The sequence below is a fragment of the Limanda limanda genome, chromosome 20 (genome assembly GCF_963576545.1).
Source record: "Limanda limanda chromosome 20, fLimLim1.1, whole genome shotgun sequence".
NCBI lineage: Eukaryota > Metazoa > Chordata > Actinopteri > Pleuronectiformes > Pleuronectidae > Limanda > Limanda limanda.
In genome coordinates, this window is record NC_083655.1 from 3,025,677 (window position 1) to 3,097,765 (window position 72,089).

A 72,089-nucleotide genomic window follows, 5' to 3' on the forward strand; every position below is an offset into this window, starting at 1 on the left:
AGTAAAATACCTTCTTTGTGATGCAACACTCACACGTGCACTAATGCATGTACACACACACACACGCTCACACACACACGCTCACACACCCTTTGAATTCCCCGTGCTTCGTCGGCCTTAAGAGGAGTTCTGTTGCCGGGTGATGAAGAGGAGGGAGGCGGCCAGGCAGGTGCTGCCGCCGGGGAACACTGGGCCACTTGTGGCTCCATTGACCGTCGCTCGACCATCTCTCTCCAGACATCCACCCCCCCCCCCGCTCCACATTCACTCCATCTCACACCGTCTCACCCTCCTCATCACAAACAGGAGTGAGGGTGATTCCTTTCCTCTCCTACCTGCTGCCTCTCCTATGATTTATGATTTATTCATTTAAACAGGATTATTTCAGAAGTTTTATATTAAAATTTGACTCCCTGTGGACAGCGAGGATCAAGGGATCTGAAATAAAAGGAAATCAAAGTGATCAAAATCCCACTTAGATCAAAAGTTCAGCTCAGTTTATTGCACTCGGATAAACGACAACAAAAACTAAATCTGTGTGAACTTGAATCAATTTAACAGAAAATCAATATCACATATTTTAAAGTCAGATTATTAAATGTGAATAAGAGTCATAGACACCGACACACAGGCCTTTGTGCGTTTGAGTTAAATATGATATATTTTAACTATAACAATGACTTTTCCTCCATTTCCACCACATCTGGTTCGCTGGTGGAACTGACACCTTCCATGCACGACTCACATGTTCATCATGTACGATACAGTACGCTGCTCGTTCTCTCCTGCGCCCCGAGGGCGAGCAAGAGACAGACGAGGGCCGTTAAAAACTTTATGTTTCTGTCTCAGTGTGTTGAAGGGCCCGAGGGCCGGTGCAGAACTGTGGGGAAACTGTGATGATTCCCTCCAAGACTCGTTCACATCATCACACACACACATACACACACACACACACACACACACACAGTATGTGCATCCACCACGATCAGTGCTTTGCACCACAGACAAAGGAACGCAGAGGGTGAGTTTTACGAGAGGAAGTAAATGGAGCAGATGCCTTTTCCTATAAGACTCGTTTTATTGCAGTAATATTCTACTGATGTGAAAGTTCTGTCACAAAACATAGTCGTACACATTCATCTAAGAACGTAGGCTGAAATACTGGAGCTTTATAGTTGCTGCACATAGATATATATATATACAGTACCAGCCAATCAAACGCACACACAAACACATAAATGATGACACATGATTATTCTTGTGTGTGTTATTAAGCCAAACAGATGATATATAGATGTGTGTGTCCCTGTTTTGTTCAGAGAGTTGGTTTGTGAGGTCGTGTTTGAGTTTGGCTTCGATCTTTTGACCAGAACTTAACTGCTTCTTTCTTGAAAATTGCTTTTTAATGTTGTCTTTTGTTAAATAAAGCTCTTATTTTCAAAACACACCCTTGTGTCTGTCGTTTCATGTTTCTTTTTGATTCATAAAAAATATATAAAAAATGGTGATTGGTCAACAAACACATGGCATCATCATTTTCAGCCAATACAACCACGGAGAGCACAGACAAAAGCACAGATACAGAAATCATGGCAACAACTCAAATTGATTTTATGTTTGCTCAGATAATAACATGATTTGAAAAAAAAGCACAAAGGACAAAGCTGCAGCAGAACTTTACGATTCATGTCACGATGCACAAATGTCACGTTTCAGGATGTGGAGATAATTCCTCCCACGGCCAATCAGCCGATTCAAGGATCATTGTGTTTGTTGTGTGTGTGTTTTCACACCGGTGACGACTCCTCAGTGATGTGAAGGTTGTTTCCCATTGAGCCGGGATGACAGGTACCGGTGTGACACACAGGAGAGAGAGGACACGTCCACGAGCTGCTCCCGGAGCCTCCAGGCCGGCTCACACCCCCGCTCCTCTCCAGCGACCCGCCGCAATCTCTTTCTCATTCTCTTCTCATTGTTGACACACTGTCATTGCAGAGGCCATCGCTGCCTAGCAACAAAATCCGGGTGGACGTTTTTCCAATCTTCTGTCAGGGGGGAAGCTCCGCCCCTCTCCGTCCCTGGAGGGATGATTGAAAGGTCACTTCACTCCTCGCCATGTCTGACAGTGTGCAGATTGTCCTTTGTGGAAACTGGACGTGTGTGTCTGTGTGTGTGTGTGTGTGTGTGTGTGTGTGTGTGTGTGTGTGTGTGTGTGTGTGTGTGTGTGTGTGTGTGTGTGTGTGTGTGTGTGTGTGTGTGTGTGGAGGAAGGGGACACACTTCTCCGTGGGTAGAAAACACTCAGTGATGAGTGGGCAGAGCAGCAGGGGAGTGTAGTGTGTGTGTGTGTGTGTGTGTCTGTGTGTGTGTGGTGTGGTGGGGGGGGTTGCTGCCAGATCGATGATGCCACACTTTCTTCATCACAGGCTGAGTGTGACCCCCATCGCACGGCTCCATTGTTGTTGATGGGGGGGGTCAGGAGCCCTGCAGAGTGGAATCAAAGGATCGGTCTGTTACTCTCACTCCTTTTATTCCTCACAAGCTGAATCATAGAATCGGATTTTTCACCATATTTCACATTTCACTCTCCCTCCGACCAAGGTGGAGCCCACAGGAGAGACCAGGGCTGAGATAGAAGCTGCTTTATGATCTGACAAGATCTTTACTTGAAGTGATTCACATGTTTTAGTGTAAAATGCGCTTTTAAAATGTGGCTGAAAAGTTGGTGTTTCGCTAAAAACTAAATGTGACAAAGTGCAATGGAAGCTGTCTTAAGACAATTAAATATGATACACATTTAATATGTTAAAGATACAATATTATTATTACTTTTTAAGATTTAAACCTGATTCTTGACTTTATTCCCAAAATGCTAAATATAAATAAAAATATTCCTCCTCTTATTTTGTCTGATGTTTGAATATTTTTCTATATCTTGGCAATAATCCTAAAGAAAGATGAACAGAAAATGTTTGTTTACCAGTAAAAATGTAGAAAGATCTCGTAGAGAAACTATGAGCTGTCGTTCAATCTTCAGATGTCAAACATTTCACTACAAAAGGAGCATAAGTTTCTGCTTGTTCTCACCTGATCAATAAAGTTTGACATCACTGAGCCTCCTCCTGATGGATGGATGCATAATGGAGGAGAACTAAAGCTCCTCTCTCTCTCTCTCTCTCTCTCTCATTAACATTCCCCACAGTCACCTTCAACAGTACATTTGCATGGTGGCGAGTGGCGGCGCTCAGCGGGGAGATGGATTTCTCTGTTCTCACGTTAGAATATTTGAATGTGTCATCAAAGTGTCAGCTCGTGAGCCGTGAGCTCCATCCCGGCGCTGGAAGGAGGAGGCGGAGGATAACATTAGCATACGCTGCCTCCCAGGAACCCACGCAGACAGGACTTTATTGACTCGCTGCAGTGACTGTGGACCTTTGTGCCACTGGCAAGGAATAGAGATTGCAGAGTAGTCTGTGGCTGCATGTTGTGTGTCTGTGTGTGTCTCTGTGTGTGTGTGTGTGTGTTCCTTTCTCTGATTCAGTCACAGAGCTGTGATAAATCTCTCAAATCCTGGTTCTGTTCAAACACATCCCAAGAATCTCATCACTGAGCTGCAAGAACACGTCAAAGCTGATTCACTAATAATTATTTATATCTTATATTTCATTAGGCTTCACTTTGGTAGTTATGAGGATGTTTATTTCAAGTTATGAACTGTCTTGTTTTGTTTTAGGTTGTTTTTCAGTTCTGCTGATTTGACGTCTTCTACAACCCTCAGAGGTTTATTGCATGATTTTCTTTGTGAGTAGATTTGGACATTTATAGGGTAAATAAAACCCTTATTTTAAAGATTAGATAGTGATTAATAAATATTTATAATAAGAATTATTCTACTTCAGTTGTTTATCATTGCATTCAACATTCATCATGTCAAAAAGATTTATAATCCTCAGAAGTTTATTGCATGATTTTCTTTGTGAGTAGATTTGGACATTTATAGGGTAAATAAAACCCTTATTTTAAAAATTAGATAGTAATTAATAAATATTTATAATACGAATTATTCTACTTCAGTTGTTTATTATTGCATTCAACATTCACCATGTCAAAAAGATTTATCACCCGAGGAGGATTTATTCTCAGTGCTCCTTGAAAAGTGAGACAACTTTTCATCAAAAGACATAAATCACTGAAATATTCCGTCCTCCTTGTTCTCACTTGTAATTAATAAGCGTGTGTGTTACTTCCTGCTCTGGTTTACTTGGAAAGTGGAGTCGAGTTTCACAGAACCAGACAGTCAGTCACCAGCGGCTCAGTCGCTGCCTCCGGCCTCGCACCTGTTGTCCCAAACTCCAGCACACGAAAATAAAAGTGTGAGCAGCGTGAACAGGCCCGACCCAACCACCCCCCCCCCCCCCGACCCGACCACGACATCTGATCCAGTGGTGGCCAACAGCTGCACCAAACACACATTCCACGATCGCCCTGCATAGAGGCAGAGGAATGTCTAACTCCAGTGGCTACACAACACTGAAGCTACGTTCACGTCTTAAAGGCAGAGTTTTAGTTTCAGAACTCTTCGGCTGCGTTGTTGTCTGGACGGGCAACAACTGAGATGTTTGGAAACCTGAGGATTGTGGGTAGTTTGGTACTTCTTCTTGAAGTTGAAATTTTAAGTTGATACCATGCAAACTTGTGGCTTCTACCTCTGATGGTTAAAATATTACGGCTGATGATCAAAATCTATCCTCAGAAAAAGAATGGGAGATTGGAACTATGCAGTGGATCTCGATAATAATCGTTGTCAATGTGGGAGTGAAAGAAACAAAACCTGAACTCACACACGTTTCCGTTGCAGACTAAATTCTTCGCCCGAGACGATTCTTTCAGGCACTTAAATCAATTTGGGGGGAAAATGTGCTGTGAACTTAATGAGGAACCAAAAAGAAAATCCAACACACGAGCTGCGAGTTGCTGCTTTCTTCCGTCGCTGATTTATCTCAAACACAAAACTGCAGTTAACACCCGGAGAAGTTGATGAGAAAAACAGTTTGATTTCAGGTCTGCACCAAAAAAAAACCAGATTGGAAAACTCAGGAGTAATTTGGCCGCAGATGAGAAAGTAATATCTATACAACTGAGCTGCTTCAGGGAATGTGTGTTGTTTTGCTTTCTGTTGGGCAAAGTGTGTGTGAGGCACGCAGCGCCAGTCAACCGAGCAGGAACTTATTACTCCTTCCTGTTCTCCCTGAGCTGTGAAAGTGACTAACATTTAATTTGTTGTCGTCAGTTTCTTTGGTACAGAAAAGTTTTTTCTCAAGTCTTAATAAATCACAACTTTAACATGTTTTCGAACGGTCAGAAAGGAAAGTTTCCCTCTGCTTTGCCTTTTTTGCAAGAATTAGATGAGGATCATTCTCATGTGTTTATGCTGAATGTGTAGCTGGAGGCAGCAGCTTCACATTAACTCTATTTAAAGTTCCTGATGCTTCTGAAAGAGAACACACACACACACGTTGGTAAGGAGACACCAGAGTCCAAACAATTCACATTTAATGCCCTGGGCTTTATTGTCTTATTTTAGTGAGAGTTCTGTCACATTTTTTTAGTCTTTTCAGCCTCCAGGTGGGACAAGTAAACCTCAAGGATATATCCTGCCATTGGACTGGGCATTCAGATTCTGACAAAGACGAGAAGCACTACTAAGTAATGCTGCCTTTGTGCCTAACTCTTCACAGAAGAGAGAACATTAAATTCCCCAAAGGAAGGCACCCAATACTTGTGGTTTTTGGCCTTGCAGCCGTCTGGAGATTCTTTTTTCAAAGAAAAAAAAAAAAAAAAGAAGAAAGAAAAAGGGGAAAGAGAGGAGAGAAAATGTGTCGTTCTCTCACAGCCCCTCCGTCCCCCGTCATTAGCATTTTTTGTTTTTAAAAACTGGAATGATGAAACACGTACAGCGATCACTGCCCATTCACCTCCCTTATCACCTATGCATGAACAAGTAACAAATCAACAAATGAAGTCTTTCAATAAACGAATAGCTTACAATCAAGTTTACCACAAGAACGAGAAAAAAAAAATTACAAAAATAACTCATTTTTTTGTTTTACAAAAACGTTTGTGGGTTAAAACAAATAGAAAAAGGGGGTTGACTCCGCTTGCATGAAAAGGACGACCCCTTTGAAAACAAAATACAAAAGCAGCATTAGGATATTTATCAAAAACCATGAACAAAAACATCACGACAAAAAAAATAGTGCTTTAATCAGAAGCAGCAAAGGCTTCTGGGAAGAGACTTCATCCCTGTTTTGTTACTTGTGGTTGGGACAATGCTGATGAAAACTCCCACAGTCACACCACCTCCTCTTCCTCTTCCTCCTCCTCCTCCTGGCTCTCCTGGTCTGGATGTATGTCACCATTGATTTTCACATGATTGACAGAGAGAAGCACAGGGACCCAAAATAAATGTGTTTTGTGTGTCTGTGTGTGTTTGTGTGAAGGGGGAGGGACCTGCTTTGTGTTCACAATATACAAAAATACCCAGGAGTCCGTAGCTACCTAACATTTACTACAGCACATGAACCAACAAAGGTACAGTGTACAAATAAAAAAAACAAAAACAAACCAAAAAACAAAAAAACTGTAAACACAGCACAATAAATAGATAAAAACAGCAGGCTCCGCACCATGCACGTGATAAAACTCCTCTCTATACAACTCCCACATCTCTCACACTCGCCACAAGATACTTGGCTCGTATTTTTTTTTCCTTTAAGTTTGACTCCCAAGTGCAAAACATCACAAATGGACAGTTCTGTATTCAAGTAATATATATACAGGGGATATTACAAATATGTAGTTACTGTACAGATCATAATTTTGCCATATTCATAATTTACAGATGTCAATCTTTTACTTTTAACAGTAACAAAAAAACCAAAACAAAAAAAACGGTTAAAAAGTATGAGAGATGAGAATTGCAAGCGAGCGGCCGCAGTCGCCCGGCGTCCTGTCGCCTGCACCAGAGTCCTGCTGTCCCTTTGCATTCCCGATGCTACGATGCACAGCACCTAAAGAGGGGACTCCTCCCTGCACCGCTACTACGTCACCTCCATGGCCACTGTGTTGTCTGCTATACTGTTCAGTGCTGGCTTGTCTTCGTCATGATTATCCCTGCGGAGGAGAGGAAAAGAAGGAGGGATCAACCACTCTGCTGCCAACTGTTTCTTCCACGGTCACAGATCTGTTCTGTGTGGAGCTACTGAAGCTTCTCAGTCTCTGGGTTTGACACGAGATCTTCCGGCTCCAGCTGATACTTAGACCAGGGATTGTTGTTATTAATGCAACGGCTTTACTTCTGATTATCCTGACTAGGGTTGCAAAGGGGCGGAAAGTTTCGCTCGGGAATTTTGAAAAAAAAACAACTACGCAAATTAAACGCTGAGGTATAAAAACATCATTCAAAACTCTATTTTAAAGATGTATGGAACGTTGAGTTTCAAGCCTCCACTGTGCATTCTTCCATCACATGCACAGATAACTCCCAGCATGCTTCACTCTACAGCAGAGCTACATGAGGCCTGCTGTAGAGTGCAGGACTAGTCAGGTAAGTTTCCATGATATTACTGGGGAAAATATATTAGCATGCTGATTGAGGATTATTCATCTGTTCATCTAGCCTATTTCCATTCATTTATCCATCAATTGTAAAATATGTTTACAGATGATTGGCTAACTATTTATATCTCTGGCATTGCATTAGTGTTTTTTTACAAACTTTTTTCTCATCTTATTCTACAGAACAATGCCACGTGCACTCTCTCATGTGTGGAGACATTTCACCCCATCCAATGTAGAAGGAAAGGCTGTGTACATTTGCAAATACTGTGCAAAGACCTATGTTAAGAATGACGAAACGATGCAGAAGCATATAGTCAAGTGCCCAAAGTTTCCTCAGGGCTCAAATCAGCCTATGACAAAACAAAATGTTAATATTTATGTCTGTATATGACAAGGTAAATACAGTTAGTATAAATTACCCACAACATTTCCAGTTTATTCCCATGGAAAGTTTCCAACTTTGAATATTCCCGGAATTTTGCAACCCTAATCCTGACACATATTTATATAAACAAACTTATCTGATACTGCTGCAACAACAGAAACCTACAAAATGTTCCTTTCTGGGTTTGCACATTTATGTATAAACAACATTCTTGGTTTTTTCTCTCTGAAACATCATCTGATCTCCAGAGGCTTTGAGGCTCTGCAGCTTCAGTTCTGGTGCAACACTATTTGCATTATTTCCCTGTGTTTCTTATCTTAATGCTAAGCTAATGGGCTTTTGACTGTAGCGATGAAAACTAATATTCCTTTAAATAACTAATGTGCTGCCGCAGTAGAGTCTCACCTTGAGCCCATGTCCATGGACGATGCTCCGGAGACTTTGGGCATCTGCAGGTTGGTGGCGGCGGACAGCTTTAAGGCAGAGGGCGGCACGTTGCCGAGGGTCCGGGGGATGTGGCGTCCGGCCAGGCTGGCGGCCGACGGCACGCTCAGACAGATGTTGTTCCCGATGAGGACCTGAGTGGTGGCGGGGGTGGCGTTGGCAGCGCTGCATCCCAGGAGCCCGAGCGCCGCCGCTGCGTGGGCGCTGGGGGTGGAGGTGAGGGAGGTGGGGACGGCGTTGGCTGGCGAGGGCGTGGCCGAGTTAGCGGAGGGCTGGAGGAAGGTCGGGGCTGCGGAGGTGGCGCTGTGTGTGGACTGGTTGGTCTGGTGAAGGGCTGCAGTTGTGCTGGAGAGGTGCAAACCTTTGAAAACGCCTGTTTGAACAGAGGAAAGAGCTTTTGAGTGCAAATGGAAAAACAGACGGGACGCCACAGGAATCTGAACGAAGCACAAGCGAGTCTAAAGCAATCCATCACAACGTGCTGCAACAAACGCTGCCTCGGTGAAACTGATAATGATCCGGTGTTGTTGACATTGCTTGAGTGATGATGATGATGAAACTCTGTGGTAATTTTTCCGAGCTGTTGTAATGGGCTGCATTATATTGTTAAGTGCTTTCAATGGTTTTCTCACCTTGGTTCACATACAAGGGGAAGAGACAAGTGATCCCGGGGCAATAACTGCTTTAAAAAGTATTTTACTTTAACCACTTAAATACAGTTTTCCCCAATTGTTCCCTTTAAGGTTGTAATGGTTCGCAACCCTTCAAGGTTTCAATTAATCAAGTTTTATTACATTTTGTGTATTTAAAGTCTCTGGTATAAGTTTAATGAAGACAATAACAGAAGAAGTGACTCTCACCTGCGCCGGCCAGGACCCCGTTGACTCCACTCGCCAGCACCAGCTCCTCTTTGGACTTGAAGGCCAGCAGCTGGTCCGTGGTGACGAGGGCTGAAGCAGCGAACTGGGCGCTGGCCTGGTCCAACGTCTTGGACACAAGTGCCTGGATGGAAACCGGGGAGGGAGGAAAAACATGAGGGTCAGTGCCAGAGACTTTGGCCGCTCTCTGTTTAAAATGTATCAAACTGCTGAGCTCTGCATTTCTGCTGGCAAACAGGAACCAGCAGTGGTATGAATACTGCTCGTGGGAATGAGGATGTCTCCTGTTTCCTTAAGGATGGCTGAACTGACCTTCAACTCTGAAATTATTTCCATATCTGGGAGAACTCTGGCTCGTGAGCCTCTATTCAGGACTCGGGAAACGACCCGGTCAATAAACGTAGCTACATACAGATCCGATGCTGACCCGTGTGAAGATATGGCCACCTGGGACTCCTCACTGACCTGTGTCTTGGTGGCTGCTGCAGGGTTGTTGGCTTGTTGCTGCTTTTGACTCTGCTCCAGCTGCTGCTTCTGCATGAGGGCCAGCTGCTCCTGGTGCTGCTGGTACTGCTCAGCCGTGAACACTGTGGACAGGAAGGACAACACGCTCCAGTCTCAGGCAGGATTTTGGGAAAGTTGTGCATGTTGTGGCTTTCAACTGAAACTTTAGTCCAGACTTTCGGACACATCTATAAAACTTGATGGGTCTGGTTGGACTTGGATGCTTTTGAAGGCCAGTTCAAGAAGCTGTTATACATGAGCTGGCTTTGATTTACATATCACCACAATTAACAATCTTTCTCGGGTCAGGATGGAAAATCACGGGTCAATAAAACATTGACTAAACTGATGAAAACTACATATTTAAAGCTACACAAAAGGGACCTTTCCCTTTTAATCAGTGATGTGGAACAATGAGCATTTAGCCTTTAAAACACAAAGTAAAAACAATGATTCACCTTCTGAAGCAACATCATCCAACAGTGCTTTTAAAAGGAAATAGCAGACATTGGCACATAGTGATTTACAGTAAGTCTGTACAAAAGCAAAGCTCCTCTGGGAGCTTTCAGAGAGCAGGAGCATTGTGGCATGACAGCTAACTGGTCTATTGGGTGTGGGAGTGTTGCTCCGGGGTTCAAGGCAAGAAAGTCCGGTTTAACGGCAAAAACAAAGACAGTTAAAATGGTTTATACTCCTGAGAGCTGACTCTCCCGCTCTAATACAAGGAACTCAACCTGCGGTGCACGTACTAGAGCAGTAAAGAGATTTCTATTCATTGTGTCAGAAGAAGAATCAAGCCAGAACCAAGCAGGGCTGCAAATATAGATTATTATTCCTTTATCGGCTCCGTCAATTTGTCTATAAACAAACATACTAATGAATGCAGTTTCTGACAGTTCAAGTCTTTATATTGATTTGTTTTATTTTACAAGCCAGATGCTCAGTTTACTGTCACACATGAGAAAAGACACGGATCAAACAATCATGAGAAGCTGGAGCCAGAGAATGTTTGGGGATTTTTTGCAGAAGATCTATTTAGGTATCAAAGCAGACGGATTTAAAAATGTTCTATCAATAGACTCTTCGACTTATTGTTGCAGCTCTACAGACTGTTAGGTTGCACACGTCTTCATATAATGGTAAACCTGAAAGGCTCAGAATAAACAATAAGAAACTGTTAAAATGTTCAAATCTGCACTAAATAAGATTCAAGGTTTCATTCAAAACTGTCAAGAGCACTGTGGTATTCAAATATCTGGTAAGATTAATGGTGATGTTTATTCTTTATAAAAATACTGAGCTCCTGAATATGAGATAAATAGTATTTTTTTCTAGAAAAGCACCCAAACAAAGCACCACTCACTACATCACTCAACAAATTATCACATTTCACATATGTTCCTTCAATTTCATGTTTAATGAATGAATGAACCCTCAGGCAGGAATGCATTAATTCTTTTTTCAAATTAAAGCATTCATCACAAAGATTAAAAACCTCAGGACTTTGCAAATCATTTCTTGATTCCAAAACCAGGAACCTTCACCAAGATTGGTCAGTATCTACTGTCACACAGCGGTGACCACAAAGTAAAACAGTAGGTTTGGAGAAACAATAACAAATGTTTATTTAATTCAAATTTCAGTTTTCAGAGTCAGACTCTTAAGATTTGTGTGAATATCCAGAGTTGCGGCCTAATGCTGACATCCACACTTTTTTCATCCTTCGAGTATCCACACTCAGGACATTTAGAGAACAGATATATGACCAAACCTAAATCCAGCATAATTTGCTCGGCATTTCACCGAATACCTTATATTAAAACATCCCTCACCTTGTGCTCTCTCTTGCTCTGTCACACCTCTCTCACATCTATTTATACAACAGCATTTCTGATCGACTCCCCCAAGTCACAGGAGCAGTAACTCATTTTACATGATGTGGAACGAGGGCCTGAAAGCAGAGAGTTCATGTGATTCCACAGCAGCACGGAGCCGAGCGAATCTACCTTTGAGCCACCTCATCAAAACGTGTTGCCCCAGAGAAACAGCCTCGGACCAAACGCCACTCAGCTCAGGCGTCCGGCTTTAAAACCCAAACGTTCCCTTTTTCTCCTCATCACTGGAGATGCATTAAAAACAAAACAACGGCACTTCATATGATGTTATGCATGGAGAGGTTCTTCCATTACATTCCCCCCCGTGCACACCAAAATGCCATTATCCAGTTAGCAGTTTTGTAGTAAGGCTGCTAGGGACGGGGGAAAAAAAAACGATTCAGTTACGAATCGCGATTCTTGTGTATGACGATTTAAAATCGCCATGCTGCCTCAAATTGATTTTTAAAAATATATATATTTTTAAAACTTATTTTTGGGTTTATACGGGGGGGATATATGGAGGGAGCAAGTTGACCAGCTCTCGTTTTTGCACAAGAATCTGAAACATACCCAAGCACTAGCATTGCATCGCCTACATGCAAACAACAATGAAGCATAGCCTACTTTTTGTTTATTTCAAAGTTTATATTCTAAGTAAACTTTTATTCATTCTTTTTAATTTACCTTTTATTTATTGTTTAAAAGTAGCCTAAGTGGCATACATTTCTTAATCTGTCAGTTTGTGTGCAGTTGACTGGGGCTATACAATAATAGGGCACATTTTTATTTATGTTCTCTATTGGCTGCCCGGCAGTCATTAAGTTAATGTTAATATTGGAAATAATACTTGTAAAGTTCTAAGTGAATTTGACTGGGTTGTATTTGAAGGTATGATTCAACTTTTTCCATGGTCCAGTATTTAAAAAAATAAAATAACCAAAAGAAAATCGCAGGAAATCGTAATATCGAATCGCAATACATATCGTATCGCCACCTAAGTATCGTGATAGTATTGTATCAGGAGGTCCCTGCCGATTCCCGTCCCTAAAGGCTACATCCACACTATTAGTGTTAGTTTAAAATCGCATCACTGTTGCCACAAGTACGACTCATGTCCAAACTCAACCAGAGTTTTTGAGCATCTACAAATTCCAGGGCAGTGAAGGCAAAACATTGTGAATACTTCAAGCCCAACCTCAGTGTCTCTCCGAGAAAGTAATTCATTGTCTTTCTTTTAAATACTATTGCGGTTGTTCATTTGATTTTACAAATGTTTTTACAAATGAACAACCAGCTGCGAGGTACACAATCTACTTCCTGTTTACACCAGCAGCCACACATCCCCAGATGCCTATTATTAATGGCAAATAAAATGACCTATACCAAATCAGGAATCTTTCAGGAGTAATGGGATCCGTATTTGCAGCAATAACGCACTGATACCGAGCAGCAGGAAATAGATGATACAGAATGCAGTGTGACCAGATCAGAATGTGAATTACTGTCTAGGATTGTGAATTAAAACAAGACAACCTGAGAGCAGCCTGAAACCAAAAAGTGACACTGAAGACTTCAGACAACACTCCCACAAAAAGAAAAAGGTCTCCAGTTCGTTGAAGATGGATGTTGACTTCAGATAACAGTTGCAAAATGAAGGAAATTGTTTTTCTGACTGATGTTCAGCCTGAATTCAGCTCCTTCTTTAATTACAGCAGCGAGCACACACAGGACAATCGGGCTTTTGTTGAATTTACTCCCAAGAAATTTCTGCCAGAAGCGCTAACCTTGTAGAATGACATCTTAACTATATTAAATGAGCTACTTGCGATTCAAAGAAATGCAATAAAATGAACTGTTCTGGACCAATACAAATATTTGGCTGTGAAACTTTTACACGTACAAAACCAAAGACAGATGAAAACACCGAGCTGCACAAAAGAGGAAACTAGTGACTCACCATTGACTGGGGTGGGGGCAGGGCCGGTGCGGTTCTGGGAGCTGGATCCTCCAGACAAGGTCCTGGTTAGTCCTGACACTGTCCGGCTACAATCCCTAAATCCTCTGCGAGACAAGTCTCCTCCACCCAAGGGGTGATGGGATAGCGTCCGTGGTCTGAAGTGCCTCCAGCGGCTAGATTTAATGTTCAAAAGAATCTGGCCGAGGTCCATCGGTGTTGATGATGATGATAACGGAGACGTCCGGGGCGATGAAGAGGTGGGAAGGTGGGAGGAGCTGGCTGGGTCCGAGGTATTGGTTTCTGAGGTACTGGCGTTAGAGTTGCGGAGCGGAGAGCTTGGAAGTGGTGAGGTGAGTGGTTCTGGCTCCGGGTCAGAGTCCAGGCTCTGACAGATGTTGTCTAGATCTGTGTGCGCTCGGTCCAACAAAACCCTGAAACACAAACCAGAAATAAGCATAACACATCCTCAACAGTGACCACAAGTCGTTTGAGGTCGGATTAAATGTAAAACACTGTGTAGTCTTCATCAGAGCATTACAACATCAACATCCTTCAGTTATGTCTGGACCATAGCACAAGTCTGGCTACTCCACGCATACCCGCTGTGTCATTAAAACGCCCAGTGGGCCAGTACCAAATATAGCATGGTACAACAAAAGCATGCAATTTGATCAAGGCAGAGAACTTCTGTAATGGAACATGACTCTAAGTTCACAGCCACACAGCAGCCACGTGACACAGTAATGTTTTTGAAAACCCAGAAAAGACTCTAGACTTTCCATTAGTAGGGCAATTTATTTTAGTTTGGTCAAAGGTTGGTGCTAGCAGAAAGACCACGCTATAACCAGAGCCTGATCGACTTATACCTATCTTATATCATTCATTGGGCGACTAAAAATCTGCCAATCTGAAACATTCATTGTTATTTCCTTCATTCAAGTCGTATATATTTGGTTGTATTTGCATTTACAACCTGCCAGTCACTTTGCTTTACTCACTCGTCTGTGTAATTACTGAGGAGACAGCAGACAAAGCTGCGGGACACGCCGCTGTTTAAACTCAGCGGAGGCTGGGTTCTCTAAATTGTCTACAGGCCATTGTGGCAGGTGAATCCCAAACTGAAAGAGCCGTGTTCATCATTTTACCAGCCAGCTCGGTTATTTATCATCGAGTGTGCCCGCCAAATGATCTCTGGTCAACTGCCAAAGAGCTGCCATGGTAAACAACCTCGGCAGCTACAGCCAACACTTGGCTGACTTTCCCCGGCTCAGTATTGTTCTTGGCAGCATTCCTACACATTTCATTTCATACTTCTAGTTTCTGGACTTAATTTATAGACTTGGGTATAACACAGATAATCAATGTAAATTGCACAAGAGCAGCTACTTAGTCTTTTACGTAGCAAATGTCAGAAGATGTGAAATTATGTTTTAAAAGCTTCACAAAACATGTTCACTGTTTATAATTTAGTTTGTTTAGGACCTGGAAACCTGTGTGCTTTCACAAGGATCCAAGTTTCACTGATCAAATCTCATCAAGTATGAGGTAAACCATTCAGCCGGACTGAACTCACCTGCCCCCTCGGCCCGAACGGCGCCGCGCCAAACCTATGCAGCGCCGCGGCGTGTTCAGCGACGTCAGACAGAAGCGGAAGCGTGGGTCGCCGAGCCCCCCCTCTGACGGGCTTACCCAGGGCCAGTTGCCGGTCTGGGTTGGACGAGACTAGAGGAAGATGGAGAGGAGAGGCAGAGAAAGAAAAAGAGAGGGAAACAGACATCAGATATTAAAGTTAATTGAGCGGATAAAAAAAAATGAGAAATGAAAAAGGGGATCCTTTATTATTGGATTGTGTTGTCCAGCAGAGAGTGGAAGACTAAGAGCCAGGGCAGCCAGACTGGTCAGCCTGCTGCTGGCACTATAAATAGAAGCATGGGAGTCACAGGAGGGCACTCACAGCGTAGTACTGACAGCCGGCCTTCCTCCTGAACGCGTAGCAGCCATCTGGGTCATTCTCCTCTTCTGCCTCCGAGGAACCTGAATGGATCTGCACAATAAAAACAACTTCAGTAAATCAAGAGAATAATGTTCTTTGAAACACTAGATATGATCAGAACAGTCAATATTGTCAGGGTGATAAACAGCTTCGTTCCTTTTGTTTTGAATCTATGTAAATATTGTAATGAAACCACACCACAGGCATAGATAGATAGATAGATAGATAGATAGATAGATAGATAGATAGATAGATAGATAGATAGATAGATAGATAGATAGATAGATAGATAGATAGATAGATAGATAGATAGATAGATAGATAGATAGAGTACTTTATTGAATCATTCACACATTGTCTGAAACAAAATCTGGTTACCTGTGAGAATGGTTCTTCGTCTGAGCTGGGGAAGTCGTACTGGTTGAGGTCCTTGGGATTGAACACAGAGGGGCCCGAATGTTGCGGTGTTGAAAGAGGAGGGATCTTGGGTTTCTTTTCATATTTCCTTTTGGTTCGTACGGCCTCTGTCTTCTCCGGCTGTGAAGATGGGAGGGAAACAGTGGTGATATGTTTGCGCTGCAGGCCGCATAATTAAAAAAAGGCATTTCAAGTTGCAACAGCATTCTGTTGGTGGTAGTCCAGTGTTGGCGGTCTACGCACGGCTGCGGCGTGTGTAGAAACAACAGCGAGTAACAGAGGCATTGATATGCAGATGGAAGCACGTGCCAGATGCCGCCGCCTAGCCAGATGGCTGCCCCCCCCCTCAATCCACCGTTGACCCTAACTTCCCCAGTGGGACGACCCCTCCCCGCCTGAACAGACTCCAACTCCACTAGGATTAGTCTGATTCTATTCAGTCCCTAGACGCAGGGGACAAAGCAAACAGGGAGGCAAGGGACTGCCATGTCAAATCAATGGAAGAAATAAGGGCTAGAGTGATGAGGGGGGGGGGCAGAGTTAAACTAAAAATGAGCGTCTGTAAACAAAAGGGAAAAGTCAACCAGCTGGTAGAGGGGAAAATGTAAAGAGGAAAGGTGGGGGGGATAGTTGCCTCCTGGCCGGGCAGGGGGAGGGTTGCTGGACATTGAAGCTAATGAAGTTATAATGAGAGGAGGTGACACAGAGTTCACTGTAGTGCTGTGTAATGAAGTAGGATAAAATGGAAGCATGTGACAAGTCAGCCGTACATTAAATGCGTTTGAATTTGATGGAGTCAGCACATTAACTGGGTACCCCACCCCCTAAATGACTTAACCCTGATTAACAGACACGAACAGCGTGGTAGACAAATGAACAACCAGAGCATGGTGGAAGTTCTTCCTCTGATATGCATGTACAATCATAGGATTCTTTTTTAACCATTAAGCATTGTGTTTCCTTACTTGAAAAATAGATTATCACTAACTCAACTACAATATCAACCACTTTTTCCAGCAGTACAACAGCCAAGATCCTATTGAGTCTGAGCTCAATGTGAGATACAGTACACTGCATAATACTGCTCATCATTTCAGCCTTTGTCAGTAAGTGAATTGACTCAGTCGAAGGACGAATGCAAAGTCAATAACATCTCCCATACTCGTGTGGACATTCTGTTCCAACACCCACACTCAAGCAGAGCTGAGAGGCTGAATTCAATCTGCTTCCTGTTCCTAGGCAGTCAACAGTGTGTTGTGGACAACGTGTGTGACCTTACCTTCTTGTAGTCCTTCATGTCCAAGTGGTCCTGATGTCTGTACTGGTTACTGTTGGACAGAGGAATGATGGGGATGGTGTAGACGGGCTTCACCAGAGCCCGCTGCGCCAGAGCCTCTGCCATCACCTCACTGCCGTAGTCTGGCATGACATTCCTGACAGACAGAGAGAAGGAGGTGAGTCTTTGAGTAGCTGCACGACAGTGACAAATATTCACTTCACAGTTGAGCCCGACTGATTGTATTTTTAAACTTTATATATAGCACTGAATATTAAAAGGACAACCAAATACATAAAACTTGTAAAGAGAAAGTACATTATGAACTAAATGTCAACATAAATGCCATTTCTTCTGCATTGTTTACTCTCTAAAGTAATAATTTTCAGATCTTAGCGCGTAGCCAAACAATAACACAGGCACTGAGGTCTGTGAAAGGCAATTTTTAAAATCAGATAACTGATAAATACGTCAGGCTCTACTGTAAAGTCCGAATATGGAGAAACCTGTTTATATTATCTTGTAATTTCAACTTGAATATTCAGCTGTATGACTGCACAGTCGAGGCCAAAACACACAATTGTGGGACGCGTGGCCAATTGCGACCTGGGCCACTCTACACCCGCATGAGATCATGTAGTGGTCTAGAGAAGCCATCTACCGAGAATAGAACGGTTCAATCTGCGAGTGAACACTGGCAGTGATGCGCAGGCAGAAACCAGGCTGGGGATAACAAGAGGAAATTGAAATGTCACTACAAATCAAAAGCACTTCAAGGAGAAGGGTCCAATTTAAGCTCGCACTGACAGCTACTTTCAGAGGAAATTCATTCCATTCGGATGTCATGTTTAGATGGATCGCTAAGGCTCCACGGAGGAGGAAAACAGGAACAATTCAAAGTGGAAGTCGATGGAGAAAAAATAAATCCAATACACAAAATAAGACAAACATATAGTTCACTGTAGTGCCTAACAGACTGCAGGGGGAATAAAAAGACTATAACAGCAACGGGGTTCCAAGAGCTAATTTGTTTCTGACACCACTGAGTAAATAGGGTGAGTTTTAAATTAATTATATATGCAAAACGGTGTAATAACTGTGGCCCCAATTAACACGAGCAGCGAAGCTTGACGTTTCAGAAATTGTGGTCGACCCTTTACACGATCAATCTTGAGGACACAAGCTTGGGCTTTCAACTTGATGAGTAAACAAAAATCAAACAAGGAAGTTAACCACATAATCCATCCACAACACCACGTGTGGCAAAGGCCTGACACCGTGACGATCTCATTTTCAAGACGACAAACATGATGAGTTGCTCAAACCTCTCAAAAATTATTCCTTACGCAACTTTGGAAGAAGAGAACGAGGGCACAGCTGCACAACAGAATATTACCCCAATAAAACTGTTCATGAACATCTTCCCATCAGATAATTTCAACACCAATTTCCTCATATTCCAAATTCACATGTGAAAATAATAGCATCCAGTTGCCTCACATGGTAGCTGATGTAATCCAGACAACTGTAACAACTGCTGCCAAGCTCTCTCCCGGCCAGTTTCACACGCTGCTCTTTTCTTACCTCTTCTCCACGATCTCCAGTGTGAGGTGCAGCAGTTCCCTCTTGCTCTTCTCTCGCCTCTTGATCATCTCCAGGATGGTGACAGCTCGGCTCAGGTCCCGGCGCAGCTTCAGCATCTTCTCGTACGACGCCTCGTCGTTCTTTCGGTTCTAAAAATGCAACATATCCAATTACTAGTGTACAGAGAAACCAACTTGCGTGCAACAAGTACAACAGCATTTGTCTTCTTCATTCTCCGGGCCACAGGCTCGTACCTTTCGGGTCTGCATCTTCTCTGTGCGTCGGCGGAAGGCCACATAGGGGTCGCTGGTGCTAGAGCCATCCCTCTTCTCCTGTTTGACATTGGGGATAAGGGAGCCACCCTTGCAGACTTTCCTCTTGCGGCTCCAGTAGTCAAAAACCTCCTTGATCAGCTCGTCGTCCTCCTTCAGCAGTAGTTTGGCTTCCTGCAGGGTTACGAGCTGCGGAGCAACGCAGGAGTGAACAGGTTAGTGCAGGGTTACGCATCTCGGCAACCTAACAATTATTCAGGTGCCTCGAGTATAATAAAAAAGTAATAAAATTGAGAAGCCTGGTGTTTTAAACAAGCCATTTAAATTCTGAAAAAGAAAACAGAAGTTGTGCCCCAGGCATACCCCATAAACTCATACCTACTAAGGTTTACAGGTGTATAAATTTAAAAATCATTATTTAAACGAAATATTACAATAGCTCGTGAAAACCAATTGCTTTCAGTAACTATTAAAGAAACTAAGGTAACTAACCTAAGAGAACCAGGGTTTATTCAGTATAGAGTCAAGCCCAGTGTGAAACCTTGGGTTCATGTATTCTGTGTAAAACAAAGCCAGTAATGTGTTTGTGCAACTACCATGCAATCTAGTGAACTTGCACACAGGCTGAAAAGTACCTGCTGTCCACTGCCTTTCTCTAGCCGGTCAATCATTTCTTCAAACTGCAGGGCGGTGATTTCCATCTTCTTCTTCAGCTTATTCACAAACGTCTCATCCTCTGAATCTAGGTCGTAGTCTGGCTGCTCTGTATCCAAACTGAAAGCTGTGAGAGGGAGAAGAGTTGGTCACTGGAGAGCCAGACAGGAAGAGGACTGTCTCCACTAAACACAGCTCCACTTGTGTAAACACGACTACAGGAGGCAACACGCAGAATACTACCATCCTGAATGACTGAATAATCAGGACATTTCACATTCCATTTTATCTTCTACATGCAAACTCACATTTAAATAAATTATGTGGCTACTGTTGAACCAAGATAAAGATGTCATAAATGCCATGTCATGATTTTAAGAAGCAGTCATTTATATTTAGCAGCAGTACATTTCAAGCCGTGCCGAAGATTTCACACGCATGTGTAGTTGAGGCTTGTCATTTAAAGTTTAACCATAAATTACAGAAAACACACAAAAAAACAATAAAAAAAAACATTTTGTGGGAAAAACCAAATGCATTTCTGCACAGTGAGAATCTTCATATCAGACAAACACTGAAATGTCTATGTTGAATATTGATGGTTTTTTATTGAGCAACTTAACTCCTGCCAAATGTTGTTAGAAAAACAGAAATTAAACCATTTAATTGTGACTAACTGTGCTTGTGTTTGCTTCTGTGCTTCACCAACTCAATAAAGCAGAGCTGCAGGACAAACACACGCTCATAAATATTCCCTGTGACTTTATTTTTATTTTGCCATACCAGTCCGGCCAGAATCTCCAGCAGCGGACTGGAAATTCTCCAGACAATAACATATTAGTCTAGTGAAACTGGGCAAGTGGCTGTCTGCTGTAATCCCTCAGCTCCTGTGACCCCTGGATGAGCGAAAGAAGTAGGTTCCCTGCACTGTCAGAGCAGCACTATAATCAGCACATTAACCTGTCAAAACCTGAGGCATTTCGGAAAGTATGCAGCGTTCTCCCTCACATCCCCAGATTTAAACTGTTGGGTAATAGATAAATAGAGCTGCAGGGTTCTGGAGAAAGATTCTGCTCCAGCGGTCTCTCAGGTTCCCATGTTAATTCAAAACAGCACATCTACCAGCGGCAGTCCAATCTGAGAAATACTTCTTTATGAGATTCTTTATTGAGCTGAGGAATCAAAGTTTCAGACAGCAACAAACATTGTTGCCCAGAAGCTGGCACCAGTGTATTTAAAATATTTGCAGAGGGGGGTGCGTGACGTTTTAGACAATAACACTGGTTACAATTAACACTTGGGTTGCAAAGCTATCATTTCGCCTGTGCCAATTTCAGTTTTAAAAAGAGCACACTGGCCAGGACAATTATCTTTTCCTTCTCCACCAATAACCAATCCCTAATTTGTATCACCCATGGAGACAGCCCAACTCTTTCACATCACACATCTGCTGTCAGAGAAACTACAGCCAACAACCATCTTACTCACAGCTTTTCAAGACACAGTATTAAGAATCGTGTCTAAATGAAACTCGTAGCCAGTTGTGCTCTCTTTCATTGAAGCATCCGCCGCAAATACAACTGTTCTTTCAAACCGGAAACTCAAAACATGCAAGTCTCTTAAACATCAGCCTAAAGCCTCCGAACACATCTGGCGCCTCCAAACAGCAACATCACCACGTGCTCGCCAACCACGCACACAGCTAAGAAGTTAATCTCTGTTGCGAGTGGCCTGCTACTCACGCTGTATGTGAATAAGCTGCTTTGGCATCTTGAACTCCCCGGGGTAGAGGGACTCGTAGTGCGTGATGTTGCACTCTGCCTCTGGCACGGGGATAACCATGTTGTCCCGCTTCTCGCCATACACCTGCTGCGCCGAGATGGCCCGCTGGAGATGGTGCTCCTGGAAGACAGAGAGAAAAGAGACATTTAAAATACAAGGTCTACAATTTGAGGAGGTCTGCAGACTTTCTTCGGAAAGTATTGTATTGATTTTTACGCCCAAGAGACATCTTGGCATCTGGGCAGCGGGACAAAGTGTCCATCAGGACATATTGGTAGACAGACGGTTTATCATAAAAAAATGACTTCATTACATGGATATGCACAGATAAATGATTACAGTCCAGAGTTCTCACTGGACTCGCAGTATGATTTATTTGGACAATAAGCTGTGTGGTGGGAATAGCTGAAAAATGTTGCGAAATGTTAAATCCAAAATACGCAACAGATGTAAACGACTCTCCCCGTTTTGTGGCTTTTCTTTAGTATTAGTGCTGAACCATGTACGGGAAATTAATAGCTCGCCATTTAAATTGGTCCAAGACATGATGGCAAAAACAGAGTATTTCAAAACAGGATAGTTCTGCCAGTGCCATATCCTCCCAAATTCGTTCAGCTGATTATATTCCACAGAAAAATTTGCTGAACTTGTCGAAGCAGGCAGAAAAGTACGTTTGCAATAGGATGCTGTGCAAATAAAAACAGTCACAGTTCTCGCTGCTGTGTCGGAGAGAAATGTGTCATTGGAAGAAGGGTTTTGTATGATTTTGTGCCTTGAATGGGACATGAGAAACAGAGAGTATTGCTAAGTAGGGATGCACCGATCCGCTTTTTTCACCTCTGATACCGATATCTGAGGTTTAGTATCGGCCGATACCGATACTAATTAAACAGTCGGATTTCCCTGGTCCGCACCAGTTCTAAGTCAGCTGCTAGGCGCCAGCCGAGGCGCACCGCCGGAGTAGCCCCCCGCGCGAACGGAGGGTTCCCCCAGCGGGCGCCGTATTTGAGGTGATCCACGAGAAGGGCCCGACAAGCGTCCAGAGTTGCCGCCGCCGACCTCCATACCCGGTCCCCTCCAATGGCCCGCCTTCCGCACCGGCGACGGACACCACCCCGCGGTCCCAAGAAAAGGAGAAAAAGACCCCGCACCAGCGACGCCGTGACGCGCCACCGGACGAGGACCTCCACCCCCTATTACACTGAATAGATCAGCCGATATGGATCGGCCCATTGTCACCAATACCCGATCTAGAAATTTCTTCCATATCGGTACCGATACAAATATCGGATCGGTGCATCCCTATTGCTAAGCGTAGTGACAATCCACTGTGAGTGAGGTGAGCGTCAGTCAGTGAGGTTGTGCTTCAAAGCCAGAGCCTCCTGGCAAACACATCAGTTTAAACCCTTCACACAAAACGTACCATCACAGCGGTGACTCACTGTTTCTCATTTGCATTTCTTGCTCGAGGAACTAACAAAGTTAGTTGGAAAGACAATCTGTCCGACGAGTTTACAGAGAAAGCTGCTGCACAATCTGAGAGTTAAGATGAAACACCTGCGAGTTTCTCCAGCAACAAATCTTTGACTTTAACTAACTTGGCAGAACCAGCAAATGAGTCAGTTCGACTCTTGAACTCTGCCAGCACAGAATGTTTTCTCATTATATAATCTGATGTTGTATAACATACCAACATTATTTTTATGCTGGGCAAAGGCTTAAGTAATTTTAACATTTCTATGATGAAGTTTTCCTAGCATTTGTTCATGACACATATTTTAACACATTGAAAAAAGTCCCAACATTTAGTGAGCACTCTATCCCACCTGCCTCATAACACAGGATGCACACAGCCAGGACATCAGGGTGAAAGTCACCAGAACGATTCAGACTCCTAACATAATTACTGATTAATTGTAATCAAGTTCATAGTTTGAAATAATCATGATATTGATTTAAAGTCGTACTGCTGATATAGGCCTGGAAACAGAGTCCTGCCACCAAAGATCTTACGTTTTGACCGTTTTCCGTAGTTGATGCAACAGATGGTCGATCCAGTCAAACTGACTGAGGCCAATCTTTCTCTATAAACTACTTTAACAGGACGCCTACTCGCTTTGCAAATTACACACATTTCTCTCACCACAATGAGTTTCTTGGGTAGATTTTGAGACATGGGTCAATGTTCCATGACCTACTAATGTGGCTGGCAAACAGAACGATCCACGAAAGCAAAACCGTGTGTAGCTGATTTGCCACTGACCGAAAATGATTCAATTTTGGACGCTTCGTCATTTGTGTGGGAGTTTTAAGTGGTTAGGGCCTTAAGTATAATCCAAAGCCGTGAGGAGCTGTGCGTGGAGTAACAGGAGAAGCGATTGAGAGCTGTGAGCTGGCATGAAAGGACACAGCATGGGTCCTAAGATAACCCATCTGCCCCTGGAAAGCCTTTAAGCAAGCCCCTTGTACTTTCTCTACAACCAATACACAAACAGAACCGCCTAATGTGTGCGCCTAACTGGAAGATAGTAAATTTAACCTGGAGGATCCTGGGACTATGCCTGTCCAGGTGAACCTCTCGCCCAGTTACAGCTGGAACCCTCAAAGGACAAGTGGTTTAAATAATGGAGGGATGGACCCTGGGACCGAAGCAGAAGTGTTCAAGTCACTACTGACGCCCGGCCTGGTTGCTGATGGCTCTGAATGGGTGTGGGATGTAAAAATACTGCCATCTATTCACAAATGACTGGTAGTTTGTCAGAAAACTAAGCTGGCATGCAAATCCAAAAACAAATGTTCACACATGCAAATGGCCCATTTTGTTTTTGAGTGTTCCAGTGTTTTCAGACCGCCTGGCCAAACTGAATTCTGCACCGCCTTTTCCACACAAATACACAGTCACATGCAAATAGCCAACAGTTTCATGTGATCATACATTTAACTATCCCTTTGTTGGCTTGGTGTGGCTCTCCAGCCCTGGATAATGCAACTTTAACTTGAAAATAGTTAGGTTGCGGAAGCACACTTCAAATCATTTGTCTCGATGCATCATGGACTGACGTGGACGACTCTGCACTGATGCAGGGACACAACGCAATAGATTTTTTAGCAACGTCCCGCTGATGCATAATTATAACCACTGCTGTTTCAGGATCAGGACAGACACACATAAAAAGGTCCGGTGGACTTTTGCCGCATCAGAGTCTCCCGTCTGAGCGTCCTCCCTCCACTCTCCTGCTGACCTGCTCTCACTTCAAACTTGAACCATAAACACTAACAGTATTTAGAAGTTAAGAGTTAATATGCTACACACAAGGGACGTACACCGTCAGCACGTCAGGGTTCAATTGACCGGACGATCTGGAATCACGATCCGACACCAACGATTAATAACTCAATACATGGGGTTATCAGTTTTAGAGCGAGACGAAGACGGGCAGACACGCAGGCAGCACACAGAGGCTCTTTCCCGCAGATTATCAAACGACACAGATCTTTTAAACTTCTTTGTTGCAGAAGAAGCGAAACCCCGTTTATCTAGGAACATAAATATGAATTCAGCAGGTTTATAGCACCTCGATGCTGCCAAAGGGGGTCAGGTGGAACAACCCTGATGCAGTAAAGGCTAAAGATAAAACAGACAAGTCTAAACTGAAACCATGTCAAATCAATGTGGAGAGCTCTGACCATTGTTATTAATTATTAACGTATTTAGCAAACTAAAGCACAGGTGTAAAATCACAGCAACAGTCTAAAATACTTTTTTAAAGCGCAAATCATGAGGCTAGAGAAGCAGCACACCTCTGGAAGTCACAGTGATGAAAAACCTATCATGAACAGATGCATCTGTTATCGTTTCGTAGCTGAATTTTGGCCATCAGATCAAATTGTGATGTACCTAGAGACTAGGGATGTCACGAGAACCGATACCTACGATACCTTTCGATACTAACATAACAAAACGATGCCCAAGTTTTTGAAGTACCGTAGGCACCGTCAGCTTCGATGCCAGCAGCTGTTAGCAACTTAGCATTAGCATCGGTGCTGCGCCAGTCGACGTTTACATTCTGAAAACCAAGACGGCAACTGCAGCGTTCGCCCCACCTCGACTTGTTTATTAAAAAGGCACAAAGAGTCGGGTATGGAAGTACTTTGCGTTTGACGCCGGGTTTACACCGGACACGGAAGCAACGCCGCCGCTCCGCGCTAATCCTTAGCGCGCCGGCACATGGTTGTTTACACCGGAAGCGGAAGCGGCGCATGGGAGTGGATGGGAGCCAGCTGTTATCTAAGGCTTGGTGCTGCGCTGACGAGTCGCTTTGGCGTCGCTTCAGCGTCCGGTGTAAACCCGGCGTGAGGCAGATGTATCATTTAATGCATAACGTGTCTCACAACAAAGCGTCACTCACATGCGACCGCAACTACCGTATAACCCTCAGTATATGCGCAGCGCAAGCACATTGAATTACCGTATATGACATTAACAACATCCAAATAATGCACTTTTTTTTTACCGTGGTATCGAAATTGGCATCGAGAATCGTGTTATTTTACTGGTATTGGCACCGACTACTGAATTTTTGGTATCGTGACACCCCTACTAGAGACTCCCACCCCTTGTGTAATCCTGTTTACAAACATTCCCTCCTTGACAGCAGTTTGCCATGCTTGTTTTGCCAGATGACAAACACAAAGGAGTCTCCCTCCGCATCCGGTTCTCTGCTGATTTGACCCAATGTTTAACGAAGCAGTGCGAGATTTGTTCTCTCATGTAATTTGTCAAACCCCCTCCACCAAAAAAATGTGCCCTTTGAACCCCAATGTCTGACATGCTGACGGAGCTGCATCGAGGGTGCGTGTAAGGAACCAATTAATGCTGAGCCCAGGCCAGACCTGCCACGGCACACTTCAGCAGAGGATATCACGTTGGCAGATCCGAGCCGGTTTCCCTGAGCCGCCCCCTGACCTAAAGATATCCTGATCTTACGCAGCTGTGATCCTCACAACTACGGTTCACAGGCTGGGATTTCCTCTGCTGCGGAATTGAGGGATAAAGGGCTTTTGTGAATGGCACATGGGAATGGATAAACTAGGTTATTCTAGGACGCATCACGTGAATCTCTTTTAAGTCCAAGTTTTAAGTTAAAGTGTCACTACTGTACGTTTCCTTCTGGAAAAGCCTAATTATTTTCAGTCTGTTCATGCACATGACTCAGCTGCCTTTATTCTCCCCAAATAAAAATACATGAAAAGAGGCAGCGTGCACACTTGCCTCGTGCTATCTCTTCTTGAATGCACAGTGGGGACAAATTCTCAAACCCTTTGATTACAGGGTAGCTTCCAACCACACATTCCGAAACACACAAAGGAACACCCATCTTTCACTTCTCTCCCTTCTACACAAAATGTTCTGGGACTGTGGAGACTTCACAGCAGCAGCGGTGCTTTGTCACGGCCACAGATGCAGATAGAGGGCAGACAAATGGAAATCTATTTTCACTGCACCACGCGCTCCTTCCATTAACTGTTCCCAAGGGAAAGAAATAGTTGATTCAAATAAAAGTTGCCATGGCAACAAAGTGTGGCCTTCAGCAGGTGTTTTCAGCCCGAGCCGACAGGAGGAGAGGCCAGGAAGTGTTGAGGTGGTGATCTGCTCTGCGAGTCAAGCCACACATCCCGTTTTAAAAAATCCTGGAAGTGTCGCTCGCATGCAATCAAACCAACAAGCAGCTCAAACAAGAAACAGCATGACGAGCTACCTCTGCATTCCAAAGACAAGATTTGCGTTACTCCAACGTCAATAATTCAACGGAGAATCAGTTGTACCCTTGATGAACTACCACAAAACAAAAACCAAAATGATATCACACAAGCAGTAAAACATGCAGCCCTGTTTGGGAGCTACGACACTAATGTGGGTGTGTTGCATTAATTTGGCAAGTTCTCATTAAATGTAAATGCCAAGGAGGTTGTGTTTTCATTATTAAGACTGTTAACTGTGAGCAAGGTACTCAAATATCTCAAGAAATACAGCTCCTGGAACACCCTTCTAATTGAACTCTTTTCAATTAGTGTAATAATCATCTTCACAATTTCTGCACTGACAATTATGATGCAAACAACGTACCGCCTTGCGAGAGTGTTAAATTTCTTGACATGTCTTTCACACAATAAACACTCTTTCCTTTGTCATTTTCAAAGAGTCGTTGTGACTTAATGCATCTCTGAATATTTACCCGTGAAACTATAATGACTGCAGACGCCCTAATTATTTGGCGGGACAGGTTGTTCCTACTATTCGCCACCATGGTGAGGATTCCACAGACTGCAGCAGGAACAGAATGTCTGAAGGCGGAACACGTAATCACGTCAGGTCTCGTGCATGGAAGTGAATGTGAATGCAGGTGAATGGAAACGTTGTGTAAACACAGGTGATTTGTCAATGAAGCACCATATCACTAGTTAAAAGGAAACCAATGATGGCACACATTGATCCCTTTGATCTGTCAGTCAGGTAAGACATGAAAGACACGAAAGCCGAAAAGGAAAAGAGCATCCTCCCGCATGAATATCAATGAGATCAATGCCAGCGCCGCACAAGATGTGTGTCTTTGAATCAGCGGAACACTTAAGCCAGCTTGTGGTCATTCAGCCGGACACAGCAGCGCTCCATTGTTGCCGGACAGGATGTAGGTCAGGGAGCTAAGCCATGCATGCACAGCCTTGTAGTAAAACTGTCCTCTTTATCTCTTCTGTCACTCTGTTATGTAATGCCGCTGTGTGCATGTGTACAGTAGGTGGGGGGGGAGGGCCGGCGGCAGGATTTCTGCTGACTTAGCGGGCCCCTGTCTGTGCTTCCCTTGTGTTTGTGTCTGCTGAGGCAACTCAGCTTCAAACATAGGGAGGGGGGGGGGCTCTCCTGGTGATGAGGTGCGGAGAGGAATTCAGTGGAGCGGGCCAGGACGAGTAATAAACACCAGATAATACACTCCTCCCCCCCCATCAATGGGCCGTCTACAAACCAGCAGCAATAGCCACCAATCGACTGACTATGAAAAGGTAAGTCCTATTAATAATCTAGATCATATCAAAGCAGAGCAGCCACAAACCAACTTAGAAAACCTTTTCTACTTATGCTGGGAATTCACATGCATTATCTGAGCTTCATCCAACCTGACACGCTGTGGTCTTATAGTAATGGGTTTATATAATCTTCCCACAGGCACGAGGCAAACAAAACATTTATATAACCAATTATCTCCCTGCAAAGCAAAGAAATAAACTACACCAGATCGGTTTAAAAACTGGAATAATAGTGACGCGTATCCAAAATATTGGCAGTCCGGTGCAGCTGTTAGCACCAAACTAAACCTCCCTAAGATCAAAGAAGCCTTTTAAAGAGACTTTTTAAGTATAAACTGCACAAATGTATTCACTAAACTCACAACTGTACACAAACCACACACTGACAGACACAGGCACCGATCTGCTGCAAGCTGCAACGCTGTGCATGCACCACTACTGCAATTAATGAATAACTAGAAACACTAAAATGTGGCTGCAGCAATAACCAAAAACTAGAAACACTGAAACAACAAACAAATATCTCGATCCAAAGTTGTGCATGCACCATTATTGCAATGAATGAATAACTAGAAACACTAAAACGTGGCTGCAGCAATAACCAGATGCAGAAAACTTTGAATGAATCTGCCTTTAAAACAAAAATCTCGATCCAAAGTTGTGCATGCACCATTATTGCAATTAATGAATAACTACAACACTAAAACGTAACTACGGCAATAACCAAATGCTGCAAACTTGGAATGAATCCGCCTTTAAAACAAAAATCTCGATCCAAACTTGTGCATGCACCATTATTGCAATTAATGAATAACCAGAAACACTAAAACGTGGCTGCAGCAATAACCAAAACCTAGAAAGACTAAAACGTGGCTGCAGCAATAACCAAAAACTAGAAAGACTCAAACGTGGCTGCAGCAATAACCAGATGCTGCAAACTTGAATTTATCCGCCTTTAAAACAAAAATCTCCATCCAAAGTTGTGCATGCACCATTATTGCAATTAATGAATAACTAGAAACACTAAAACGTAGCTGCAGCAATAACCAAAAACTGGAAAACTAGAAACACTAAAACAACAAACAAAAATCTCGATCCAAAGTTGTGCATGCACCATTATTGCAACTAATGAATAACTAGAAAGACTAAAACATGGCTGCAGCAATAACCAAAAACTAGAAACACTTAAAGCAATAACCAAATGCAGAAAACTTTGAATTAATCCGCCTTTACAACAAACATCTCCATCCATAGTGTTGCATGCACCATTATTGCAATTAATGAATATCTACAACACTAAAGCGTAGCTGCAGCAATAACCAAAATGCTGCAAACTTGAATGAATCCGCCTTTAAAACAAACAACTTATCACACTTCCGCATTCCAGTACTGTGCAGATCTATGCCCGGGTTAGATAAAGGGCTGGTTCGGTCCACGCTGCCCGGGCACACATGGCGGAGCCGGAGCTGTCAACAAGCAGCAGCCGGCTGTCAGAGCCTCCGAGGCGGGCTCAGTGTCGCCCCCTGGCCGCCGCTCGGGGGAAGCTCCGGCCCGGGCCTGCTCCTCCACCACAGAGAACCACAACAAAATGGTGGAGCGGAGGAAAAGTCACGTGACTCCTTTGTGCCGTCGAGCGGCCTTTCGGGGGAAACGAGTGGACACAACCGGGGAAACGAGCGGAATACCGAACCGTCGTGTTCTCCCGGAGCGGCCCGCGGTGGAACGGGACCGGAACGGCGAGGATTCACCGAGGAGCCGTCGTGTGCAGGAACGGGGAAGACATGGCGGCCATTTTGCACAAGCTTGCGCAGGCAGCCACCGCCATGAACACACACACACGTCCGAGGAGAGGCAGCCGCGGCCGGGCAGACAACGTACAAACATACCGATTCCTCCTCCTTCTCCATCCCGGTGGGCATCTGCGGCACCGCCCGGTTGATGGACGCGTACTCATGCAGGTCCGGCAGGTCCTCGCAGCGGAACACGGGCAGCGGCTTGCTAGCATCCAGCGCCCGAGCCCGGAACGACAATTTACTCATTTTGTCAAAAAATGAAGAAGAAAGCAGATCACAAATCTACTGGATCCGCTCGGAGCAGCAGCAGCTCCGCCTCATGGAGGAGTCCGTGGCGGGGTGTTGGAGTCAGCCGGTCCGGTGGAGGGCAGGCTCGGGTCCGTGGCAGCGCGATCAGAGCCGGGGCAGGCCCGGGTCTCGGTCGCTCTCTGTCGGTCTCTCGCTCCCCTAGGCTCCGCTGGTCCTCCCCCGGTTCAATACGCCATGGCCAACATGGCGGACATTACAAACTCATGCAGCTCTTCTGTGCAAGCAGCCCAACCCCCTCGATCACGGGAACAGCCATTCCCACGCAGGTTCGCACGCGTGCGCGCTCGCTAGGCCCTTGGGGGAGGTGGGGGGGGCGGTGGGTGAGAGAGGGGGGGAGAGAGAGAGAGAGGGTTGGGGGGGTGCTGATGAACTTCCCAGGCTCCGGATGTTCTCATCCTGTAATAACCCGGGATGATGATGCCCACATTATTGCACTATTGTTTTTTCTTCAGCTGTTTAGATATATATATTTTATTTTCTATTTTTAATATTCTATTTTATTCAAATTTGTTTTTTCTTGGGTTGTAATTACTTGAGCATTGCTAGAAGAGAGCCTGTGACTCAAGCATTTCATTGCCAGCGACTGCTTAATGTTATTGTTTTCTTCAGCTGTTTAGATATATATATTTTTTATTTTCCATTTTTAATATTCTATTTTATTCAAATTTGTTTTGTTTTGGTTGTCATTATTTGAGCATTGCCATCGACTGCTTACTGTTATTGTTGTGAATTTCAAAATAAACTCTTGAATCCTGAATATTTATTCTTTTACGTTGGAATAATCATGAATAAATATAAAAACACAACCGGACTGCAACAAAGATATATATTTAAAGATATATATTTAGATGTATATATTTTATTTTCTGTTTTAAATTTTTGATATTCTATTTCATTGTTATTCTATTTTATTATTTTTTATACTATTTCTATTTTTATTTTATTTGTTTGGGTTGAAATTACTGAGCATTGCTTAAAGAGTGTGACCCAAGCATTTCATTGACAGTGACTATTTCATGTTATCTGTTCATTTGACAATAAAAAATCTTGAATCTTGAACACCTCACCGTTTCCAGGTGAACGCCCCCCCCCCCCCCATTAAAGTCAGGAATAGTGTCTTCATCCTAACTTTCCAAGGTCACACTAAAAGGTCAAACGTGTGTCCTGTGTTAAAATGAACACCCAATTCAATTATCATATGACACGTTCCCTTCATTTAGATTCAGTGGTTTTGCAAATGTCGCCATCCTGTGGTGCAGAGAGCAACCGTCATGTTGTGCTTCACTTCCATGTTCCAGTCAAACAGGTTCAGACAAGGCTGGAGCACTGTGTGAACATTCCCTCTGTAACCGTCCTTTGTCTTACACAGGGAAGTTCACTCACGTACTATGACATAATGTTGTGTAACAAATTTAAAGGGGTATGAGGAAATTAAGCTTATTTCCTTTAAGGCCTGCAAACTGAAAATATGACGCTTACAGTACAATTGGCAAGATACCAAAAGGTAAACAAATACAGCCAGAGAGAACATTCTGAAACTACCCCACACTCTGTAGTCATCAAGTCATAAACAAGAGCAAAGTCCTGGAGGAAATGACTGATGCTCTTTTGTAATTATGAGTCTGGCCATTAACAATACTTATGCAATGGCGACAAAATAGTTTACTGTTCACTTTCTTGTGAACCGTAATCCCAGAGCCGCCTCGCCTTCTTGTTCGTCATAAAATCAACACAGTCGTCTTCTGCTGCTGCCGCCGAAACTGTGAATCCTGAGAGATGCCACCACACATGCCTGAAGCACTGACAAGCTGCTTACATTATTCTTAATATTCAGGCTACAACTGCTGCACACTTTTATCATATATTTACATTTGAGTTAAATGCAACAAGTAGCCTGCAAAAAAAAATGTCATTTTAATTTGGTTAGTGTGTGCAGAAGCCTTGACATTGAGCAGTGCACACATCATCTCACCAGAGTTCTTTGAATATTACAGCTCCCGGCCTATAATGTCAGAGGGAAAAAATAGTAGTATACCAAGTAAAAATCAATATGAAAACAATTTATCTAATCTAACTCTTGCTCAACTTGCTGCCTGCAAGATGAGAGTACGATAATTCAAAGTATTATGTCCAAAAATCAGTCGTTTATCCCTGATTAGATAAAGTTGCATTGCAAGAGAGCTCAAGTCCCAGTGAATAGAAAGACACAAACAAATGTTATGATTCGCTTATCAATAAAACAAATTTGCTGGTAAAAAGTTTGCAAATTAGCGCCTCAGGCAGTAGAGCAGGTCGTCCACTAACCAGAGGGTTGCTGGTTCCATCCCTGGCTCCTCCGGTATGTTTGCCAAAGTGTCATGGGGTAGACAACGAACCCAAAAATTGCCCATGTAAGCACTGCTGTATGAAAGTGTGAACGGATGGATGTGACCTGTATTGTGAAGTGCTTTGAGTGCACAACACACCAACACTGAATACTCTGAGTACCAGTTATCAGCATATACAAGGTGTAAAGATAAAGATAAATACGTAGGGGTGGTTTTAGTGGTTTGCCCCACTGTGCATCACAACCTCAACCTTTAGCTTCCTGATTTTTTACCTCAAGAGCTGCTTTCAGACATGCACTGAACTCCGGATAATCCCCTGAAATCATCCTGAGGCACAGTATGCTAGAATGCAACTGTCAGAGTCAGTTGGACCAGACATTGTTGGAAGTTTTTCTGCCAGACCCCTGTCAAAACTACAGAGAATGTCTGAGAGAGCCCACAGAGAGGGGTCCTACATGTAGAAGATGTCAGCTTGGATAACGAGATTCAAGCGCTTCTGCCGATACAGGCCAACCCTGATGTTGTAAACAGAAATGTGATTTTTGCAGTGGAATAAACATGTCGAGTCCTGTCTCCTGCATGTTTCCCAAGACTCCACCCCTCACCTGAACGCCTTGGACATCTTCCTGTTATTGTGAAAGTACCTGACCCAGAAAAATCTCCTTAATAGATTATTCACAAGTGAAAGTCCAGACCCAGTTGTTCGGGCATTTTCCGGTGGTGACAAACGAGAGCTCAACATATATAAATAATACATATCCTAGTATTTCATCAGAGTGGAACAGGAAATTCAAATAACCTGTAGGGCCGGGAGAGGGTTCCTGTCGGCACGGGTGACTGATCCAGGCGTCGCCGGCTGGCGTGATCATCATCATCATCCATCCGGGAGCAATAGGCTCACAGCTGAAGACCATAATGGAGGCCTGTGAAACAGAGCAGCAAGAGACACAGGCTAATATCAAAGAAATATTGTTAATCAGGTCAAAATACATTACACAGTATAACATGAGAAATATCCAAGCATTTCTTGAAATATTTTCCTTTAGTTACAGTAGTAAAGGGAATATAGAGTTAGAGATTTGACAATTTGCTCCAAAAATACTCAGTTAATATCACATTTAATTATTTAGCAGTTTTAATGTCAATTTGAATGAATCCACACGCCCCTGCCTCCTCACTGGGTTTAATCAGAACAAGTTTAGTTGCTACGAGTCCACATTAGTACAAACCCACATATGGAGGAGAAGAGAGGGGGTAAAAAAAAAAAAAAAAAAAAAAGATCAAGACATGGCAGAAGAACCACCAGCAGATCCCGGGATCCTCTGGAGGTGGACGCCGAGCCTGCCTCGCCACGGAGCCGGTCACCGAGCAGCTTTCCCCGGGGAGATAATTCCCTTTGGAGCCCGGAGATCACACACAGCTGTTTGCTCAACGAGGCTAGCTGGGGAGCTAACAGCTAGCTTAGCCCACTTAGCCTGACCCTGCGCCATTTACAGACACACGCTGCCGACACACTTTAACACAACACCAACTTGTGCACAATCACACACTCGTTTCACGTTCGAGTGAGTGGAGACGTGGGGTGAGCGATGAGTTATCAGGAGCCGGAGTTTGTGTTTTAACTTACCTGCTGCTAGCGAAGCCACAGGGGAGGAGGAGGAGGATGGCTGCTCTTCCTCTGGTTGTCATGCTAGCGCGATGCTAACACTCGTTAGCTTCCCTCAGGTCGTCTCTCAGGAGGAGGATGATCGGTTCCTTCTGGTGGTGTCACAGCGGATCGATGGAGTGAAGCTGAGGAAGAGGAGGACAAGTCCTGGCGATGAAGGTAAAACTTAGACACTTCGGTAAAAACACACACACACACACACCAAACTGACCACAAGACACTCTGCAGGAGCGTTCTGATTGGACGCTGAAAGCCACCAATCACCTGTGGAGAGCTCCGGGAGGCGATGAGCTCATTGGTCCCCCACCCCGCCCACCCAGGAATAATAATAATAATAATAATAATAATAATAATAATAATAATAATAATAATAATAATAATAATAATAATAATAATAGCAGTAACAATAACATTATTATTATTAATAATATTTATAATAATAATAATATATAATTTGAAGAAGATCAACCGTAATAACAACAAAACCAATCATAATAATAATGTTATTAATAATAACTAAAATAATTAGAATAACTTCAATAAGAAGAAGAATCATATGCATTAAGAATGAGAAAAAACTAGGCTACAAATAATTTATTTAAATACACAGGAAGTACTTAATAATAATAAATATAGCACTTGCAATACTACTATTGTTACCTTGACCATACCTCTACTTACACTAGTACTACTATTCGACTACTACTACGATTAATGACAATAACAAATACATACATACAAGAATACTTGTATTACAGTTCAGTGTTTAACATGAATGCAAAAGTAGAAGAGCAATAGTTAAAAAATAAAAAACAAATTAGCTATGACTGAATAGTAATGATCCTAATATTACTCATCATCATCATCACTGTCATCGTTGTTATTATTATATTGCAGTTCAGGGCTAAAATGTTGCATTTAAATGTAGGAAAACAAACAGCTACTAATAATATATATTTGCATATAATTCAATAGGAAAATGAGACTTGTTTATGATTTATTGATGCCACTCACAGACCAGTGATGTGATGTAACAGCTGCAGTGCCCTCTCCAAAAATGATTATTGTGTTATGTCACTGTCTCCAGGGCTTGTGGTGGTCACCTCCCTCCGCCCCTCCAGACGTCCTCCCTCCCTCCCTCCCTCCCTCACCCTCCTCTCCTCCCTCTCTCCCTCACCATCTCTCTCCCCCCTCTCTCCCTCACCATCTCTCTCCCCCTCACACGAGTCTTGTCGCAGCACAGCCTCCTCCGCCTCCTCTGACGCTTTTTATTTTTCTGCAACGTGCATTTCTCATGATCAGACACGGATGAAAGAGAATGCTGCATGGTGGAAGCATATGGAGTCATTTTCTCGGATGCTGCTCCCCCCATCCACAACACCACCACCACCACCTAGTGAGTGCCTGCCCAGTGACTCTGGAAGTGGAGGAGGCACCGCTGTGATTAATATTGCTTTGCTAGTCTCCCAGCAAGGTCATCAGCAGCCATCTGTAGGCAGTGGAAAAACCCTAATCTCCATTTAGATGTGAGCGTTCCATTGTTTCTCTGTGCTTACACGACTCAGCCCAGTGCACTGGCAAAGTGGCTGAGCACAAACACTTGCAGAATTTATTTTTTTGCTGCACCCTATATTGCACAATCTAAAACCTGCAGTGCTCACGTTGATGGAGTCACAGGTGTCTCAGGGTATAGCGCAGAAGAGTCTGCTGTTTCATGCTGCTGTCAGAAACAGCATCTTCTATGACTGGGTTGAATTCTAAATGAATGGGAAGTTGCCTCATCACTTCCAGCAGGGTGTCACTTTCCTCTGGTCTCATCTAGAGGGCAGTGGAGACCCACGCTCAGACCCGAGCCTCGGCTGGCGTTCCAGTGCAGATCCCTCACCTCACCACCTCCTGCCTGCTGAGACCCATGTGACACCGCTGACTGAACATTGTCAGCATGCACGGCACAATATTCCTTGCATAGGTCTTGCAGAATATTACACTATGTGCAATTAGCTTTCATGGATTTTAATAATGTGGGAGCATTAAAAAGGACAAGTGTGAGAAGCAGTGTATGTGTGTGTGTGGGGTGTGTGTGTGGGGGGGATGATGCTGTTTTGAATTTGTTTGTGTGCAGTGCTAGAGGGAATGGTAGGAGCCCGGCGGTCCGGGGTTGAGATCAAAAGGAGCGACTCAGACATCAACACCACCGCCGCCAGCCCCCCCCCCCCACTCCCCAAACAAGTTGGACCAACTGCTGACAGCAGCTGAGATGAAGGATGCTGTTGTATCTCTGCACTTCAGGACATGGAGCTACACGACGTGGATCCAAATCCAAATCCGAGCTCTCACTGTTCTCTGTGTTCTGGTCTGACAGTTGCTGTGATGGCTCTTTTGTAGATGGGGCTTCTCCGTCTGCACCAAAGTGGAAATATACTCATTCAGTCTCACATTGCTGGTAAATCAAAGGCTGGTAGTGATCAAGCATGATGACTTTTGAATTTTCTCGCCGTATGAATTAGCAAACAACACCACATGTAAGAATTCGTTCATCCTCTGCTCTCACTTTTTCCTCCTCCTGTTAGCTCTGTGCCATATTTACAGTCGGCTCTTGTTTCACCGTGTGAGTTGTCAGAATGTTCCCTGCGCCAGTGTCACCGAGACAAATTCCTGCGTTTTACTCCACAGCCGTCTGAGTGACAGACAGGAGAGGAGGATGTGTGTGGACAGGTCTCACCCTGTTTCCAGCGTCTCTCTCTGGAAGCGGGCGAACTCCCCTTGCGGTCACGGATGCTGGTGAGCAGTTTCCATAGCAGCAACACAGCCACACCCAGCAGCACCACCACAGAGGCTGATAACACTGCGGTAATCAGCGTCACGTCTGGACCTGATGGGCGTGCTTGAGAGACACGGGGAAGCCATAGCTCTTCATCAGAAACAGACTGTCCAGATTGATTTCAAAAATGTGTTTCGGCGCGAGCAGCACTAAGTGGATTACAATACACAGACCACTTAAAGTAATATCAGAGAGCTGCACATGATAAACTACGTTGTCAATTTGTGTGGGTACAGAGGGGGGCAGCATGCAAAAAGAGAACATTTAAGGAATTTAATCTCTCAGACAAGTTTCTCTGCTTGAGCCGCACTTTGTGTTTAAGTATCATGAAATATGGACGATGAATTTGTCTCAATAAAGAAAACCCTCCGTAGAGCTGCCTTAACTGACACAAGTTACTGAATTGTTGTCGATGTTTAGGTGCAGTCGTGAAAAGAATCAAGATAATAACTTTGTTCAGGAGCTACATGGGCACGGATGGAGTCGTCTTTTTGTCCAAGTCTCAGCAGGAAGGGCACTCTGCAGCCGTCCACCTCAACACGAGGGCCTGAAGAGGAGGTTACTGTTGCTAGGACACCAGCCGGACCCCTCGGAGTGAGGCTCAGGTGGGCACACCTTGTCTCACACTCCCTAGGATTCAAGCCTCGTGAGAAGGCCCTGCACATGATGCCTGCTCTGTGGAGAAGAAGCATCAGCGTGGAAACAGTATCAGGACGTCAATGAGGACAGAGAAGTCATGTTGAGTTTTTAATAAAACTGCCATATATATATATATATATATATATATATATATATATATATATATATATATATATATATATATCCCAACCAACATCCCCTCATCATCCATTCATCACCCTTCCCTCATCCGCACCTGAATCCCTATATCATCCTTCCCTCATCCCTATACACATTCATTCATCTGTTTTTCCCCTCATCCCTCATCCCTTCATCCTTCCCTCATCTCTATACACATTCATTCATCCGTTTTCCCCTCATCCCTTCATTCTTCCCTCATCGCTACCCGCATCTCCTCATCATCCTTCCCTCATCCATTTATCATCCTTCCCTCATCCTTACCTGGATCCCTTCATCCTCCTTTCCTTACCCCTACATCCCTTCATTCTCTCGTTCCTCTTCCCTTCTTATTCAATTTGGTGCATTCCTCTTGCATGTCTCGTTCCAGGTACTTGGGGTCACCAGTGGTCACCAGTTTATTCTGCATACATCAATTTCCATATTGTTGGGGCGTGGTCCTGGTCACCTTGTCCTTGTACCTGTACATGGATCTCAAGTTTGTCCTGCAGTGCTGCAGTGACAGTCCCCTGTGCACAGATCTGTCCGCCCTGAGACAGACAGGATCCAGGCTGAGGGGACATTCAGAAGCTGGACCAGAGAAGGAGACACATACACACCCTGCAGACACACTTGTCGTTCCCCGGCAGCAAAACACGACAGAGGACATGAGATATGAGCCCCTCCTAGAACACATGACACATACTGAACAGTGTGTTGCCTCCTCCCTGCAGTCCTTGGTATTGATCACCGCTGAAATCTCTGCATTCACACAACTGCCCATAGTAAGCGTGTCTCTTCTGACAAACACACACTCAGCCTGCACTGCATACGTCTCGTGTGTTGTCACGTCCCCTCTCTCCCGTCTCTACGCCTGCAACAGACACACAACCATCTGCTGCGGCGTCCACCTTGACTGACTTGAAATCAGACTCGTTATCGATGCCGTCGAGCTTCACCTGCCTGCTCGCGCCGCACTCCAGAGTGCCGTTGCCATGGCTACACGAAGGGCTCTGTGGGACCACGTCCTTTTTGACACGAGCGCTGGCATATGGGTCTCAGCAGGACCTCAACCTCTTCACTACAGCCTTGGGGTTTAATAATAACATGGGACAGCATTTGTGAAGCAGTCAGGCACAGGGGGGGCTGCAATGTTTACATTAAAGCTCACCTAGAGGGGAGGTATGAATTCCCCGAGCACAATTATAATGCTCGACTAATGAGGTAATCATAATTAACATTACCATCGCTTCCACTGCGCAAGGCCTCATGGTTACAGCAGCACTTACACTTTACCCCACACAGAGCCAGGTGCACGCCTCGTCACCTATGGAGATGTAGGAGCTCCTCCTGCCTCCTGGGCCTCGGCCCACGGCCCTTACTCTGTGAAGTGAAGCAGTGAAACTCTTAAGGATGAAATGATGCCTACACACATGTGACTAATGCCCTTTGTTATAAGGGAGTTTCTGTCTCACTTATATTGAACTCATAGAATATTATCTGCAGGATGTTGTGGAAGTTGTGGCCATAGACAAATATAAAGACTAGATGTCTCGTTCGACTGAGCCAGACGTCACCACATGGCGGCCATCTTGCCAGAGGTTGCTCGCTCACCCATAACATTGTGTTGGTAGTGGTAAATAACCATAACTTGCTCAATTTTCAACCGATTTTGAAACGGTCTGGTTTGTTATAAACGTCAGAGATGTAGGTATAACACTGCATACTTATGAATAATTATGTTATTTTCTTAAAAATGTAATAGTTTATGCAAATGGTAAATGGATTTGTATTTATATAGCGCTTTTCTAGTCTGATGACCACTCAAAGCGCTTTACAGTACAGTTTCACATTCACACACACATTCATACAGTGCATCTACTTGCAGCACTTTGTTATTCTATGGGGGGGGGGGGCATTCAGGGTTCAGCATCTTGCCCAAGGACACTTCGGCATGCAGATGGTTCAGACTGGGGATCGAACCGCCGACCTTCAGGTTGGAGGACGACCACTCTACCCCTCAGCCACAGCTGCCCAGTGGAGTGTCATATGCAGTGTCATAACTACATCGCTGATGTTTATAACGATCCAGACCGTTTCAAAATCAGTTGAAAATTGAGCAAGTTATGGTTATTAACCACCACCAACACAATGTTATGGGTGAGCGAGCAACCTCTGGCAAGATGGCCGCCATGTGGTGACGTCCGGCTCCGTTGGCCGGCAACGCAGACGAGACATCTAGTCTTTATAGTTGTGGCGTTCTGTCTGTACGTTTTGGGAAGATAATTCTTAGGCCCTGTAGCATAGCAACAGTGTCCCAAGATAATTATATACAGTATATTTAATGAAGACACTGTTAGTGCTTATCGACACTTGACCAGCTTCTCTTTCTAACAACTGAACATCTCAGATTGAGTGGTTCAGATGGTTGACCTCCACAGGATGCACATGAATTTTATTTGATACTGTCGACAATTCAAAAACCAAACCAACAATGAAATTATCCTAACAGATATTATTTGTATTGTCATTGAGACATATTAAGGGTCATTTAAAGGGGAATAAATAAGTATGAGGATCAAATAAGGACTTGGAGGAGGTTGCCTCTTTTGTGGAGGAGGAAATGTCTGGTTGTGATATCTTTATTCTTGTAATATTACAACTTTATTCTTATAATTCTCATGAATTATGCAATATTATGCAGCAAATACAAATGAATCCACCACTAAAAATAGTCTCAAACTAATGCTGTATTTACTCCTGATAGAGGATTGTTGCCAAGAACTACAGAACCCAGTAATTGTGAGGAATTATTCTTCCCTAATAAGATAAGAGTATTGTGCTTTTACTGTGTCTCCTGAGAGTAATAAAAGTACAGAATAGCAGCAGCCTTAACCTTGGATTTCATGGCAGAGAGGGTTGTGTATTTACCAGACGTCTCAGGTAAAAGCTCCACATGAGTGGCTATAACGTGAAACCCATTCTATTCACTGCTATGAAATCACTATGGGTTTACAACTGCTGTGTCAGAGCAGTGACTGAAGAGCAACTCACGTCACAGCACAACGTATATATATGCATGAAAGAAACAGCAACAAAACACACTGATGAATAATGGATGAACAGAGATGGCCTCCGATGTACCTCGTGCAGGCGGGAGACATTTCCTGTGACAGCGACGATGATCTGGATGTTCTTCTGTCTCCATGTCTCCGCGACGTGAGTCACCCAAGGATAGTCCTGACAGAGTGGGAGTCCGGGCAGAGGAAAAACACGATGCATAACACTCAAGCCGGAATAAATATGTGTAATCAGGAGCTAAGCACGCTCCCCCTCTATCGCCGTCCTCCCATCTAACAATTCTCTCCATCACTCATTTCATTCACTCTCCCTGACAGACTTTCCATTTCCTGCAAATAGATAAATAAAGTACCATTCAGTGAGGAGTGATGCACGCATCCCGCACATCCATTTACAGCCTGGGGTGGCCATTTCTCAGGCGATAATAGATTAATAATATCTATATTCACTCCACCTGTCAGCGGCCGAGACGGCAATGAGGTCAAGACACATAACACTCTTATCAACTTCATCAGAGGGCGATATGGATGTTTACAGTGCAGGGACAAAGAAATACTGGTGAATAGAAACACTTGAACATTCAAACACCGTCACACACACACACACACAGTGAGATTAAGAGATGAAAGCTTTGGTTTGGATTACTCCTCAAACACTCCAGCTGTTTTCCCATCAGAGCGTTTCTGTCAGCGTCGTCTTCACCCAGGGAACTGTGCTGTGGATTCTGACCTTTAAATCACTGTCTTTGACTCCTGCCTGCAGCCTGGACCTCCATCCCAGAGCCAGGATTGCAGATGGGAATCAATTTGCCACGTGCAGCAATATCTGGTCCATAGGATAAACATTGTATGCACCTTGGGGCCGTGGCTATCTGTAGCGTGCACACACACACACACACACACACACACACACACACACACGCACACACACACACACAGCTGTGATGTCTTTATCTGTTGAGCTATAGCTTTGGTTTTTGACTTGAAGACAGATATGTCACAAAGCTGCATTAATGTGTATTTTTATATCTGACAGGGGATGAACTTGAAAACCGACTGAAGAAAAACACCCCTGATCACCTTTGAAAATACAACTTGAGTTATACCTGCTTACATCAGAGACAAGGAGCATCATCATAATATTATTAAAACAGTTTCTGTCCACTAAATTAATATTTATCTGACATTTACTCTAGATTTAGCTCCCCCTCAACAGGATTACAAAAACTACTGAAAGGATTCACACAAAACTTTAGTGAGCGAAAGATCTTTTGTGAGTTTCTTTACATTTTCACCGATTTACTTTGGAATCATTTATGGATCGTGAAGGAAATAGAATGAAGCATATTTAGAGGACTGATATCTATGAGTGTTTGCAATTTGGTGCAGTTTAATTAAATATAAAGGGACTATTGGGTTATTGCTCTCTATCATTCCAGTTAAACTTTGTTTCTAAAGGGTATTATAGAAAATTACCCACAGGGTATCAAAAGTAAACCACGTATCTTATTGGTTTTAAAATAAAATAAATTAAACTCTAGTCTGCCGTAGAACAGAAATAGGCCTGATGTTTTTTTTTCAGTGTTTATCGCCACAAAATGGCTGCATTCACTTAACACAAGAAGCCATTTGATTAAGTGTTAGAATACGCTGCTAAATGAGGTTTCACTCGACACAGAACCTGTGTTTTTACTTGGCTGTTCCCATTTGGGAACTTTCCATCGTTGGGAAGCACCAAGCTGCAGAGCTTCAGTGGAAAACACCAGCAGACGAGTCACATTCCTCCAGCTGACCTGCTCCTGCAAGTGAAGAACATCACACGGTCAATAAAGTGACAATTTGCAGTAAATGCAGCAGGTTCACTGACATAAGGGATTCTGATCGGCCTTTGGAAAGGAATACCTTCCTGCTTTTGTGTGTAATGAAGTGACTGTGGATGAGAAATACTTTGTCTTCATGCTCTTAAATCTAAAACCTGTCATTATGGAATTATAAATGTTAAACTTTGAATTATAATGAGTTTAAAATACAAAACGGACATGGTGCAGTTTCCCACAGGAAGCTCAGCGCTCTGAAGTGTCCCTCTCGTCCGCCGTCTCTCCACTTCCTCCTCACATCGCCCACCCGCACAAGAACAACAATCAGTGTACTGCAGCCCTTCACCCCCCCGCTGGGCATCCTCACATTACCCCGTCTGGTAAATCCAGGTCACAGGAGATCCACTGCTCCACCACCAGCTCAGCGAAGAGGCTCCTGTTAGCGGCGAGGATCAGGACGTGGAAGGAGGTGAAATTAGGAGCACAAGGCCACGGCTCGGCTCTCACAGGGTTTCATTCGCGGTGCTGATGTACGACATCGCGTTCTTACCCACAACTGCACCAACAACCTTTCAGAGAGGGGATGTGAGGAGGAGCGGAGAGCTTCTGGATGTGATTTTGTGGCTGAAAGTGACTAACGAACGCTCCCTCTTCTTTCAGCAGTTACCAGTTGTCCTTGAGCAAAGCACTTAATCCCCAGGCGCTCCAGTGATGCTGCTCATAGTAAGATTATGAATGTACCGGAGCAGCTCACTGGGTGAATGTGACACGAGGGTATTCCACAAAAAGGAGAACAGAGGTATGAAAAGTTAAGAATAAAGTATGTTGGCCTACATTTCAGGTGAGGATGAGAATGAGATCCAGGCGGTCGGACTCATTCTGAAGTTTTCGGTGTTATTCATCATCTGGATCTTGAGGTCAGAGCCCAGCTTCTCGACAGTGATCAGATCGTCCTCCAAGGAGAAGGACAGGTCCGTCATGTTGCCTGAGCTATATAACAGCTAAGAAGCTTATTATTTTGGAAACATAACACAGCATAACATTTTTCATATGGCCTGTGGATTTGGGGGTGTTACAGATTTGAGGAGGGGGGTTCCACAATCACATACATCACATTTTTCAGAGCTGAGTTTTGTGTGGGTAATTGTTGTTTTATTTTCAAGCCACAAAACTGAATTAAGAGTATTTGGATTCTGTTCAAAGATGAAAATGCACGACAGCTTCTTAGTGAAATTTAAATAAGAACAACTTTGCTTGACCCATCTCTGCTGTCGTCAGTGTGTTTGCTCTTTAGGATGGAAGGTGACCTCTGGGTTCCTCAGAAGGTCAGCAGCCCCTCGGGTCCTTCAGGCAGCCGACAGGACAGCCTCTGTTCAGCAGCTCCCTGGCTGTGTCACAACGTTCCCATATGAGCTGACCCACTTCTGGAAAAATCTTAAACCAGGTAAAGTCCTAATATAATCCCTGCACCCAAAAATGACAAGGTATTTCTATGACAGTATTCTCTATATTTATATTAGGGCAACATATCTTTTTCATTCCCTCTTCTAATATCTCCCTCTTACCTATTTTCCTTTAAATCCTAAAATAACCCTTATATGGTCGAACAAATATCTCTCAATAACCTCCACTGGACTAAAGGAAAGGAATCGAACTACTGAGAACTTTCTTCTTGGTCCCAAGCAGCACACAGGGTTGCATCAACAGTGATCCCTTCAGAGGAGAAGGCAGAGCGAGTCTCCGAGGCCACTCACCTCCTCAGCAACACCCGACACAGAGTGGCCCCCCCCCGCTGCCAGACACTCTCTCCACAGCTCCCGACCCCCTGACTCTAACGTCCGTGATCTGAATGGACTGGAGGTGCAACACAAAGCTGCGTTTCCCCCCCCGGCACGAAAGCACCGGATCACACAGGAGAAGATTTCTTCTTTGGAAGCCTCGTGGTTTGTTGTTCCTTACTCTTGGGTTTTAAATAAACTCATCAGTCGTTATCGTCGGTCACTTAGCAACAGTTGTGTTCTCTCGACTGAAACTGGAAAAAACACACACAGATCTTGAGTGCGTGACTTTTCATATCAAAAATGCAACCTCACAAATAATTCCATTTGAAGGCAGCATGTGATCTGAATCCTGCAGTCGAGGCCAGACAGACACACTGGACATCTACACACATCTACACACCTCTACACACACTGGACATCTACACACATCTACACACACCAACTTCACATGCACTGGACACTGATTTTACAGACTTGTCAGGAGGGGGGGGGAGTCCTTTCAGTGTTTCAGACAGTTTCTCTTTTGCGTGTTTGTTTGTGTTGCTTGTATGTTGTCTAAGATAACATAACAAATACATACATTTAAAAAAACTAGAAAAAAGTAATATGCATCTATACAGCCAGCAGCTAATTAGCATAGGTTAGCATCAAGGCAGAACATGGTGAGTAACAGCCTGGTGAAGTCTGACGCTAACAACATTGGGCTATAAATTAAGATAAGATAAGATAATCCTTCATTAGAACCACAAGGCTGAAATTTGCAGCAGCAAGAGTCAAAAAGGCATCAGCATGTAAAACTGAAGTGTGAGGAATATAAAACATCCATAATGTTGGTGCTTGTTGTTTTTACAGTCTTGGATCTGGCAGAGGATCTGAATCTGACTGATTGGCAAACATCTGGTCTTATGGGCTATATCGTTTTGAGTTTGTAGTTGCAAATAAACCTTTAAATTTCCTCTCCTTTAAAAGCTGATTGTGAAAAACAGGGATACGGTGGAGATGCAATTGGGATATATAGTGTAAATTTACCACATTTACCCGAACATTTGGATTCCAACCTGATTCCGTTTGTCAACACCGACGCAGGAAATGCTTCACAGATGGGAACACATGTCCGCCAGCTGTCCCGTCATTTCCGAATCTCCGCTGCATTTAAAAAAACCAGCCCTGAGCCCGGCGGACATGACCAGAGCCAATTTTGAGAGGAAAACAACCGGTGGGATCCAGGCTACGATCTAAATGAGAATTTGTGAGTGGTAAGAATAATGAGACGGTTTTACTTTTATTGCATCCTCAATGAGAAAAGTATCGACCCGCCTCGTGTTCCTGTGGCGTCGCAGCCGCGGCATAATAACCGGACGCCAGCAAATAGCAGGTTCGTCTGGAGGAAAGTGGGGGAAGAAGAAAGGAAAGCAATTTACTGAGTGAAAATGTGAACCATTCTTTCCTTTCAAATCATGGAGGGGAGAGCAGTTGTAATTGTTGTTTAAGGAAAATAATCTCGACACCGAGCCGCTCACAGATATTTGCTCCGCTGGGTGTTTGGTCCACACATTGGCAATAAGAGGCACTTACCGGGAAGGATTGAGACAAAGTGGGCGTCCTCCCCCTGGTGGATGGAGCCGATGCTTCCTGTGCAGGACATGAGCTTGTAGGACTCCACCACCCCCCCACCCCTGTTATCCTCTTCCTTACAGCAGCCACAAGTGGATCTGCCGGCTTACGTCTCAGGGTCCTGAGCAGCAAATGATCTCCTCAAGTAAGGCCAAAGATAAAGAGAATAAGTCCTTGGTTTTCTGCTGAGAGAAGCCGAGGGAAGGAAAAAAAAACACTTTTCTGTCACACTTCCCCTCGTAAGGCGCGGGCTGGTGTTAGAGATCAAACGCTATATCGCTCGCAATCTTTGCTCCGCTCGGCTTTTCTCGATTGTTTGGCCTTGCTGACCACGGAATGAGACTAAAGCCTGGGCGGAAAGATATTGACCCGGCTTCACACCGGCTAAATTAGTTTTGAGGACAAGATTCTGGCTTAAAATCCCTGCTGGAGAGAATCGGGAGGTTCCTTCTTGCACGAGCAGAACATTGGAACCACAGAGGAATACTTCCCAGGGCTGTGTGTAAACCAATCTGTGATCACGTGGCATCATGGACTCAAATAACAGGATGATGTGCAGGATGCTATTGAAGACGGGGAGTAAATATGCAGTGAATTTCCTTGAGATCGAGCCAGTTTCTCTCTAAACCCACTGCCACTGCAGGAGACAATAGAATTAGCCCGTGTGCAGAAACGAGATGGACAAAGCATCGAAGCGGCAGCTGGTCGGTTATTCCCCTTTGAAAGATAAAGGCACAGAGAATGGAACCATAATAGTTAGAGAGCGGAGGAAAAAAAGACCACTTTCCATTATTGCTGACTCCAATTTGGTTTAATTCAATTCACTTTTCTTTTATCAGCACAGGAGTGGAGTTTTTGTTTGCAGACAGATTTTAAAATAAAAATGCATAACAAACGGCCTCTCCCTCGACCGGCAGGCAGACGCCATTTGATGACACCAGATACGGAGTCGCACACAGTGCAAACAATTCAGGGGAAATACACAACGTTTTTCCAGCGGGCACATGAGGCCAGATTATTCCGTGTGGAGGGAAATAAGCTTGAAAGAAAATTCACCACACTGACCAAAGCGTTAAGGAAGAGCAGGAACTGTTTGCTGCAGCAAGTTAAGGAGATTACCTCCTTGCCCACTGACATCCTACTTCCTGTCCTGCTGCTCGCTGTCAGAATACACCCCCACTTCTCGTCTTCTTCACAAAGTGACATCGATCTCACGTCACTGAAGGAACAACGCACCAGCCTCCCCCCAATGACACAATCAACATTTAGCGATGCACTAAGTCAAGACTTGTTGACAAAACCATGTTTTAGCTCGTGTTTTTCAAAGGAGTCATTTATTTAGATTCTTGATCACACAAAACATTAAATAATTAATAATTATTCATATAAAGAGGAGAAGGTCATGTGGCATGTTTGAATTCCAGGTTCCAAAAGGTCTTTAAATCTTTTGTCCATCTGTGCAGCTCCAGCTCCAACACACACGACTTATCCAAAAACATTCATCGTGAATGATTAAAACAAATATGTACAGTATTATTATGTTATTAACTAAACAGGATTAAACGTTTAGTAAATGTAGGAGGACGGTCAACAAAAGGAAAGACTTTAAGGCGTATTTGCTTTTTTTTTTATTTGTGTCATTTGTGTCTTTGGTTGTTGGGATTCAAATTCTATTATTACAACAAGATCAGAGAGGAAGACTCAGGGTTCGTTCTTCTTTCATCCACAATCCTTTGCTAATGTGAGCTCCCATCCCTCAACTGATGAATTTCTCACTTTTTGGAACGGACATCTTCACAGGAAAGTATATTGTGGTGACTCATAATGGCTCAGATGAGACCCTGGGCCCATTAGTCTGAGCTGAGTGAATAACCAGGGGCTGCAGACCTTGTGGAGGTGGACAGCTCCGAACGAGCCTGGCTCTCACGACTGAAGGATAATCACCAACAGCTTAACTCCACCACAATGGAAGATGGAGCTGAGCCTCCAGGGGAGCCGGGGTTATTAGAGGAGCCTGGTTGAAGTCCAGAGAAGAGAGAGAGAAACTTTTTGTTGTGTGTTAACACCGGTCCCGGGCACTTTGGCTCCCTGACTGCAGCTCTGAGGTTTGTGATGGCCGAGCACACCGAGCTGTGGCAGCTGGTCCCATCCCGTCGTTAGCTGCCCATGAATCTGATGCTCTCGTCGGATGGCTCTGATGCTCCTGCAGCCCCCCCGGCCAGATGTTGAACGGCTCTCTGAGGCCGAATCAGTGAGGATGCTTCTGTTTACTTTCCACACACATCAGCTTTCCCCGGCTCCGCGCTGCCGGCGTGGCAGGGGCTCGCCGTGCTGCTCGGGCACCGGGAGGAGCTGCGTGAGGCCCGCTGCCGGAGGTTCTGGGAAATGGATCGATGGAGGTTCCTTGTGGAGGAGCCGGCTGCCATGGTGACCACCCAGGAGTGACGGGTGGCTTGGTCCGCGGTCAGGCGGGCGGCCGAGTCCAACGCCAGCAGGCGCTGGATGAAGTCCTTTGCCAGGTTGGACACCGAGGGCCAAGGCTGTGGAGGAGAAGAAACACAGAGTCATTAAATAAAAGCTCTCGCCCCAGAGGACGTCAACTGAGCCGACACACACAGACACTCTGGGGAACTCCTCTAAAAACGTTCTGCTAGGGCTCAAGACAAGATGCCTGCACAGATTCAAAGCCTCTTCAAAGTCAGATGCATGATTTCATTCATAAAAAAAGCAATAAATCTATGATCCCTGTGCTCTGCAGGCCTAACGAGCAGAACTAAAGTCAAAGGAAAGCTAAATGTCACTGGACAAAGTGAAGCTGCAGTCTTGGCTGAATGGATGTGAAGCTTCTGGGAGGAGGCACAGCCCTGCAGTGTGTGTGGGCACATGTTTGTCTTTATTCAGTGTTAGTTTCACAATAAAAGCACCACAGACAGAGCTCATCGGGATATTTAGCTCTTTGCAAGTGATTATTCTAGTTATGACCCAAACTGACAGAGAAGAATATCTTGAAATCTACAGAATCATCTTTCCATCGGGAGACGAGAGACACAACAATCCTTGATAGAGAATCATTCAATTATTCATCATGCCTTTGGTTGTTTGTCATCCTACTTTAAATAATATATTACTGATATAGACATTAGATTAAACTGAATTGTCAATCTTATTTATTTGTCCTAAGATGGAAGGATATTTTTTAAGTCCTCCAACAATCACTTCAGATGTTTCTATACAACTTGTGGCTGGTGAGAACAGAAGCTAAATCCAGTGAAATCTGAGTGAGCAGAATTCTCTCATTTCCCGGCTCAACCTCGCTCACATCTCCCTCTTTAGGGAGTTCTCGCTCTCCATTTTAATCCTGAAATGCATTTCTCTCTCTCTCCCCCCTTTTTTTTTTGTCTCTCGACAAGTAATGACAATTAATCAAGCATGAAATTGACAATCGCGAGACTGTTGCCAGTGAGAGGAATTCAAAGGAGCAGCGTCTCGCTCATTCTCGCGGTGCAGCGACTGGAGAGGAGCGTGAGCGGCGCCGAACCAGCCGTAAAAACGCTGCTCGCCAGCCGGCTTCCTTCTCGCTGTGTTGTTATTTCACACCTGAGGAGCAGGCGGAGTGACTCACGGCTTCTCCGGGAAAAAGAGAAGGTGTTTGATTGAGCTCCCTCGTCTAACAAGTCTGATTTTCCTCTTCATCTGGCACCGGTGTTGATTGGGCGAGACTCCTCATCACCTCGTCTGAGAGCAGCCGTGGTTAGCATTTCTTTCCGGCCTCGTTGGCTGCGCTCGAGGTATGATGACGCTTTTCCTCGACTTGAATGATGCAGGTAAATATCTCTGAGGGCTCAGCAGAAGTTCCTCCTGACTAGGGTTGCAAAGGGGTGGAAAGTTTCCGGTAAATTTCAGGAAACTTTCCATGGGAAGTTAAGCTCGGGAATTTGGGGAATTTTGAAAAAAAACAACGCAGATTAAACGCTGAGCAATAAAAACATAATTCAAAACTCTATTTTAAAGATGTATGGAACGTTGAGTTTCAACCCTCCACTGTGCATTCTTCCATCACATGCACAGATAACTCCCAGCATGCTTCACTCTACAGCAGGGCTACTGAGGCCTGCTGTAGAGTGCAGGACTAGTCAGGTAAGTTTCCATGATATTACTGGGAAAATATATTAGCATGCTGATTGAGGATTATTCATCTGTTCATCTAGCCTATTTCCATTCATTTATCCATCAATTGTAAAATATGTTCACAGACGATTCCAATTGTTTGGCTAACTATTTATATCTCTGGCTTTGCATTAGTGTTTTTTTACAAACTTTTTTCTCATCTTATTCTACAGAACAATGCCACGTGCACTCTCTCATGTGTGGAGACATTTCACCCCATCCAATGTAGAAGGAAAGGCTGTGTACATTTGCAAATACTGTGCAAAGACCTATGTTAAGAATGACACAACGATGCAGAAGCATATAGTCAAGTGCCCAAAGTTTCCTCAGGGCTCAAATCAGCCTATGACACAACAAAATGTTTATATTTATTTATGACTGTATATGACAAGGTAAATACAGTTAGTATAAATTACCCACAACATTTCCAGTTTACCCGTTAATTCCCGTATATTCACGTATATTCACGTATATTCCCGTTAATTCCCGTTAATTCCCATTAATTCCTGTTAATTCCCATGGAAAGTTTCCAAGTTTGAATATTCCCGGAATTTTGCAGCCCTACTCCTGACATCAACAAGGTGAACATAAAGAAGAGGAGATTTAGCTTTTGTTTTCCTCCTGGAACCAAGCCACCTGCAAGAAGTGTATCCCCTGTTTCTTATTTCCAACATTTTTCACGTCAAAGTACATAAGGGCTTTATTGTGTTTGGAGGGAGGGGGGGGGGGGGGGGGTTATACATCACTGTTGAGCAGAGGGCTGCGAGGAGGGAGAGAGCTGTGCAGATATGGAAGGAGGAGAAACCTACAGGGCTCGGCTTATTGAGCAACATCTTGTTAGAGAGAATGAGAAGCTCGGCCGACTGGGTTTGCGGCGTGCTGCGTCTTCACCTGACAAAGACGTGATTGCAGCAAATGAAGAAAACGCCAGAAGGTCGGATTAACATGATCACGACGGATAATGCACTTCTGAGTAATGAACTGCTCCAACACAAAGAGCCGCCGCCGCGTTTCCCTTCCACAGTTTATCTCCGGAGTGAGAAAACCAAGTTTACATATGTCTCATCATAATGAGTCCAAATAGGGGGAGGCGGCCTGTTGCAGCCACAGCCGCAGTAATCAGAATACCGATATCCGGGTGCAGGCGAGATTGGGCTGTCATGTACAATCCACTGTGGACCAGTGGAGGGAGAGGGGGGGGGTTGTGTTCTCACGGCGCCCACTAGGGGGCAGACTGGGCTCGCTGGTACCCAGGATGCACTGCTGCTCGGAGAGGCAGATGTTTAGGGGTTGGGTCAGGAAGAAGAAGAGCCTGTCTGGTCTGAGCTAACACCAGGATATGTGCTTTACATGCAGGAGTGTGGCCACAACACACACACACACACACACACACACACACACACACACACACACACACACACACACACACACACACACACACACACACACACACACACATTCTGAATTCCACTCACACACACCAGATGCGATGGCCTGATTCGGTGTGAGGGAAACGCTCCGTCCTACATGCAGCCGTGATGAGGTGAGTGATAAGGTGCCAGAATCCCCCAAGGATACACACATTACTCCCCCTCCCTTCTTTCACTGCACCCCCCCCACGCACACACACACCACACCCTGCCATCTAACCCCCCCCTCCTCCCTCCCTCCTCCCAGTGTCGAGTGAACACCTCAGTGTGAGTCTGCACTACAGGTCTTCAGGCCAAGGGCTGTCACACCTGGGGGGGGGAGTGTATGCATGGCAGGTGTGTGTGTGTGTGTGTGTGTGTCTGTGTGTGTGTCTGTGTGTGTGTGTCTGTGTGTGTGTGTGTTGCAAGGGGCGGAGCATACCGGGGACAGAGGGATCCATTTCGTAGGCAGGTGCCAGCGGCTGTTTGCATTTGTGAGTGATGCTACACCACCTCCAACACACACACACACACACACACACACACACAAACCCACACACACACGTCTTTCCATAGTTGTGAGGACACTCATCGACCTAATACATTCACTACAGTCTCTCGTCTTAACCATCACACTTTAATGCTTATTCCCACTTTACCCTTATCTTAACCCGATGCCTGTATGTGTTGGTGTATGTGTGTATATTTATAAGCATGTGTGTGGGTGCATGTCTGTGTTTGTATGCAATTATATATATATATATACATATATTCATATATATTTATAGCGTATGTACTTGTTGAAGTGCAAAATACCTCCAGGAGGAACTTGTGCCATTGTGCTAAAATACCCTTGCAAAATCTCTATAACCTCACAATATCAAAATGTCCTCACAATATCTATATGTCCTCATAATTGTTCTATAGAAAACTATAGAGAGACAAGTCTTGCACGTCCCTGCTCTGTCTCCACAAACAAAGTTACTGATTCTTTCACAAAGACTGTTTGTAATTGCAGCCCTCGTGAATTAATTTGCATGTGAAGAAGAAGAACTTTCTAAATCTCTATTTGTCCACCTGGAAAAATGTAGGTGCCTGAAGTTAATCCCCACTTTCTCTGCACTGCTTCGTTGAATATATTTATTTGAAATTTCCATTTCTTACAGCGGCGCTCTATGTTAATGACCATCAAACACACGTGTTACATAACTGTCCCGGAGACTCGTATTTAACTGCACAGTGAGAAAAAAAAGACGCATGATGGAATTTAATTTGCCATTCTGCACTGTCCCCAAACAACAGCCCGTGTGTTACTTGGCGGCACGGTGGCCCAGCGGTTAGCACAGCGGGTTTGAATCCAGCAGCAGGTTAAAGGTCACAAGTCGTCTCTCATTGAAGTCAACTGTCCTGCACTATGCACCAAATGCAACATCATGCTTCCTGTGTGGGTGATAAATCAATACTGAGCGCAACTATACTGCAGTTTGTAGTGTGACATACTGAACAGGGGGAGGAGTCATTGTTAAAAAATCGTGTCGATGTGCACGATCATGTGCATGTGTGTGGGTGTGACAACAAAACAGTTTGCACCTGCTGGAATTCTGGGTTTTCTGCAGGAAGAGGGAGATCAGACATTGTAGAAAAGGGCTGTTTGCTTTAGTCTAGTAATAGAAACCCTTCAATCCAACCTCTCAACTAATAGGACAGGCTGAAGTCCTTTTCTCCAGCGCCATCTTCGTTCTATGAAGTCGCCCTCTGCTGGTTAATTCGAACTAAAATTGAGGTTTCAGGCACTTCCACTGGAGTCTACGTCCATTTCTAATAATACAGTTTACGGATAGTCCTCAGCAACACAAACAATATCAAAATGAAACATAAAAATCCTTATTATTAGCGATTTAATACTCTTCTACTGTTGATTTCAATATTTGTTTCAAATTCTTTCAATAGTATTTGTATATTTTATTAGAATTTAAAAAAGCGAAGCGAAAAAGATGTGTTTACGATGCTGAAAGTTCTTTCTGCTGCGGATTCGTGAAAGCACCAATGATCCTGTCAGTGTTATCTTCACAAGTAATTCTATGAAAGACGCTGTGGGCATTTTGCACATCTCTCTGTCAGGTTGTTCCATCGCTGGACAGCTCATTCCACATGAAACTCTTCACGTCCAGTTTAATATGTGAAGGGAATTGCTCAGGCTGCTGTAAGCGGTCTGGTCCCGAAGAGAAGCGCCCTTCAGAATGACATGAGAACACTTGTGGTGCTTTATGGATACTTGTGAACCTTTGTCAGACATTACAACATTATTATCGCAGTGTGTGTGTCTGTGTGTGTGTATGTGTGTGTGCAGCCGCTGCTGTCAGTCTCCTTGAGAGCAGAGTAGCTTGTGAATGACAGAGAATACGTGTCTTGTCAAAGCAGAGATGTGATTGATGGCTGATCCATCGAGCCCTGGACCTCTACTCAGCCATGTATGATGTCTTCATATTGTCGTCGTACAGTATGAACTTACACGTCCATGTCTTACACTGAGGCGTATGAGATTCTGTATGTGAGCGTTATGGTATTTGTTCCCCAGGATTTCTCTCCACCGGTGTGGCTGTGTGGAAAAAACCACCGTGAAGAGCATGAAACAAGCCGCTGCATAAACTCCAGAGAGGATTTTGCACCATTGTTCAGATGCTGGTCAGCGCAGCGGTAAACACAGGGATAATAGTCCAGGGTCTATGTGAGGGGAGCCTCTTGTATGCCAGACTCAAATGTCAAACTGCATCCCTGAGAATCGCCGTGCAGGCTGAAAGCCCAGAGAATAATCCAGCGTGAGCGAGAACAAACCCAAAGTCAACACGGAGGCAGATAAATACCCACGTGTGTCATGTGACGGAGGGAAAGTGGTCAAAAATAACGTGCAGGGTCCCTGGACCCCCGAGTCAAAGCCTTTTCCAAGTCTCACACCTTGTTGATCTATTTATACCAGGCAGGGATAGAACAGTGTGGCTATATCTATGAGGTGTAATACGGTATTAAAGTGTGAATCGCTCGTGTGCAGCGTGGGATTCAACACGATCAGACTGCATTGTGGGTAAAGGCCGCGTGTCAGAATGGAAGTGGCAGATGGGACTTTGGTTGATTTTTGAGGCAGATGCTGGAAGCAGGAAAAGTCTAATTCCCTGAATCAACAGTCACAAGGTCAAACAACAACAGTGCAGCTGAACTCTTGTGTCTTCTCCTCAGCTCCTGGTTAACATCCACAGAACAACACCAACAAATAAGTTTTCTATTTGCACTGGAGTGCCGGGGATCTCGTGGAAGACTGTCACAGGACTGTCAATCTCCTGATTCTCTTTCAGCCCGAGCGCTGGTGAAATACAACTTCTTGCTTCGCTATAGAAGCACAAGTCAAGTCAACATAGGAGAATGACAACTTCATGCTTTCAGTGAGGGAATATCTGCGAAAAACACCTTCTGTCGGGCTGCATGAGCTGTGGCTCAGGAGGTAAAGCGGATTGTCCACTAACCAGAGAGTTGGAGGTTTGATCCCAGGATCCTGAAGGCTGTGCTGGCAGTGTGTGAGCGATGTATGGTATAGAGAAAGTGCGGTGCATAGATGAAGCTCTTTGTGTGGAAGAGCTGCATATTGATACTGGATCATAAGTGCTGGGATGAAGCTCCAACACAATAGTGAAAGGATGAATCACTTTTGGGCCAAATGCAGATCCCAGGTCAGATAAATCACACAATGAATCAAAAGCTGCTTAGGGCATTTGTGTCACTTTCTATTGTAACTATATAAAGCTCAAAGCCAAACTTTTGTGTTTATCAAACCATTGAGTTGAATGTGTTTCATCCATACATCACTGGGACTCATTTCCTATATAGAGTCCTTTGATTTTGGCTGCAGAATTTTGTATTTTCAAATCAAGATAATAACATTATTTTTGCTTCAGTTTTCTACCATATAGGATTTAAATCAAAGTACTTACATCTCCGTGGAAGCTGTACTTTCCCCTCAGGATGGATCTATAGAGCCGCGTTCGACTCTCGTCCTCAAACGGCATCGACCCGCTCAGCACGATGTAGGCCACCACCCCCAGGGCCCACATGTCCACGGCACACGAGTAGGGTCTCCTCAACAACACCTCAGGGGCCAGGTACTCCGGTGTTCCACATGTGGTCCTCAGGGACCACGAGCGCCCGGCGCTGCTCCCGTCTCCCTCGCCGCTCGTGTTGTGGTCACAGAGCTCCGGCCCTGTGCCGCCAAAAGTCGCCAGTCCAAAGTCCGTGACCAGCAGCCGGGAGTCGGCCCCTGGGTGGTAGTACAGGAGATTCTCCGGCTTCAGATCTCGGTGGGTGATGCCCAGGTTGTGCAGGTATCCCACCCCGGCCAGCGCCATGCCCAGGGCCTGGGTGGCGTCCCGCTCGGTGAAGTGACCCCGGCTGACCACCCGGTCCAGCAGCTCGCCGCCGGTCGCCAGCTCCAGCACCATGTAGACCCGCTGCGGGAACTGAAACACCTCCATCAGCTGGATCACGTTGGCGTGGCTCACCCGCTGCAGCACCGCCAGCTCCGAGGCGCACACCTCCCGCCCCCCCGGGGCCTCCACCTCCATCATCTTGATGGCGAAGGGCTGGCGAGTGGCCCGGTGCTCCACCCGCACCACGCGGCTGAAGCTTCCACGACCGATCAGAGCTTTGATGTCATATCTGATGGGGCAGATGGGGGGATGACTCATTACATCTCATGATACAAGGTTGAAACGTCTCTCGGTGATGTATGGAAACGGATCTGCATGCAGGGACGGCTGCTACAGCAGGAAAACTCACGTATACACACCAGGATTCAGATCACCAGTGAAAACAGTTCTATTCTAAATAAGCTGAGAGGAATCAGAAGTGGAGGGAGACCAGCACTCCTCCTGAACGACTTCAGCTTCCCTCCCGCTCGTTGTGTTCGAGCTTCCAACTCCAGTACAGTGAGGCAGTGTGAAGGCAGGACAAGAGCCCGGCTCCTAAAATCAATGTCTTGCTATTACTGCTAATAAATTGTATTGCACAAAGGTTGGTGGTGGAGAATGAGAAAGCTGCTGACAGCGAAAAGGCTCCCATGAATAATTGCAAGGCTCTTAAGACGTTTCACCTTGCATTGTGTTGCAAATTATCTAGTTGGGGAATGGATTTTGAAAAGTGGCGTCTCACCGTGTTGAGATAATATCACTTGTTTACTTCTCTTGTTTCTTTCTTTGACCCCCCTTTTTTATTTTTAAAAGTACTTGAAATTGAAAATACAAAATCAGGTCACTCCTCAAATACCAAGTTTGAATAAAAGATGGATTTTTTTTTATGAAAAAGAAATCTTATTTGATATTTTAACATAACTGCTATTGGCAAAAAATACAATAAACAGTTTAACTGCACAATACTCTTTTGCTCTATTTCAGAAAATCCTACATCGACATGAAGAAAAAGTAGATTTTGATTCAAAACTATTTTACTCACAAACAGCAAATATAAGTTTATATTAAAAATGACCTTGCGGTGACGCGTGGATCGAACTTGTCCTTATACTTTGCAGCTTTGTCCTGTTGTCGTCCGTCCCTGAGAATCATCTGCTGGCTGTTTGACCCCGGCTGACGAGTCTTGACCCCGGTGGAAAACCAGGGGCCTCTTCCTTTCTCCAAACATTTCTTCGGCTCATCGCTGTCAGTGTGCGATTTGCTGAAGGCCACGAGCGACTGCACCACCCCGACCCCCCCGTAGCCCTTCCTGGACGCCTCGAGCGGCACCTTGCTGTTCCCACAGCCCATCGCTCGGAGGGAACCGACCCTCAGCACGGAGGGAACAACAGGAATCCTACTGCTGCTGGAGCCTGGAGCTGAAGCCTACATGGTGGCTGCTTGTTTCTGCTGGATTGTACTCTGAGCGTGGGGGGGGGGTCAGGTGTTGCCGCAGCACAGACTCCTCCCCAGAGGCGGCAGGTGTGTGAACCCACTCTCTCACTCAGATGTGATAAAAGGGTCGAGCAAACACAAGTTGTTTTGAAGCCTTTGTCATGAAGCAGATTACCTCAGAGGCAGCAGAGAGTGTTTGGTGGACGAGGGACCACCAACAGAGCCTGGACTCCAATCACATGGAAAAGTACAACATGGTCCATACTTACATAATATATATATTACATTATTACATTACATTACATTTGATTTAGCTGACGCTTTTATCCAAAGCGACTTACAATAAGTGCATTCAACCCCGAGGGAACAAACCCAGAACAACAAGAATCAAGACAGTACAATTTCTTCAAAATAAAGCAAAACTACAAAGTGCTATAAGTAAGTGCCATCTTAGTGCTACCAAAGTGTTAGTTTCAAAAGTGGTTAGCATTTGTTTATTTATTTTATTTTTATTTTTTTATTCAAGGTACAGTCGGAAGAGGTGTGTTTTTAGTTTTCTGCAGAAGATGTGTAAACTTTCAGATGTCCGGATGTCAATTGGGAGCTCATTCCACCATTTAGGAGCTAGCACATATATATTCAAAGATGTCTTTCAGATGCAGTTTGATGACAACGTGACAGCGCAGCACGTGATGCTAGCATTACTCTTTCTTTAAATCAGATCAATAACAGTCAGAGAGAAACCAAATGACCTCGGACCTGCTCAGATAGATAGATGTCTTTCAAATGCAGTTTAATCAGTTGAATCATTCACTTTTGATATTTGTAATTTAACGTCTGTTTTAAATGTTTGATATCTGTATGTGTGTCTTAAATGTGGACCCCACTAAAAGTAGCTCTGTCTTAGGGTAGAGCTAATGGGGATCCTTCTAAATAAACAAAATAAAATAAACAATAATGACCCACAATTTGAGATTGTTCACCACAGTCAAAGTGACAGCGCAGCACGTGATGCTAGCATGACTCTTTAAATCAGATCAATAACAAACAGAGAGAAATCAAATGACCTCGGACCTGCTCACAATTCTTGGTTTTGCTTTTCACCCGGAGACAAAGCTGCTGACAGCCTCGGTAACGTTTCTATTTACTGTAGAAAACACTGAGATACAAACCAGCACCATCACATAATTGACTTCAGCATTTCTAACGGCTTGTGCCTCATTGTGTCAGGAACCACTGCAGGAGACACGTGTGTTCTATGTGTGCTTTGTATTATTTTTCCTGCATTGTGTGGTGCTGCTGTCATCGTGTGTCCACAGTGTTCAGAGGACACAACAGGAGGAGAGAGAACAACTCGTCTCCTCGCCTCCATCGGCCGTGCTCATTGTTTAAAAGAGCTAAAGCTTGCAGAAACTGAAAACATGCACATATTTATTCATACGCGTCTGCGGCTCGGAAGCCGGGTATCAGACCGAGGTGAGCTGCACCTTTTTAAACACAAGTAGAGTGTTGCACACCGGGTTGAAATTATTCTTTTTCACTCGAGCATTGCTGAAATAATGTGGTTATATGAGGTTTGCATAATGAGTTCATGTTTATGAATAAATTGTGTACTTGGGAGAGTTTTTGCTTCGAAAACAAGTCATGCTATATTTTAAAAAGTGATACCTGCAGACTCGCAATGCTGCTCCTGCGACGTGGTTTAATCGGAGCTGGTGTTGCTGTTGTGATCGCTCACTCCTGCTTATAATAACCTATTCATTTCCGTATCTTTCTACAAATACGCTGCTGTTGCTGCACGAGGAAAATACACAATCTCCTGGCTCATACAAAAGGCCCGACCAGACCCAGGAAACGGAAAATCTTTCATGGAATGAGCCAAGGTTTAATCGCTATTGTGTTATATCCCCTGACAAGAGTGGGAAACGTTTATTCATATCAAAAATGTCACGGATGCTTTTATACACCGTCTTTTTCAAAAGGTGACAATTGTGTTGTCACAGGACAGAGGAGGACGCAGCCTCATCAGCGGCTCGTCTGCTGCCGGGAAACCAAAGGTGTTGCTGCGCCTGTTCTGCTGTCACACACACACACACACACACACACACACACACACACACACACACACACACACACACACACGTATGTTTATACACACAGAAAGCAAGAGAACCCCATCACCTCATATACACAGACACACACAGAGCCAACAGAGGATAGACATCACATCAGCAGCTCGGTGGTAAATCGCCCTTCAGAAGCTTCCTCGGGGGAGTCAGCAGTTCAGCGTGTGTATCGAACCACTATCTGATTACTAAAAGGCTGTCCTGGGTTATAAATGAACCTGCAACATGTGTGTGGTATTGGTAACGCCGGGGCCTTGGGAGCCGAAGCCATTATGGGCTGCTGTGAATCAGTTAAGGCCATGGGGGGGGGGGGGGGGTGGTCAGAGAGCAGCTGCCACTTACCAATCAGTTCATTCCACTTGTTATTGTAGTGTGAGGATGTGGAGCCTGTGTGTGAGGCCGCTGGACTGAAGCCAGAGCAAACTCACAGCTCCGGACTCGAGTGGATCACGAGCACCTGATGCCACAGAGCTTTGGTTTCTAGGTTTAATGTGCAAAATGAAGTTGGGTTCGAAACGTAACTCAATGAACACTTGAACTATGAAAGTGTAAGCGTGAGTCGGTCGAGGCGGAATGGAGCCGATTTCTAATGTGCACTTAACTTTATAACTAGCAGGGACGATGGCAAATATATATTATAGAATAAAAAAGCTGCAGCTGCATAATCCATCAGCAGTTTCCTGTTCTATGGAGCTGGGACTCATATTCAGGTTTAACTACACACTCAAAGCTCCTGGTCCCGGCTTGGCACCTCGGTTTCGATATCTCAGACAATAGTGTTCTTCCAATTATCTGGCAGCAGTTTGTGTTTGGTCATTTCCCGTTCCACCACGATGATGCCCCCTGGTCCCTGGAGAAATGCTCTTCTTGCCTTAACAGCCCTGACTCCCCCCCCCATTCACCACCTCTCCTATAAAGTGGAACTACCACTGGGAGTCGTGTGTTATCACTCAGCATCAGAGCCTAACCCTCACAGTCCTTTAGTGTTTCATGGGGAGCTGATCCCTGTATCCAGGTTCCAGCATTTTAAAGCTTATGATTTTAACATGTTAAATCAGAAGATATGGATGTAATGGTTTGGTCATACAGAATTACATTTATTATATTTAACAAAGTGGTCTTCAGAGGCCACAGATACAGAACGAGTGTCCTGGTTTTGTCTTTTGAGTGTTTTCAGTTTATTAGTACCTCCTTTATGTTTAATGTATATCCTTGTATATTTTCCCCCTGTATAACGTGTTAGTGTGGCCTCTGCCTAAACACGGATGAACATAAGTTTCAAATCATTTCAACTTGAATTTGTCAAGAATGGTAGGTAATCAATTGTGGCAGTATTCTTTCCAATAGGCGAGTTAATCAGCTTGAATGTAATATGTCACTTTAGGCAGATAATATATTAAGATACTTTTAACAAACCTGTGTGTGGATTTTCACTCGTGGTTTTCTCACTGCCCCTGAAGTCCTGTGCACGGCAGATAGTGTAGTGACGCCCAGAGAGCACGTGAGAGCTGGTGAACTAACACTGCTGATCAGACTCTGAGGTTTGCTCGCCCATCCACGACGGGTCCAGCTCCCTCACGACCCCTTTCATTTGCACATTCGTCCACACGCAGCATTACCCGGCCGATTGATTCAAGCCATACATGATTCATCAATGGACCACCGGCCTGCAGTTGTTGTTCTGTGCAGAGCTGGACACGAGAACTACGCCTGCTTATTATTACGAGCCGTTGAACGTGGGAGGAATCGATGCTCGAGGAGAAAACGTGCTTTCTTCTTTCTGATGTGGGGCCATGTAAAGCCAGCCCTGCTTTAATACAACACTGTGGAAGGAGTCCCGGCTGCACACAGCTGGGCAGCAATAAAGCAGGGCTGCTGAGCACAATGGCAGCGAAAACAAAACTAATTACAGTGACAAGTGAGGCAGGCACCAGGTCTGTCAACAGAAGGGGAGGATGCTACATCTCCCAAAGGCAGGACCCTTAGGGAAGGCTGACGGATACTTTAATTTTCTTTTCTGTGCAGCGCTCGGAGGTGGCCGAGGGAAGAGGCGCGCCAGACAAATTGTCTCTGACGTCTTGATTGAACAAATCATGAACGTGGTGCGAGTTGGTAAAATTGGATTCACTTGACAGATACAGTCAGCTGCCGCGGCAGCGCCGTGACGTCCAGGGCCCGTGGACTCACATGTGTAATTAATGAGCAGCGCCGCTAATTACTCTTCAGCCGACAGCAGCGTAGAGAAAACAACGGAGGGGGGGTCAGCAGGTCCGATAAGAGCCACTGGGCCGTGGCTCGTACAGGGAGACACTTCCTGAGTCATCCCTGAAGATTCGGTTGAATTCTGTAATTTAAAAATACTATTTGAGTCTTCTCTCAAATTTACTGTCAGTCCTGTGAGAAATAGAAAAAGTAAATCTCAATGACAACTGAGTTTCTTTCTATTACACTTTACTTTAAAAGTCACTTAGTTGCAAGGAGCCAGTTAAGGATGGTTCTTTAACATAATATACATAAACACATCAGATATAGTCCCTGAAGGAAGCTTGTTTAATGTTCTTACCTGCTAAATTCCCAGAAACCCCATGGGTCTAATTTGTGTGTGTTTACATCTCGTGTGAAATCTCCCGTCTGAAGTTTTAAAAAAAGGTTTATTCATAATTTCAGATGAGAAAACAATCTCCCCATGACGTCCTTTCAGAAGCTGCTCAGCTCGTCATGGGTTTGAGGAGTTTGATGTTTTCAAACTGGATCCGAAGTTTAACTTTAAAGTTCATTCTTGAGGAAGGAATCGGTCGCGGAGGCGTAAACGATTCAATGACAACTCGCAACATCTGCTGATGAAGGTCGTGTGATGTGATGGAAAACTCAGATATTTGACACGTTTAATAAACGATCAATTAAAATGGAAATGGAAAATAAGATTATTTCATTTAGTTCAGCAAATGAAAATAAAGAGTACATTATATCATCTGAATAATGGTAAACATATGACAAATTGCAGGATAAGACCTCTGACAATTTAAAAGTATGAAATCGTAATGATATACAATTAAAAAGTTTATCATAACAGTCTCAGAAGAAAATGGACACACACTTAGAGGGAATAATTGCCGTTGCGGAAGTGAGTCATTTCTTCAGCCTCTGCCTACAGAACACTTCTGCTGCCGGGAACGGACTCATCCCTACTTTTGAAATATTGACTGATAAATTTGAGAAAGCAACATTTTTCTCAAGCAGATATATTGCGTTTTTATGGTCTTCAATTATTCAGTCACCCAGTGGCAGAAACTTCAGAGTTTGAAGTGATGGAAATCTAATATCTGTATCACCTCCATCGAGCCCAGAGGGAAGTTATTCAAACGGTGGATTTGCTTCCGAGTGGCGAGCGCACACACACACACACACACTCACTCACACACACTCACACACAGACACACACACACACACATTCCACTCACCGTGAACAGCGAGATTTAATTTGAAATTGGGCAGCAGGATTATTCCCATTATCCTGCTCCCAGACTCATTTTTGAATGACAAGCAGAAATATGCGAGCGTCTAATTATTATACCGCAAACCACAACCCAGGTTTTACCTCCACCTCCATCCATCCATTAATCACACTGCTGGAGGTTTGTAGAGGCTGCACGATGATTTAATCAATCAGGCATTCATTTTCATATCAACACCTCGGAGTCACACAAACAGGATTCGGATTCTGTGTTGATTATTGGGGCGATAATCTTGTTTTACGACAAATCTTGAACAGCAGCAGCAGGAGCAGTATATTGTGTTATTTGTAATAGCATCTGGAAGTTCGTACATATATTGAAAGGAAGGTAGTGAAGTCATGAAAACGCTCAGGATGTTCTTTAAAAGAAGAAACACATTTATATTGTTATTTGTACAAACATCACATCTTTTAGTACAATTTCACGTGTAACGACTTCAGCATTATTTAAGATCTTAGACTTATATACATGTATAACACTTTGTTCATTTGAGGGAATGAGGCTCAGGCTATTACCTGGATTGACGTTTACCATTAGGAACAGATGTTGATGCTACACACAGGAGGAATACCGATGCACTCAGTAATCCTCCTTGATTAATTGACACCAATTTGTAAAAGCTCATTCATTGTTCCACTGACGGCTCCAGTGATCCCCTGACTCTTCTTCATGTGCCACCAACAGGTAAACACGTCCTGTTTCTCCACATCTAATGGATGGATTTCCATTAAATCTGGTGTCGACAATCATGCAAACGTCCTCAGGATGAAATGTTCAATCTTTTATAATCCCTTCACTTCTCGTCTAGCACCACCCTCGGTTTAAAAATGTCTTCTATATTTTTTTGTGTACGACAACAAAAACAAGATTTGCAAGATTTGCATCAGCCTCAGCAGTACTTTGTGTTTACGGCTCAAATGTTGTACAATGTTAATTTTACTTTATCGTGATTGATGAGTGAAATCTGAGCCAAACCGAGGGATGCTTGCAGAAACTTCTTACACCCTCAGTGAAAGTGCAGCCAAAAGTTATTTTGCTTAATCACTTATAGCTGTATGGGGATCGTAAAAAACTCTTTTCTGCTGCTTCATTGCTTTGTGTCGTGTTTGTGTACAATATAATTCAAATTCTCAAGGTTATACACAAGGAAGAAATAAGGACGAAAGCACCATTGGGATTCTAATAAAGCAGCTGCTGCAGTTTGGCCACCGAGGACCGACGTGACAACAAAGTCTGTCTGGATCTAAATTTGAACATTGTGGGAATCAGTTAAAAACATTGTGAAGGAAGGAAAACAACGAGTCACACTCTGCTGCCTGAGTAGGGTTGCAAAGGGGCGGAAAGTTTCCGGTAACTTTCCATGGGAAGTTAAGCTTGGGAATTTGGGGAATTTTGAAAAAAAAAAAAAAACGCAAATTAAACGCTGAGCAATAAAAACATCATTCAAAACTCTATTTTAAAGATGTATGGAACGTTGAGTTTCAACCCTCCACTGTGCATTCTTCCATCACATGCACAGATAACTCCCAGCATCCTTCACTCTACAGCAGGGCTATTGAGGCCTGCTGTAGAGTGCAGGACTAGTCAGGTAAGTTTCCATGATATTACTGGGAAAATATATTAGCATGCTGATTGAGGATTGTTCATCTGTTCATCTAGCCTATTTCCATTCATTTATCCATCAATTGTAAAATATGTTTACAGACGATTCCAATTGTTTGGCTAACTATTTATATCTCTGGCATTGCATTAGTGTTTTTTTACAAACTTTTTTCTCATCTTATTCTACAGAACAATGCCACGTGCACTCTCTCATGTGTGGAGACATTTCACCTCATCCAATGTAGAAGGAAAGGCTGTGTACATTTGCAAATACTGTGCAAAGACCTATGTTAAGAATGACACAACGATGCAGAAGCATATAGTCAAGTGCCCAAAGTTTCCTCAGGGCTCAAATCAGCCTATGACAAAACAAAATGTTTATATTTATGTCTGTATATGACAAGGTAAATACAGTTAGTATAAATTACCCACAACATTTCCAGTTTATTTCCGTCAATTCCCGTATATTCCCGTATATTCCTGTTAATTCCCGTTAATTCCCGTATATTCCCATGGAAAATTTCCAACTTTGAATATTCCCAGAATTTTGCAACCCTATGCCTGAGAGTGTGAAATAAGGCCGTTTGAACTTTGCTTATGTGTGGTGGACATATGACATCACCTCGCTGAAGCATGCATAAATCACCAGCTGTGATAATAGGACCTGACTGTCAAACCCACAATCGTAGTAACGGATTCCCTCTCTGGTGCTATAACACGTCCGTACCCAGAGCTGCTATCTCTCTCTGTGGTCTTATCGTCTCCCAGCAGCTCCAGCGTGGAAAAATATTCGCCTCCGGGGTCTGAGAAATGGAGTCATGCAGTCAGACGACTTATTATCAAGTGAAATCAGTGCCGCCCACTCGGCGAGCGGGAGCTGTCGATACAGAGTCGGGGGCGGAAAACGTCCGTGTTGATGGAGTGACGCTGGGGGGGGGTCTAATGTAAAGTAAAGCAATCAGCGTGCGAGTGCAGCTCCAGGTAATGTTCGGATGGATCATCTTCTGTGAAGCTGTGAGTGTTACAGGTGCAGCAGAGGAGAGGAAATGTAAATAGGAGCCAAAGTGTTGATGGTGTAATCAAGGCTGTACTCATACTTCAGGTGAGAAGTGGTGCTGGAGGGGGGCTGGGGGGATGTCTGGTGATGCAGCGTTGCCGATAGCAACCTGTGACCCCCTCAAACAAAGCCGTGTCCAGCTATTAACAGATGGTGTCAGTTTGTCCACTTTCAACCACAGAGCGTTTTCTGTCGGATGGATTTCTCTATGGGCTGTGATTGTCAGTTTGTCCATAACCAGCCAGCCGGCCATCAAACTGTCGGACAGCTGACCCCCCCCCCATCGCCCCCCCATCCCCCCCCCATCACCTTCCCTGTGATCAGCTTCAAATCCTTTTAAAAAAAAAACAATCATCTGTCACATCCTCCAGTGTTTGTCCTGTGCAGAGACGGATTAATCTGGTTGAGTCATAATTGCGACTCGTTGATTGATAATCGTTTTTGATTGACGAGCAGCGAGACACTAATTGGGAGCTTCTGGAAATTAGCGATTGTCCTTTTTTTTCCCGCCTCCTCCTGCTTCAGATTTTGATCATTATGGTGCTTGACATATTGATTGATGGACAGATGAATAGAGTCTGCCGATCTGACTGGAGTGTGTCAGAGCAGAATGAAGCACGTGCACTCGCTGAACTCACGCACGCTTCCACAGTCTCTGGAGTACAAGTGGAGACAGTTCAATTCTGTAGTGTATATAACAATAATTATAACACCTTTTATTTTACCATATAATACTATGAATTTTTTATATACCAACCAACTGTCCATCACTTTACTGGCTATACTAGCCCCATGCACGGAGTTTACCACTACATATTCTTATATATTTATATATTTATAGGGTTGCAAAATTCCGGGAATATTCAAAGTTGGAAACTGTCCATGGGAATTAACGGGAATTAACGGGAATATACGGGAATTAACGTGAATAAACTGGAAATATTGTGGGTAATTTATACTAACTGTATTTACCTTGTCATATACAGACATAAATATAAACATTTTGTTTGTCATAGGCTGATTTGAGCCCTGAGGAAACTTTGGGCACTTGACTATATGCTTCTGCATCGTTGTGTCATTCTTAACATAGGTCTTTGCACAGTATTTGCAAATGTACACAGCCTTTCCTTCTACATTGGATGGGGTGAAATGTCTCCACACATGAGAGAGTGCACGTGGCATTGTTCTGTAGAATAAGATGATTTACCATATAATACCTGGAATGGGTTTGAAAAACATCCTAGAGCCAGTTTAGAACTTTGGTTTACATTTTGTTTTATTAGTTATTAGAAAACATCTGTAGCAGGAAAATAACTTGAAAAACTCAATCAATTTAAAAAAATATATTATTAGCTAATTTCAGAATTAGCCAATCATATCTGATTAAGTAAAGCTAACAAAAATTAGCACGTTTAGTCACATTATTGGAATGACGTACTCACACACACATAAACACAAGCTCCCCACAGCCTTTCTGAAGCCGCTGCACATTTCATTTGATCCGTGGCTCCGTGAGTCAAAGGTTGAACACTAACCTTTCACTGTGACACGACCACGGGAGGAATCAGGACATGGACGGCCGATCCTCTCCGGGTTAAAGACACAAAGTGAAGGGAGAGCAGTCCTGGTCTGATCTCAGATTATACTTCCTCAGATAAGATGTAAGAAAACACTTTAATTCTCTGGGAACTTTGCCACAACAGTTACTTTTTAAAATGCAGTAAATGTGATGTGGAAATTGAAAGTTTGTGGCTAATCAAAGGCCAATCGTCAAACTGACTTGTTTTCTTACTGTTTAATTCCCTCCTTTAATCAGCTGCATCAGATTTATTAAGTGCAGTTTGCTCCACGCGATTATTTACAACGCTATTAGCACACAAGTCATCCGCACTTAAGCCGTTTATGAGTAATGAGGAGATGAGCATTATTCAAAGTTTAAATGCAGAAGTTAAAGCTCGTTCTCTTTGGTGAAGGAGAGTTTATTTTGTTCTGGCCTGAACCAGTCGAGGGTCTGTGCTGATTTGAGAGTTGTGATTTCACCCATTATCCTGTTAGGCTGTTTTTCTGTCAGTATTTTCCAGATGTAGCTGTTGTTCAGGCTCTGGCACTTAAATAAAGCTGTGATTGATTGGTTGTTGTTGTCGGGGATCTCGACTCCAGACCTATTTGAAAAAAAAATTGAGATGTGAGAAGTCAGCTGGGACCGGACCGGCCTCCCATCAAAATACAGGGATTCAAGCAGCAGCTGTTTTAACCTCGAAGGGAGGAGAACGATTAGAAAGTTGTTAACTTGCAAATCACAGAATTGATCCTTGAAGTCGGAAACACTTCAAACGGAAAGGAAGTGAAAAGTCGGATTCTTCATAAGTATTTTTCTCACTTTAAACATATATTTCTGGTAGATACAAGTTTTTATTTCCTTTGATCGGATGGAAACTAACATTCGAACGAACACGCAACATTTTCTCTCATCTTTATTTTGCCAGCGGACATTACACTTGTGGCCCTGGTTTGTGTAAATACACAATAAGTCTAACGTCTGTTTTAGAAACACGTGTCTTCCTTCCTGCTATTTGTGGTATAAAAGAAACTATTCACCTTTTAGTGGATATACTGTGAACTTTATTCATATCTATGATTTGAGATTCATTCGGCTCTTGCAGAATCAATGTCTGTCTGCGGTGAAATCCAAGGAATGTCTGGGACATCGTTGAACAACAAAAGACTGGAAGATGGAGCACTAAAAATAATTTTGAGATAAATTGATATTCCAGGCTGTGAAGGTCATAAACTCCTGGGATTAAATGCACACCACCATGTTTTTCTTGATTGATTTTTGGTTGGGGCTATTTTTCTTTTTACGGGCACTGACGGACTGTGCATTAAAAAACAAACACACACACGCACACGCACACACACACACACCCACGCACACACACTCGCCAGAGGAAATGGTAGTTTGAACAGTCGGAGAAAGAAAATCGTTTTCAGATGCAGTTGTGTTCTGAGGGTTTGATGCTCGTGTGTAGAAACGTAAATGCTGAATGTGATGAAGATGTGTCGTAAAGTTGCTTTGCAAACATTTCCTCAATATATGACGCATATCGTCAATTTATACAAAGTCCTTGATACGTTTCTACCTGCGGCTTAAAGCTGTAATTTTCTACATCCTGCTCACAGCAGTTTACAGTTCTATAGTATTTCAGTTTCTTTTTTTATTGGTAAATCATGAGGCTACTTCAAATACAATTGTTATTTGCAGTCAGTCACCTACCATTCTTTTCTTGAGCTAAGCTATAAGCTATATAAGTAAGTTAATAGAAACTATATTACTACCTTTTATTAGCTGTATATGTTACTTAATAGACAACAAATAGCTATTTGTTAGTTAACATTATTATATTATTAAACTTGTAACAATCTAGCTAGCAGCTAACTATTAGCTATATAAGTTAGTTTATAGAAAGGATATTTCTAACTTATATAAGCTAAAGTCAGTTAATAGAAAGTACTAGTACTGATAATAAACTAAAATACTAGTTACGTTTGTGTAGCCTACCAGTACTATACAACTGCAGGACCTTTTTCTTGACTGTATAATTTGGCTTCATTTTTCGTACAATGGGAGGAAGTTGTTGATACATGTCATCCATCTTGATCTAGGATCATAACTGGGAAAGATATCGTCATAAATCTTTTTGTCGCTGAGATCGAAATGAAGGCAGAGTTGGACGAATCTGATCTGAGCCACAAGTCGCCTCCTGAATAATCTCCTCCTCCAAAGAGGCATCAACAGAACTCTCCTTTCCTTCTTGGACTCAAAGACTGAAGTCATGTATTTCTTTTAAAGCAGCTGAGCAACACGTTGAGTTGTATAACTCACAAACACAGATTAACTTCACAGATAAGGTCCAGGACAATAAGCCTCAGTGATTATTCCCATGACCTGGTTTTCACATGCCGCTCTGAGAAGTCCGTGTGGAACTGTTCACGTTTTCTCCATAGAACCTTATAGTTTGGAGATCGCTGATAAAAACACCATCCTTCATGTTTGCTCCACCTAAGCAAATCAATCACGCATTTTCCAATTACAACTCTACAGCCACCAGCCCCATTCACATCCACCCGAGCGGAGACAAACAAGAAGATTAGAAATAAATGATATGACACACAATCACATCTCTAACCAGACCATGACAGAACCAACCAGCACGGGTCCACTCTTCACCGGAAAGACGGGAAAATGGAAAATCTCCTCGGGGAACAATCGGGTGCAAAGTGAACGGAGAGATTTGCGGTGACCACAGAAGTTGTTGTGATTGATTACATGTGATGTCGCACAATTAAAAGAAATTAACAATTTGCATTTTAATAACATTATTATCATCAGTTAAATGAATTCATTAGTCTTGATTAGTCTGGTATCGGGATGACAAGTGCAGCTCAATAGAGCGTGATGACACTAATAGAAGGCAAAGGGACGCAACAGAGCCGAGGCAGACAGGGGAGACGGGGGGGAGACGGAGGGGGGGGCAGGCAGAAGAGCAGTCAATAAAAACTGTAATTAAAAAGCTGTGTTTTGGTTCAAACTTGCATCGGTTTTTGTCCGGGATGTCGAGTTTACAAATGACACACGGGGAAAATGGGCTTCTAAGATTTCTGCAAAAATTAAGGTTGTTTCATCATTAGTGTGATTGCAATTATCCAGATTAAACGATTGATCAACTTTTGAAGAGATAAAAACATCTGAAAACATCAAAATAAAAAGGAAAAAACATAGACGACACTGTATTTAGAGATGGACGATGCAACTGCACTCATCAAGTATAACGAATTCTGCCATATTGTGCTTTTGACATAATTTGGCGCCAGAGTCTGTGCAGTCATGACCATTTATTTTCATGGAGGAGGTGGGATTTAAAAGCTATACTGCAGCCAGCCACCAGGGGGGCCACCAAGATAGTTTGGCTTCACTTTTAGGGAACTAGTCAATGGGATGAACACTGATTGATGGATGTATCTGTAACGTGTAATGTGGAGAGTCGTCAACCACCATTTTATTTGAATGCCCATTATTAATTGGTGTGTGTTTTAAAACTTTTCAAAGCTTCTTTATATTGTCCATTACGAAATTGAATTTTTAATATCCGACAATATCTCCACACGAGATCATTGATGTCTACAATAAATAATTTAAATCCTCTTAAACATGTTGATGAATGGTGAATTAACAGCTGACATTTTGCTCTTTGTGGAAAGAAGGAGCTGTTTTCTCCTAAATCCAATACGTCCCATCTGTACTCCATAATTAGAACAATTACCACGGCTCTTTCATGTTCACATATTCACCGTACGGCTCATTACTTCTTATTTCCCGTCCTCCATTTCTCAACTTCCTCTCCGTCCTCATCCAACCGGAGAGTTTCCACCCTGCCGAGGTTCTGACAGCCGCTCTCCAGCCGAGGACAAACATTTATCTCTGTGCAGCTCTGAGTGTTACATCGGGTGTTTCCCCATGTGCCCTAGGTAATTAATTAAGTCACAAGGAAGGCTACTCTAATTCTCTTTACTGATTATCATCAATTAATTAATGGTTA

General features: G+C 43.9%; 2 protein-coding genes across 3 annotated transcripts; both read right to left on the minus strand.

Annotated features, from left to right (window-relative positions):
• Nucleotides 1-5,544: 5,544 nt before the first annotated feature.
• Nucleotides 5,545-34,017, minus strand: epc1a (enhancer of polycomb homolog 1 (Drosophila) a). 2 transcript variants are annotated; one of them, XM_061093876.1, is made up of 14 exons: nt 33,954-34,017; nt 21,603-21,762; nt 19,842-19,987; nt 19,189-19,395; nt 18,935-19,083; nt 17,354-17,507; nt 16,036-16,194; nt 15,619-15,708; nt 15,238-15,386; nt 13,665-14,095; nt 9,792-9,913; nt 9,309-9,450; nt 8,410-8,821; nt 5,545-7,172 (listed from the first exon to the last, which is right to left on the minus strand). In XM_061093876.1, exons 2-14 carry the CDS (start codon nt 21,700-21,702, stop codon nt 7,100-7,102), a joined length of 2,334 nt encoding a protein of 777 aa, XP_060949859.1. In that variant the 5' UTR covers nt 21,703-21,762; nt 33,954-34,017; the 3' UTR covers nt 5,545-7,099. The 2 variants fall into 2 exon arrangements, with proteins under 2 accessions (XP_060949859.1, XP_060949858.1); XM_061093875.1 differs by lacking the exon at nt 33,954-34,017 and adding an exon at nt 30,612-31,056.
• Nucleotides 34,018-48,787: 14,770 nt separating this feature from the next.
• LOC133027232 (serine/threonine-protein kinase H1-like) lies at nt 48,788-58,108 on the minus strand. The gene is made up of 4 exons (XM_061094264.1): nt 57,834-58,108; nt 56,288-57,008; nt 49,056-49,268; nt 48,788-48,820 (listed from the first exon to the last, which is right to left on the minus strand). The coding sequence occupies exons 1-4, from the start codon at nt 58,106-58,108 to the stop codon at nt 48,788-48,790; spliced, it is 1,242 nt and encodes a 413-aa protein (XP_060950247.1).
• Nucleotides 58,109-72,089: the final 13,981 nt, after the last annotated feature.

Coding starts and splice junctions, on each gene's coding strand:
- epc1a (XM_061093875.1), bottom strand. CDS start 30,764: ATGAGTAAATTGTCGTTCCGGGCTCGGGCGCTGGATGCTAGCAAGCCG. Junction 19,988..21,602: donor GCAGCTTATTCACATACAGC/GTGAGTAGCAGG, acceptor TCCCTCTCACAG/CTTTCAGTTTGGATACAGAG. Junction 9,914..13,664: donor TGCCCCCACCCCAGTCAATG/GTGAGTCACTAG, acceptor TCCTGTCCACAG/TGTTCACGGCTGAGCAGTAC.
- LOC133027232 (XM_061094264.1), bottom strand. CDS start 58,108: ATGGGCTGTGGGAACAGCAAGGTGCCGCTCGAGGCGTCCAGGAAGGGC. Junction 57,009..57,833: donor GATCCACGCGTCACCGCAAG/GTCATTTTTAAT, acceptor CTGCCCCATCAG/ATATGACATCAAAGCTCTGA. Junction 48,821..49,055: donor CCCGGTGCCCGAGCAGCACG/GCGAGCCCCTGC, acceptor TCAGAGCTGCAG/TCAGGGAGCCAAAGTGCCCG.